The 61,123-nt window shown below is 59.7% G+C and overlaps 1 protein-coding gene across 2 annotated transcripts; it reads right to left on the reverse strand.

Moving 5' to 3' along the window:
• Positions 1 to 1,089: 1,089 nt before the first annotated feature.
• On the reverse strand, positions 1,090 to 9,888 carry DACT2 (dishevelled binding antagonist of beta catenin 2). 2 transcript variants are annotated; one of them, XM_036249378.1, is made up of 4 exons: positions 9,652 to 9,888; positions 4,205 to 4,337; positions 3,439 to 3,702; positions 1,090 to 2,719 (listed from the first exon to the last, which is right to left on the reverse strand). In XM_036249378.1, exons 1-4 carry the CDS (start codon positions 9,886 to 9,888, stop codon positions 1,140 to 1,142), a joined length of 2,214 nt encoding a protein of 737 aa, XP_036105271.1. In that variant the 3' UTR covers positions 1,090 to 1,139. The 2 variants fall into 2 exon arrangements, with proteins under 2 accessions (XP_036105271.1, XP_036105272.1); XM_036249379.1 differs by lacking the exon at positions 9,652 to 9,888 and adding an exon at positions 4,430 to 4,467.
• Between the last annotated feature and the right edge of the window lie 51,235 nt (positions 9,889 to 61,123).

Here is a 61,123-nt window from a genome sequence, read left to right on the forward strand (position 1 = left end):
AGCCCACCCAGACGCACGCGGGGGACACTCGAGTGTCAGCCAGCCCCGGACCCTCTGAAACGGCTGCGGGTTTGAGGGTCACAGCAAGCAGCCCCAGCCCTGGCTGCACTCTCAGAAACCTCAGCCTGCACAGGTCAGTTCTCAGTGCTAAAGCGTGAACGGCTTTTCCAAACGTCCGTCTCCTTCACTGACCCTGAGCCTGCGTGGACATCTGATGCCCGGCACGGCCGTGAATGCCTGTAATCTGTCTTTTGGCTGTTTTTCTCGATCTTCCTTCAAAAGTTCCTGGGGGCAGGATCGAGGGGTCCAGACCCCCGACCGAGGGCCCGGGAGCAACGCCCCCTTCTCTTCGGGCCTCCAGCCCCTCGGGGACGAGCTTTGGGTCCCTCACGACAAGCCGCTGGGCAGGCTCCTCCCTGAAAATCCTCTTTCCCCTGGAAAAGTGGTTGGACCTTTTCCTCGACAAATGAACACCCGCAAACATCAGTTTTTCAAAACGTGTTTATGCTCCATTGAAGTGTCATGAAGCCAGAGTCGGGGCTGTGCTCTCAGGAGCTGCGCCCACAGGAGGGAGGATGAGGTTCCCGAGCCCCTGCCCCGCGCCCAGCAGGGCGGCGGAGCCCGGTGGGCACAGGGAGACAGTGGCGTCGTCGGCGTGGTCATCCGTGTGAGGGCTCTCGGGCCACCGTGCCCTGAGGGCTGTTTGCAGGGACTGGGTGAGGACAGAGGTGACCACCCCCGATGACACAGGCCCCAGGAGTCTGACGGGGAGTCTCTGCAGGTCCGCAGGGCACTGGGGGGACCCCACATCTTGGGGTTCTCTGGGGATGTCTGCACAGAGTGGGGAAGGCGCCTGAGGCACAGGGACTCCAAGGCCTACCCAGGGCTCCTCTCCTTCCCCGTCCCTCCCGAGATGATGGCGACTTTTCCAGCCGCGGCCCCGGAGAACAAACTGGCGACCACCCAGGAGAACCCGTGTCCGCGCGTGAAACAGGCGAATAGGTGGGATTTTGTCCTCAGCCCTGGGAGGGCCCGAGGTGCCTGTCACCCCCACCCCCAGGTTCCTTGGGAGGATGGCTTCTCCTGGAACGTGGGCCAGTCACTGTGCCTGGCCTGGGGCCGAGCCAGTGCCCTGCAGCTCACACCAGGGTCATGACCTTCAGGGCGGCCGGCTGGAAGCGGCGGATCCTCTTCTTCAGGGCCCTGGAGGCTTTGACTCGGCACAGTCTGGGCGCCGGGGGCAGGGGCGGCCGGGAGCCGGCGGGCGCCCCAGGCCAGGCCGGGTGGCTCCCTGCGCCCTGGACACTGCCCTCCTTGTCACTGCCGCTGGACTCCCTGTCCCCGAAGCGGTTGGCGGTGTGGTCACTGGCCTCGTCCTCGCTGGTCTCAGCGATGGTGGAGTGGAACAGGGGGGCGCCCTCGGCCGAGTGCTCGGAGCCCCCTGACTCGCTTCTGGCCTGGGGGCCCAGGCAGGAAAGCCTGGCCCTGGCCCGGGGGCACGCAGGCCGCGGGGCACCCCCTCTCCGTGTTGCTGGCCTTGGGGGCCCCAGACCCGGGCCCTGGGCCCCAGCCAGGCGGCCCCGGGCTGAGATCTCCACAGAAGACTGCCACCGGCGCTGCCTCCTCCCCGCCTCCCCTGCGGGGGCTGCTTCCACGGGGAGCCAGGCCTGCGCAGGTGCCCCACGGCCTTCCCGGCGGGCCACCAGCAGGGGGACGAGGAAGGGCACGGGGTAGAGGCTGGACTCGGAGCAGGACCGACTGGGAGCCTCCCTGGCCTGCGGGGGCCTCCTCCTGAGTCCAGCGCCCCATGCAGGCGGCAGGTGGGGTGCTATGAGGGCGCCCCAGGGTGGCGGCTGCCTCCCCGACCTTAGGGCCTTGTCACTGGTCTCCCTCCTGGTCTTCACGGCCTTTGTCGCAGGACGGCCGACTTTCTGGCCCATTTGCAGTCCCACTGGGGCAGCCCCATTGGTGACCGAGGGGGGGTGGTCATGGGGCCCGGGGCCCGTCCTGGCCGGTGACCTGGCTTTGCCCTCCCAGCTGTCGGGAGTGGCCTGCTGAGCCTGGGACCCAAACACCTGCCATGGGGAGCCCAGAATGGTCCCCACACAGGCACGGCTACTGGAGGGTTTCTGTCCCTCCTCTGCAAGGCTGCTGAGGTGCGGGGGGCTCATAAGGGGTGCAGGTCCCCACTGCTCAAGGCTGTTCCCACCTGGGTCCCTCCTCTGAGCCCCACCTCCTGTGTGTGTTCTTCTTGTGGTGCAGGTCAGCCCCTCTGGGTGACTTTCAGCTTCCATTCTCTGGGGTGGGGACACTTCACATCCAGGGGGTCCCTGCTCCCCCATAATGCCTTTTGGGGGGTTTCTTTGGCTCCGCAGTCCAAGCAGCCTGTCTATATAGGCTCGGGGCGGGCCGGCCTCAGGGGTTGGTCCTCTCCAGATTGAGCCTGAGGGGCCAGGAAGGGACTCCGTACGGGGCGGTGGGGTGCGGTCGCTTGGTGGCGTCTCCTTGGTCAGGGCAAAGAGGGGGCTCTGCAGAGCCACGGCGTGCAGGGGGCTGGGGTACAGGTACACCTCCCTGCCCCCCCTGGACACCAGGTCACGCTGGTACTTGGGGTCCAGCGGGTGGGGCAGGAGGCCCGGCCCGTGGCGGAGAAGGGACGTGGTGTCTGGACTGGCTGTTGGCAGCCCCAGCTGAGCCGGCAGGACTCTTTCAAGAGCACCTGGGAACGAGAAAGTGAACAAATACAGACATAAGGGAAGAACCTGACAGTGTCGTCCAGCTGCACGGCTGCGCCCTCACGGCACAGGTCCCCATCCGGGTGGACCCCAGCGCGACCTGGCGCACAGCTCGGAGGCCCACGCACCAGCTTCCGTCACAGTGGCGGCTTAGGAGTAAATCCTGGACTCCAGATGTGTCCGCTCAGATCCGAGGGTCCAGAAAGACAGGCACGTGTGACCACGAGCTGCCTCGGGACAGGCCTTCCCTGAGGACCCGGGGACACTGTGGGGACATCGCCAAGGACAGTCCAAATGGTCGCACTGAACCGGGTCTCGTGTAGGAAATGAAACGCATCCAGGGCAGGTCCTTGTGGGCCGGGAGAGGAGCCCACGGGTGAGCCGGACTCCCCAGGCCCACTGTGTGCGCGTGTCCCCCACTGCCACGGACGCCAGGCGGGCCATGTGAGGGGTTTGGAAGGATGCTCCCGACAACGTTCTGCTGTTCGTTTTAAATAGGAAGACATGCTTTTTATTACAGCAGCCCTGCTGTCACGAGCACAGTGGGACTGGAGTCTGCAGGAAATGTGGGGCCGGGAGCCACACCACTCAGGGGCTCCTCGCTGCACCCAGGACCCCACCACTGGGATGGGCCGGGGGCCACGTCCACAGCTGTCCCCACTGCCTGGGGTGGGCCCGCCCACCCTTCCCGGCTCTCTGTTACCTGTGGACACCGGTCTGGGGCGGGACATGCTCTGTAGGGTCTGGCCTGCACCGTCCTCAGTAGCCTGGAGTCCCCACGTGGACAGGGGGGCCCCACACATGGTGGTTTCATCGGCTGACCAGGGCCGGCAGTCCCCTGCCCCGGTCCTGGCCATGGGGGTGGCGGGCAGCAAAGTGCCCAGGGAGGAGGACAGGTGGTCACTGCACATGGAGGTGCGGGAGGTGGACAGGGAGCAGGAGCCGCCATCACTCAGCTCGTAGAAGCCTAGACGGAGCAGACGGGGATGGTCAGTGCAGGTGTGTGGTGTGTGTCGTGTCTGTGAAGTATGTCTACATGCGTGTGTGCTGTGCATGTGTGTCTGAGTGCATGTACATGGGTATAAGTGTGTATATATCTGTATGGTGTATGTATGGGTTTAGGTGCCGTGTGTACATGGGTGTGTATGATGTGTGTATATGTGTGGTATGGGTGTATGTGTGCATGTGCACATACGAGGCATGTGTGCATGTATACAAGGGTATTCCTGTGTGTAGTGTATATGCATGTGTGCACACACGCGTATGCAGCACATGTGTGTACACAAACATGTTTGTGTGAGGATGCATGTGTGTGTGCATACAAGCGTGTATATGCATATGCCTGTGTCTGTGTGTGGTGTGTACATGTGTATGCATACATGTAATGTGTATATTGTTTAGGTGTGTGTGCATGCACTGATATGTTTGTATGTGTGCATGTGTATATATACATGTGTGTCTGTGTGTACCTGAACTGGGCCGGCTGTCGTTGTCCTGGCCCTCGGTGGATGTCCTGCGCACGCCCAGCTGCAGCTCACTGATCTGCTGGTCCAGTTGGTCCAAGTGGGTTTTCAGGCCGACATCCTGGCATCTTAACTGGCTCTAGACAGGGAAGAAGCAGACACCAGGCCTCCATGTGCCACACCTTTGTGCACACAGTTAAACCCTGCGGCCCCTGAGCGACAGCTCCTCACCATGAGCAGCAGTCCGGCCCTGTTCATGGGAACGAAGTCTGCTGATCCCTCCCGCTCCCAGGAGGTTTCCTCTCAACTGTAGACTTTTCATCAGCAATTTCCACTGGATACTTCTCATAGGACGTGGAGCAGTACGCCAGGAGGGCACTCAGGATCGGGCAGCACAGAACCTTCCCGCGGCAGGTGTGCACGCGGTATTTCCCCTCTGTCTCTATTTCTCTGCAAGGACGTTCCTCCCCGAGCTCCTGCAGAACAGGGCCAGTGCTCAGCACCCGTGTTCAGTGCTTGTCACAATGCAGGCCCTGGTCCCTGGCACCTGGGCGCTGACCGACTTCAAGGCAATGGAAAGTCTCCAGGGGAGGAAAAGGGCCCCTTTCTGCAGAGTCTCACCCCCATATTGGACTGTCACAGGTCTGTAGGCTCTTGTGGGGGAGGAGGGGACTCTGCCAGACAGGATGGTGCTGGCTCTGCCACAAACACGCAGCCCGAGACCTGCCCGAGGACCCCGGGTTCCGCGGTGCCCAGCTCAGCTCTGCCGCAAACACGCAGCCTGAGACCTGCCCGAGGACCCCGGGTTCCACGGTGCCCAGCTCAGCTCTGCCGCAAACATGCAGCCCGAGACCTGCTTGAGGACCCCAGTTTCCGCGGTGCCCAGCTCAGCTCTGCCGCAAACATGCAGCCCGAGACCTGCCCGAGGACCCCAGGTTCCGCGGTGCACAGCTCAGCTCTGTCCTGGAGGCTCTGTGTCTCCAGGCCTCACTTCTCAGCTGTGCACTGGGTGGGTCTTTGTGGGCATTAACCACACACTGTGTGTATCACATAATATGCATATAGTACACATGTGAATGTTATGGAATATACATATAGTACACATGTGTGCATTACACATACAGTGCATTATATAACATAGTACACATGTGTGCATATTATACAATATACATGCAGTACATGGGTGCATATTATACATATAGTACATTATATAATATACACATAGTGCCTATATGTGTATTATATAACATACACACAGTACACAGGTGCGCATATTATGCATCATATAATGTCCATGCAATACACACACATGTATATAGTATATGATATACATGCAACACATGTGTTTATATTATAGAATGCTTGTGGTATATATCGTATAACATGTAATACTTGCCTCTGATTAGTGCTCACAGTCCATTCACGTGCACACACAGCTGTGTACACTGTATAATACACATACAATACATACATGAGTATGATGCATACATAGAATGCGCACTGTGTATATACTGTATAACACACGACACATGCATGCGGTTAGGCTTGCCACACACTCACACGTACACACGACCGGCTAGTGCATGCGAACCGCTCGCGCTGGGTGTGCTAACCGCTGACTTCCTCCTTTCAACTGCAAAACCTCACCTGCCTTCAAGGTCCGCTGCATGCATTTCTTGTTGTGATTAACAATTAAGTTTAAGGAAAATAATTAACGAATGTAATTATGTGGTTGGTCCTGTTTAAGAAAATGATTAATTGTATTTCAAATTTTTATATAGGAAATCCCCTGAGCCCCAAATTACAGGACTCAGGAAAATTACTTCAGTAATTTCATGACCGTGAGAACTCGGGCCAGAGAGGCAGGTGGCAGCCATTTCGGAGGACGAGGGGGCGTCGTGTCTGACGAGCCCCGAGGGAGGCCCGGGCAGCCCAGGGCCCACACACAGCCCGAGAGATGGCGCCCAGGCCCAAGTTCCTCAGCGCCACCTCCCTGTTTGACAGCGAGTCTGGAAGCCCTAACGTGATCTGCGGACATAACGTGGCCAACGCCACCCCTGAGCTCGGGCAGAGACCCTCTGCTCCGGAACCGCAGGACTGGCCAAGTCCTGCTTCTCGCCTGGAACGTGCTGCCTGGGAGGCCTTCCCAGGCGCGGGCCGAGCCGGAGCCGGCGGCGTGGGGACAAGGCTGCCGCTGGCGACCGTCCTGGGAGTCCCTTGGACTCTCACTGAGGGCCAGCGTGGCTCGACCACAAATGTCACAGAGCAGGAGCCTGGTACCGAGGGCCCACTCAGGCCCGGAGTTGGCCACACCTCAGTCTGAGACAAGGCAGTGACCTGTCCTCGAGGGAGAGCCTCCCGGGACCCCTGCTGGCTTCCCTTCTCCCTCCCTCTCCAATCCCCCTCCAAACAGGGGTCGCTCTGGGCTCGTGCTGGGACCCGCCCTGATGGATGTACACCAGCCAGGCCTTCGGGCAGTCTCTGACGGACGTGCAGAGGTCACGCACAGCGCTCGGGTCCCCGCAGGACCCGTCGGCCACACAGGGCTTCACGCTGTGGTTTCCACTGTCCTCATCAACCCTTCCCGTCCTCACTCGGGGTTTCAATGTCTCTGCTTTCCACTGTCACCTAGATGTCTGACTTGGTGAGAATAATAGTGACCGGGACAGAGCGTCACCCTCACAGGGCCAGCCAGAGGCCGCTGAGCCCAGGTGACTGTCAGAGACACTGGTTCCCTCCAGGGCAGAGAGCAAGCTGGGGGCCAGGTCCCCTCCCCACACCGCAGGCTCACAGCCGCAGCGCCCGGATGACAGAGGGCACAGCCGCAGCTCCGCAGGGTGCGGGATCACCGGGCACAGTGCAGGTTCCCGGGCTCCCTGCCATGCCCACCGACTGGGACTCTAGGGCCTGGAACCTGCGTTTTCACAAGCTGCCCAGGGACCACAAACCACAAGTCAGAAAAGGCCTGTCCGGGGACTGTGGGTGAAGAGACACCTGGGCTCCCCGTCCTGAAAGGGCCACGTCACGCCAGATGAGAACGGCGCCTTCCACGGGCTGCGTGCCAGCCTCCCCCGACCCGTAGGGCAGATTCCCCGGACAAAAGTGGGAAATGCCCCAATGTTCAGGATCACTCTGGATCGGAGATGGCGTCTAAGACACCGCATTTCTTCCCTTGAAAGCTGAGAGCGTGAAGGGCAACACTTCACGCCTGAAGCCCGGGCTCTGGGCAGGTGCCCTGCGGTGGGCCAACCTCCTCCCTCACTTGGCTGGGGTCACAGGTTAGCCTCAGGGAGACAGAAGCCCTCAGGGTCCTGCGGCCGCCTCGCTGGGGACCTTGAGCCAGCTCCTTCCCCCAGGGCTCAGGAAGCCAGCACTCAGTCCACGGAAAATCCAGGTGTGGTGTTTACACTGTAGCTGGTGTGACCGCCCGTGACACTCCGAGGACAAGTCACAACCAGCAAAGTCAACCACCGGGAAATTCTTCGGCGTGAGATCTCACCGCCGGGCCCATGTCTCCACCTCCCACCTCAGGGCAGCGCCTCCTGGTGGGAGATGGAGCCTCCAGCCACCTGGGCATCCAAGTCTTTCCACATCAGGAAAGGGGATGGCAGCCCCCAGGGCCGGGGCTGACCAACCTCCCTGAAGACAGAGCAGGCTAGCTCAGGGCTGCCCAGACAGCAGGGACGGCTGGGGTCAGAGGTCTGGGGCTTCATTCGCTGGGAGGTGGACCACAGGGAGGCGATGAACACGGAAATCACCTCTCGTTACAGCACCCAGTGGCTCACCGTCCATGCACACCGGGGACGGCCTGCCGGGCACTGCTGGGATTTGGGATGCGGTCATCTGGTAAGTGTGACTATGAGGGCAGCTGCTCTCAGGCCCAGGAGACGGATGCTGTGGTCAGATACACTGGGCCTGCTTCACACCTGAATGCGACCCTGGCCAGGTGGGCGGGGGAGGGGTACTGGGTTCTGAGGTGTGGCCGGCGGGGGCAGGAGGACCGGCTCTGACTGTACCCTGCATCACTGAGCTGGGGACACTCCTGATTTTTTCCCTTGAGGAAAACAGAGGTGTTAAGTGCAGAGCTGACGTCTCACACATTCAATTCTTCTCTTTTGATCACATAATCCGCTCCGAGAACCAAGTTTCAAGACAAAGTCTGCGTGTTCCTTCTGGTCCCCACATTAAAAAAAATTTAAACAAAAGAACCTGTTTGATCTTCTCTTCCCAAAGGCTACTAGTAATTAGAGGCTGCGCACGCCAAGGTCTGATCTGTTACTGAGCCAAGTTAATCATCAACCCGTTCCTACCCCTTGGACAGAACAATCAGGGCCGTGCCCGCAGCCCCTTCCACGGCCCCTTCCGCCTGCGCTCCCGGCGCCCACCTCCGTGGGCTACTGTGCGCGCTGAGCTCACACCGGGGAAGTCGTGTCCGGGAGCAAACAGCCGAGCACCCTGCCACAGCGGCTACACTGGGGGCAGGACAGGTGTGGGCTCCGCTCAGTGAACCCCACCCCCCCCCAGCAGCCGCTGAAGCACAGAGCCTGAGGTCTCAGGGAGGGACCACCACCGGCCCTGGAGGCCAGGCCAAGGCCTTTCCGCTCCTCCAATCCAGGGCAGTTCACACCTCAGTCATGAGCTAAGCCAAGAGCACGCAGGTAGCTTCCTGGGGCTACTCTGTAAAGACAGCAACGTTTAAACAGGGCGGGATTGAATTTCTAATAAAAAACCCACTTTGAGCAACAGAGTTAAGTCCATTATAGAAACCTTTCCTATGGAGCCTTGCCGCCTGTCCTTGACCAACGCTGCGCCGCCGACCACCCTGAGCTGTTCCCGGTACCCGGGATGAGGCCAGACAGCGGCCAGCAGAGGACCACCCAGCGGCTTCCAGCCACAGAGGGGACCCGCCTTGGGGAGGGCTCTCTGGAGAGGACGCTGGGCACGAAGGTGGAGGCTCCAGGGTCTGGGACAACTCGGGTGAACACACCTCTTTCTGCAGGTCAGGGGCCTCCCCAGACCGAGCTGTCCCCGATCTTTGTTACAATGACACGACCTCACTCAACCTCAGCACATTCGGGGGACCTTGGGGTGCGCTCCGCAGCCTGCACTGCTGTCCCGGAACCTGCAGCAGGGAGAGGCCGGTACCGAGCCTGACCCCAGGCAGCCCCGCAGCCCCACCGCAGACACCGATCCAGTGCATTCTCATTCGGAGAGCTTGGGATCAAACCCAGGGGAATGCGTCCCCGTCTGGCCGCCAGGAAGGAGCAGAGCCCGTGCGGGCTCAGCGCGGTACGTCCCGGCTTCTTTCAGGATCGGAGGGTCCCCCTGCAACTCGGGACTCCGCGTCCCACTTATTTGGAACCCAAACCCCAAAGGACGTCCCTCGGTCAGCGGGACGGCCGCCTGCACCCGGACGGGCCCCGCGGCCCCAAGATCCTGCGCGCGCTCCTTACCAGTTGCTCCTGCAGCGCCGCCAGCGCCGCCTCCAGCCGCAGCTCGTGGGCGCGGGGCCCGCGGGGGGCGGCGGGCGCGGGTGGGGGCTGCATGGCCAGAGCGCCCCGCACGCGCGCCTGCTGCCTGGCGCGCAGCCCTTGCAGCTCCTGCAGCCCCGCGAAGGCCGCGAGCAGCCGGGCGCCCACCCTGCGGCGGTCCCAGCCCGCGGGCCCCGGCGGGCCGCCAGGCGCCCACATCCCGCGCTCCCGCCTCCCGGAGCTCCCTGGCCTCCCCGGCGGCGCCCGGGCAGTGCGCGCAGCCTCTGGCGCCGCCTCTCCCCGCCCCCGGCCCGCAGGTCGCCAAGGTGGGGTGGGACCTATCGGTGGCCGCGGAGGGCGGTGTTTGCACACGCCCTGAGGTCACTGCGCCGCCCCGGCCCGCCCGTCGTCTGAGCCCCGCGCCCTTGCGCCCTCGGACCCTGAGTTGCTGCTTTCTGGGACCCTCAGAGGAGGCTGAAGGGGAAGGAGGAGCTGGCGGGGAGACTGGGAAGGGAGGAAAGTGGAGCAAACATGGTGAAAGCTTTAACTTTAAAAAAAAAGATACATTCTTGCCACAGTATCCCATTGTAAGAACTGTTACCATTAAAAACGAGTATCAATTTTCAAACATTTTACCCATCTGTTCTTTGGAAACTTCAGATTAGTCTTTTGAAAAATAATAGCTTTATTGAGATAGAATTGGCACCCCTGATTTCTTTATTAAAGTGTGCGATTCAGTGGTGTGCAGTGTACTCACAAGGTCGTGGGACTGTCACCACAGTCTTAGGACATCACAGAGCAGCCCTGTGCCCATCGGCAGGCACCCCATTCCCTGGCTGCGCCCTCTCCACAGAACTTCGCTCCGGGCGTTGTGTACACACATCATACAGCAGGTGGTCTTTGTGACTGGCTCCTTCCATTGAGCATGTTTCTCTTTCTCAGGTTCACCCATGTTGTAGGATGTATCAGTGTTTCATTCTCTTTTTTTTAAATCCCCACCTGACAATATTTTTTTTATTGATTTTTTTAGCTAGAGTGGGAAGGAGGGAGGGAGGGAGAAAGAGAGAGATTGGTTGCTCCTGTAGGACCCTGACCGGGACCTGGGATGGAAACTGCAATCGAGGTCCGTGCCCTTGACCGGGAATCAAACCTGAGACTCTTTGGTCCGCAGGCCGATGCTCTAACTGCTGAGCCAAAGCAGCCAGGGCTTCCTTCTTTTAGTGTGTGTGGCCGACAATAGTCCCTGCTGTGAAGAGCCCACGTCCTTGACCCGTTCATTCTCGGCCAGACACTCAGGTTGTCCCGCTTACTGGCAGCTATGAGGAAAGCCACTCAGACGTCCGTGCAGTCGTTCCCGAGTGGACACGTTTTCATTTCTCTTGGGTCTCCACCTGAGAGTGGAGACCACTTGCTGGGCCTTAGGCCACTCTGTCTGATCTTGAAGAACTGCCAGACCACTCTCCAAAGTGGCCACCCCCAGACTCGATATGAAGTCCCACTCTCCCCACATCCGGGCTGACATTTGTCCTTTGGGTCCTAGGCAGCCCGGCAGGTGTGAGGTGGTGTCTCACGGTGATTTTGATAGGCATTTCCCCTGTGGTCAGTACTCTGACTGTTGTCCTTATAGGAGGACACCCGGACACAGACGTGCGGAGGGACGGCCATGTGAGGACAGGAAGATGGCAGCGGTCCACTACGCCCTCGCATAGACCCGCTGCGGAGACCTCCTGGACACAGCAGCTCGGTCAGCACGGAGTCAGCCTTGCCATTCCCCTGCTCCGAGCCCTGCCGTGGCTCCCAGCCCCACTCGGACGAAGGCCAAGTATGCTAAGGTGGCCCGTGAAGCCCTGTGGCCTCCGACCCCTCCTCCATCTGGCCACGGCCAGCGCCCTCCTCTCTGACTCCTGGCCCTTCCTCAGCTCACCTGACTCGAGGCCCACTCCTGCCCGTCTCCTGCAGCCTCTCACAGACCCAGGGCCTTCGCCTGTGCGCCCTGCACTGGGAAGCTCTCGTCTAGCCTGCGTGGGCACGCTCCCGCCCCATCTCCAGCCTGTGCGCCCTGCACCGGGAAGCTCTCGTCTAGCCTGCGTGGGCACGCTCCCGCCCCATCTCCATCCTTTGGTCCGGTCTCACCTCTTCCCTGTTTTGACTCTGCGGTGCTCTGGGCCTCTCTTTACTCTTCAAACACTTTCTCACAGCAGATGATCTTCTAGTGTCCTCTGTCGTTTGCTTTTCTGTTATGACCATCCTTCCTCGTTGTCTCCCGCACTGGAATGTCCTGTTGGGTGGGGAGAAGGTGCCAGCAGGGGTGTGTGACACACGATTCCAAACCATCCAACTACCTGCTAAGAGAGGGTGGCAGTCCTCCCTCCAGGCGGTGATGTGTCCATGGGCGGGCAAGCGGGGACGGCGTTCTGAGAGGAGCCGACAGGCGGCTCTGCAAAGGGGACCTCGGCACACACTGGGCTGCCGGGGGCTGCCGCCGTCTGCGGCTCCGCTGCTGCTCCGTGGGGTTTCCCGAGAAGGAGCCTTCGTCGGGTTGGACTTCACATGTCTCTTCGTGCTGTGACCTGCGTTAGGAGGTTCTGCAGCTTGCTTTTCGGTGTAGATGCTGGTGAGCCAGTCCGTCTGTGTCCCCATGGAGCGGCGAAAACACAGCCCTGGTCACGTGAGCTTCAGAGACGCTTTCCCCAAGACGGGGCTCCGCTGGGCCGACACCCGCAGCTGGACAGTCACGGCGACTGGGCTGCAGCGATAACACGCCTGACAGTTCCGTGTAGGATTTTGCCTACGGCCGCCACAAACCTCACAACACGGCACCATTCTTTCAGGCTCGGGCACTTTGACTTGATTTGCAAAGTCGTAATGAATTTTGACAATGTTAAAGTCACGTGTCACGTGGCCAAATAATTGCACATGTGGACTGTCCGTGGCCCTGCTCATTCTGAGGGAAGCCACAGCTCCCTTCCTTCCCCTGTGGTCAGTCATGTATAAGGTCCTCTCAGCGATATTTTAATACGAACTCCGTTCCTGATGGTCACCTGGGCGTATGTCACCTGCTCCCCAGAACCATAGGGACGACAAGTGGTCTGTGAAAAAACAAGGTCTGTGTCCTTGTGCTGGTACATAGGAGTGTGGCATGGACGGCAAACTATAACTATTTGTGTGTGTGTGCACATGTGTATGTGGGTGTGAGGGTTCCCCTGTGAAGGGACCAGGGTACACAGGGATCTCTAATCAGTTTGTGAAGCATAGTCATTCTCGTTCCGGGGCTAAACTCGTAAACCTACGGGCTTTTGTAAGGATGCGCTGTGCCTTTCGCCACTCCTTGGGGGCTAGTTTTGTCTTTGCTGTGGAGACAGATGGCTCAGTTACCAACCCTGATGTGAGCCGTGTTCTCCCAGGACTCAGGCTGGTCATCACTCCTAACTCTCTGCAGATGGGGCCTCGCCCACCTGGCTCTCTTGTGCCGCAAATCCCCGATCTCTTCCTGTGTGCCCCCTGCTCCATGTCCCTGCTTCCAGCGGGAACGGGGACCCATGTGTGCCCTCCTCCCACGCTGGCGCGACCTCAAGGGCACTCTCCTCCCAGCCAGGTCCCATCCGGGGTCGGCGGCAGCCCCCCAGCTGTAGGGCTCAGCTGCTTTCTCCGTGACATCTGAGCCTCCTGTGACATCTGAGCCTCCTGTGACCTCTTCTCTCTTTCCAGCCCACGTGCACACGGCTGGCACACATCAGGTCAGAGTCTGTGCCATCCTGGGTGCACTTCCTGTCACACACCTGCTGGGCGTGTCCGTGGGCAGGGACACGTCTGCTCACCACTGTGTGCATCTCTGGATAAATACAGAGAAGGGCTGCTTTTTTTTGTTGGAAATGACACCCCCCGGGAAGTCTGTGCCACGTATGGACATGGCCATGTTCACACAGTCTTGCTACATCAAATATTTTGTTTAAACATTCCGTTAATTAAAAAAGTATAACTTCATGCAATCAACTAATGTAAATATTAAAGAATCAACGAGCTGTTCCTTGACAGCGAGGACTTAGCGGAAATTCTATTCCACACGTAGTCTCCTGCCTGGGAGGCTCTTTCCCTCTCACGTGTGCCTCTGTCCGCCCGGCACACCATGGGGACGCCGGGCTCCGGTGACGGACTCCGACCGGTGTTACCCACACCCAGGTGTGTCTGACTTCAGAGCCAACACGGGAGGAGACAGGTGTGCAGTTAGAGAGAAGGGGCTCGGAGTCACCTCCCAGCTGGAACCCGCAGACCAAATCCATCTTCTCCAAGAAACGGTGGGTAGGAATTTTGTGCAACATCGTGGACACCCCCAGATTCTCTGCAGGGAAAACCTTTCCATACAGGCTCATGCCCACCTCTGCCGTAGGTGGGGCCTCGTCTGTGTGGTTCCTGGGCACCTGGAGGGATCCAGACAGGACATCCATTGGGCTGCGTTCTGCTGACGTCTTCAGGGTGAGGCTCAAACTCATCCGTGGAGACGTCTCCCACCTGCTCCCCAGAGCCTCAGCCTCACTGCCTGCTGGGTGGGCCTGCACCCCTCAGCTGCGGGGTCCTGGCTTCAGACCCTCCCCGAGGCCCCTGGATGTGTACTCCTGTTCATCCTCCAAGACCCGCTGCCTCTCTCCCTGGGGGGCTCCCTCTGTCCTGTCATCAGCGCCTGTGCGTCCCTCTAGGCTTGCTCTGGTCGCGTCACTACACTTCCTCTCTCCCCGTGGTCACCGCTTCGTCACCAGTATCTTGGATATTTTGTTTCACGGGGAGCAGGGACCTGGGGGTGGGGTCTTGTCTCATCGCTGCACACTTACACCCTCATTAAAAGCTCCTTCCCACATCCTCCATCTGAACACGACCCGGCCACTGAGGTGTGCTCTCTGCTCCCATCCCCAACGTCCGGTTCGTTCCTTCGCGTGTTTATTACGTGTCGTGTTGGGTGCGCTCCCCACAGGCCACACTCAGACCAGGAGCTCAGGCCGGATGCAAAGGGGCAGGAGGTCACATCCACATTCCAGATGACGATAACGTAGTCACCGTGGGAACGTTTTGTCAACAGTACATCTTCATGGGACAGTGAGTGTGAGCCCGTCCCGGTGACCTCCTGGGAAGACGCGGGGACCTGAACTCCCTCCGGTTGGCGGCTCACGAAATCTCGCTCTTCTCACGGAAATCTTGCCTTTGCGTTGGTCGCAATGCCAGGTGCAGAGCTCCGGACCGCACTCCCGGGGAACGTGGTTCCCACCGGGCGCCCTGGCAGCGAGGGGCCCCGACATGACGAGCGTCCGCTGTGCCGCTGGTCCGGGTGGAGCAGACCCAGGCTCCTGCCCCTCGGCTCTGTGATGCCCTGTGCACGGAAGGGACCCCGACAACATGATGTCTCTCACGGCCACACGGAAATCCCACCACCGCGAAGGACACAGAACCGATCTGCCCTCAGGGGCCCAAGATAAGAACGACCAGCAGTAAAAGTCGAGCTGGATCTGCAGGTGCTTGATTTCCTAACTTCCCACCTTCTCCCACATTCTGTTAGTTAAAATAACATCCAGGGCAGGGGCTGTGGAGAACATGGGACCAGGAACGGGAGACGGGGCAGGACAGAGGTGGCCTGGAGCGGGGAGGATGCTGAGGTGATTATGTCTGTGACCCACCTGTCGTTGGCAGGTGCTCCTGATCCATCTTCACCAGCCAGCGGGCCCCACTCTCCTCTCCACTCCGGCTGTGAGTTAGGGAAACACCTGGGGGCCTTCTGCTAAATGACCACTGTGTGCCGGGCCCTCCCCTCCTCAGACTCCGGGCCTCTGCGTCGGTTGTGTCTGACACTCTCCAGGTGACGGGATGTTCAGGGCCTGGGGCGCCCCTGCCGGGCCACACCTCTGGGGGCAGGTCGTTGCCAAGGTGAGATGCCGCAGGTCAGCACGTACCCCTCCCGCCCTCTTCCAGTTCCAACCTGCGGGTCGGCTCCTGCTCAGTGAACCCTGGGACCTCGGCGAGGGAAGGGACCCATATCCCCCCACAGCAGGTGTGACTTCCGTGACCTCCGTGTCACCAACAGGCTTCTGAGCACTGATGCTGGGAGGTGTGGTGTGGCTTCCTAGCCTGGCTCCCCTGGTGGGGGCTAAACTGCCAACGTATTCATTAGCTTTGGTCCTGAAGCGCCGTGTGAGCACCAGAGGCTCCCGCGAGGGGAGTGTCCTTCTGCAATCAATCAAACACCGATCGACTGCTAGTCACAGGGCGTGTCACAGGGCGTGTCCCACGTTGCGGCTCAAGTTCACTGCAAAGCTGCTGCCCCAGCACCAGGCTCCCGGCTGAGTGACAGGCGCAGCGGACACGCCCTGATGTCGGCAGTGCTGACCGGGACCCGAACTCTGGGCCGCCACGCGAACCCCCGGGGCGAAATGGTACTTTGGGTCCGAGGCCACCCCGGTTCCAAGGATTAGGACAAATGGTGGTAGTCTGCTTTCTCTGAGTTCAAGAGTATAAAGAAATTATTTTCAGATTCACAAAGGATCGAGTCGGCCACACGTGTTGTGAGTCAGCCGAGTCAGCCACAGGCATCGTACGTACAGGTTTCACGGGGCAGGCTCAGGGTGACACTTCCTACCGTGGGAGGTTGGGCCCTCAGCACCTCTGTTTCTGTGTCTGTGACCGGGTCCCACACAGGTGCCCCTCGTGGAGTGGGGGAAAGAATCAATCCCAGGACGAGGCCAGACTGCGCACCCTCAGAACCGTCACTATTCCTGCGTCACTAACGGTGGGGCTCTCGCAGCCTCTGAGGGGTCACAGCCTGAGGGCCAGCGACGCCGGCTCTCCAGGTGCTCGCTCTACGCTGGTCCCCGAGCGCACTCCTGAGGGCTTGTCTCCATCAGTACAGACACAGGCAAGAACCTGTGATGGGGCTGTCGGGTGGGTGCGGAATGGTCACCAAGCTACCAAAATCCAAACGGGGTTTTCGGGAGAGGGAGCTCGGGTTGCCATCCAGAGCCCAGCCTGGAATGAGAAGGGAAAGAGGGGCATCGGGGCATCGGGAAGAAGCCCAATGGTGCTGGTGATGGGAGCAGGTGACACTGAGGCGAGTCATTGAGAAAACCGTGGGACGGGCTCCTCAGGCAGTGGAAAGTCCCACAGGCGTCCCTCAGGGCTGATGTCACCGTCATCCTCGGGAGGTGTGGCTGTGAGCTGTGTGTCTGGATTTTAAACGTGCTCGTCACTGGAATTTAATTTCTAAAAGTAGGAAAAACAATGAGCAGTTGGAGCGCTGACTGCAACGAGCACTTTTACTCACATAAGAACGGTGATGAGTCGATGAGTCAAGGCCAGAATTCTCTAAGCATGAGCACTGGCCACGTCCCTGTCCTGGGCCACCTTCTCTGTCTAAGCATGAGCACTGGCCATGTCTCTGTCCTGGGCCACCTTCTCTGTGTGGCTGTCTGCAGGGTCCGGGACTTCAGAAGCCCTGTCGACTCTCACAGTCTCAGAGCAGGGAGAAGATCCACACAGCCGAGGTGCCTATGGGAAGGGCTGCTGTATGCACGAAGCAGTGTGTGTGTGCACATGGAGCAGTGTGTGCGCGTGCACGGAACAGTGTGTGTGTGTGTGTGTGCACAGAGCAGTGTGTGCATCTGCATGGAGCAGTATGTGCATGTGCACAGAGCTGTGTGTGTGTGCACAGAGCAGTGTGTGTGCATGCATGGAGCAGTGTGTGTGCGTGCACGGAGCAGTGTGTGCATGGAGCAGTATGTGCGTGTGCACAGAACTGTGTGTGTGTGCGCACGGAGCTGTGTGTGTGTGTGCAAGGAGCAGTGTGTGCATGTGCATGGAGCAGTGTGTGCGTGCACGGAACAGTGTGTGTGTGTGCACGGAACAGTGTGTGTGTGCATGGAGCAGTATGTGTGTGTGCATGGAGCTCTGTGTGTGTGTGCATGAAGCAGTATGTGTGTGTGCATGGAGCAGTGTATGTATGCTTGACAGTGTGCGTGCGTGCACAGAGTAGTGTGCGTGCACGGAGCAGTGTGTGTACGTGTGCATGGAGCAGTGTGTACGTGTGCATGGAGCTGTGTCTGCGTGTGCACGGAACTGTGTCTGCGTGCACGAAGCTGTGTGTGTGCATGTGCACAGAGCTGTGTGTGTGTGCGCACAGAGCTGTGTGTATGTGTACACGGAGCAGTGTGTGCGTGTATGGAGCAGTGTGTGTGTGTGCACGGAACAGTGTGTGTGTGTGTGTGTGTGTGTGCACAGAGCAGTGTGTGCATCTGCATGGAGCAGTATGTGCATGTGCACAGAGCTGTGTGTGTGTGCAGGGAGCAGTGTGTGTGTGTGTGCATGCCCGTGCATGCAAAGCAGTGTGCGTGTGCACGGAACAGCGTGTGCATGGAGCAGTATGTGCGTGTGCACAGAACTGTGTGTGTGTGCACAAAGCTGTGTGTGTGTGTGCAGGGAGCAGTGTGTGTGTGTGTGCATGCACGGAGCAGTGTGTGCACATGCACGGAGCAGTGTGTGCATGCACGGAACAGTGTGTGTGTGCACGGAGCAGTATGTGCGTGTGCATGGAGCTCTGTGTGTGTGCGCACGAAGCAGTGTGTGTGTGTGCACGGAGCAGTGTGTGTATGCGTGACAGTGTGCATGCGTGCGCGGAGTAGTGTGCGTGCATGGAGCAGTGTGTGTACGTGTGCATGGAGCAGTGTGTGCGTGTGCATGGAGCTGTGTCTGCGTGTGCACGGAACTGTGTCTGCGTGCACGAAGCTGTGTGTGTGCATGTGCACAGAGCTGTGTGTGTGTGCACAGAGCTGTGTGTATGTGTACACGGAGCAGTGTGTGCGTGTATGGAGCAGTGTGTATGTGTGCACGGAACAGTGTGTGTGTGTGTGTGTGTGTGTGTGCACAGAGCAGTGTGTGTGCATGCATGGAGCAGTGTGTGTGCGTGCACGGAGCAGTGTGTGTGTGCACAAAGCAGTGTGCGTGTGCACGGAACAGCGTGTGCATGGAGCAGTATGTGCGTGTGCACAGAACTGTGTGTGTGTGCACGAAGCTGTGTGTGTGTACAGGGAGCAGTGTGTGTTTGTGTGCATGCCCGTGCATGCAGAGCAGTGTGCGTGTGCACAGAACAGCGTGTGCATGGAGCAGTATGTGCATGTGCACAGAGCTGTGTGTGTGTGCACAGAGCTGTGTGTATGTGTACATGGAGCTGTGTGCGTGTGCACGGAGCTGTGTGTGTGCGTGCACAGAGCTGTGTGTGCGCGTGCACAGAGCAGTGTGTGTGTGCACAGAGCTGACTCTTTGTGCACGGAGCTGTGTGTGCATGTGCATGGAGCTGTGTGTGTGTGTACAGGGAGCTGTGTGTGTGTGCACGGAGCAGTGTGTGCATGTGCACGGAGCTGTGTCTGTGTGCACAGAGCAGTGTGTGTGTGCATGTGCACGGAGCTGTGTCTGTGTGCATGGAGCTGTGTGTGTGCATGTGCATGGAGCTGTGTCTGTGTGCATGGAGCTGTGTGTGTGCATGTGCACGGAGCTGTGTGTGTGTGTACATGGAGCTGTGTGTGCGTGTATGGAGCAGTGTGTGTGCGTGTGCATGGAGCAGTGTGTGTGCATGCACGGAGCAGTGTGTGTGTGTGCACGGAGCAGTGTGTGTGTGCGCAGGGAGCTCTGTGTGTGTGCACGGAGCAATGTGTGTGTGCATGCATGGAGCAGTGTGTGTGTGTGTGCGTAGAGCAGTGTGTGTGTGCAGCCCTGTCCTCGCAGGATGAACCATAAGCCCAGCTCCTCCCAGCCCCTCTGCCCAGCCCCGAAGGAGGTGTAGGAACAGCCTTCCGGGCAGGGGCATCAGGTGTGGGAACAGGGGTGTGAGAGGCAGCTCCCGGGACTGAGGAAAGAGCCTGGGTGTGGCTCGTGCTCAGGGCCCAGGTGCGGTGCCCAGTGAGTGTTGTAGGCATGCAGGGCGTGGAGGCGGCGAGGTGGAGCACTGAGTGAGGGAGCACTGTCTGTTGTACTGCTTGTCGGCCGGGCCAAGAAGCCACGAAGAAGGGAAGAGGAGGTGAGGTGAGGACAGGGGTGCAAGCCTGCCAAGGTGATGACGTCCCCGCTGGGGTGCCCGAGCATGCCTGGCTGCTGTCTTGGAAGAGCATGGCATGGCCACCCCAGAGGCCTCTAGGCACAGAGACAGAGAAAGTAGCCCTGCGTACTCCTGAGCAGGATGGGGACCCTCACCACAGGTACACATCGGTGGTTGGGGAGCCCTGCAAGGCGAGGGCGGGGCAGGGGACAGGGTTCTTAAAGAGAGGGGGCTCTGGACCCACACTGGGCATAGGAGTGGAGGAGGTGGAGGGACCTGAGGAGCTGGATCATCAGCCTGTCTGGGCTCCAGATTTCCAGGGGGTGGCGAGCCTCCCGGGGCAGAGTCTGTGGGTGACCCTCTCAACACCGTACTTTGAAAAGGGGAAGTTCTTCGTTTGGTGTGGTTGAGTTTATTCACCTTTCATGCCTCCCTAAGAACTGCAAGTGGTCTCTGGACTGACCTTCAGGTACAAATCCAAGGTCACCACGTTCGTCTCCACAGGCTTAATGTGCTGGTTAAACTGTGCCCCAAGTTACTGTTCTTGGCCCACACAGTCCATTTCCAGATGTTCTGTTTGGTTCTTTTTAGGACCCAACCTGCAGTTATGACAGTTACCTTCTTCCCCCATGCGCTCAGTCTTTCCTTTCTTTAAAGAACTGCTTAACAACCTTATTCTACTAAACATGATCTGTCACCTCTAAGGTCCGATTCTGTAGTTGGTGGCCCCAGCTGAATTTTTGCTCACAACCTCTGGTTTTCTGTTTGTGACCTGTGACTGTGATGTTTCTCCGGATCCACCTGGGACAGCGCCGTGGCAGGTCAGCCAGGCAGGCTGGGTTCTGATGTGAAGCTGATTTTGTCCTGCTCGGGCTGGAGTGACGCAGGGTAGGGGTAAATCACCATGCCCAGGGTCCCCCACCACCCCCTTGGGGTCCCCATGTGAGGACACCGGGAGCCAAGGAATTATGGGAAAACTTAAGGGAGAAAAAACTCAAGCTGGGAAAAGTATTTTTTCCTCCTAACAACTGGAAACAAACAACATGATGTCATTGTCACATTGTATCTCCGCCTCCTTCCATTCCATAGTTGTATCACCACCTCATTCCATTCCACAGTTGTATCCCTATGCCTCGTTCCATCCACAGATGTATCCCTACGCCTCCTTCCATCGCAGTTGTATCCCTACACCCCCTTCCATCCCCAGTTATATCCCTACGCCCCTTCCATCCGCAGTTTTTATCCCTACGCCCCTTCCATCCGCAGCTGTATCCCTACGCCCCTTCCATCCTCAGCTGTATCCCTACGCCCCTTCCATCCGCAGTTGTATCCCTACGCCCCCTTCCATCCTCAGTTGTATCCCTCCATCCTCAGCTGTATCCCTACGCCCCTTCCATCCCCAGTTGTATCCCTACGCCCCTTCCATCCGCAGTTGTATCCCTACGCCCCCTTCCATCCTCAGTTATATCCCTACGCCCCCTTCCATCCTCAGCTGTATCCCTACGCCCCTTCCATCCTCAGCTGTATCCCTACGCCCCTTCCATCCGCAGTTGTATCCCTACGCCCCTTCCATCCCCAGTTATATCCCTACGCCCCCTTCCATCCTCAGTTATATCCCTACGCCCCCTTCCATCCTCAGCTGTATCCCTACGCCCCCTTCCATCCTCAGTTATATCCCTACGCCCCCTTCCATCCTCAGCTGTATCCCTACGCCCCTTCCATCCTCAGCTGTATCCCTACGCCCCTTCCATCCTCAGCTGTATCCCTACGCCCCTTCCATCCGCAGTTGTATCCCTACGCCCCTTCCATCCGCAGTTGTATCCCTACGCCCCTTCCATCCCCAGTTATATCCCTACGCCCCTTCCATCCGCAGTTGTATCCCTACGCCCCCTTCCATCCTCAGTTATATCCCTACGCCCCCTTCCATCCTCAGCTGTATCCCTACGCCCCTTCCATCCTCAGATGTATCCCTACGCCCCTTCCATCCTCAGTTGTATCCCTACGCCCCTTCCATCCGCAGTTTTTATCCCTACGCCCCCTTCCATCCGCAGTTGTATCCCTACGCCCCTTCCATCCTCAGCTGTATCCCTACGCCCCTTCCATCCTCAGCTGTATCCCTACGCCCCTTCCATCCTCAGCTGTATCCCTACGCCCCTTCCATCCGCAGCTGTATCCCTACGCCCCTTCCATCCGCAGCTGTATCCCTACGCCCCTTCCATCCGCAGCTGTATCCCTACGCCCCTTCCATCCGCAGCTGTATCCCTACGCCCCTTCCATCCGCAGCTGTATCCCTACGCCCCCTTCCATCCGCAGCTGTATCCCTACGCCCCTTCCATCCGCAGCTGTATCCCTACGCCCCTTCCATCCTCAGTTGTATCCCTACGCCCCTTCCATCCGCAGTTTTTATCCCTACGCCCCTTCCATCCGCAGCTGTATCCCTACGCCCCTTCCATCCGCAGCTGTATCCCTACGCCCCTTCCATCCGCAGCTGTATCCCTACGCCCCCTTCCATCCGCAGCTGTATCCCTACGCCCCTTCCATCCGCAGCTGTATCCCTACGCCCCTTCCATCCTCAGGTGTATCCCTACGCCCCTTCCATCCGCAGCTGTATCCCTACGCCCCTTCCATCCGCAGCTGTATCCCTACGCCCCTTCCATCCTCAGCTGTATCCCTACGCCCCTTCCATCCTCAGCTGTATCCCTACGCCCCTTCCATCCTCAGTTGTATCCCTACGCCCCCTTCCACAGCAGTTGTATCCCTACGCCTCCTTCCATTCCCAAGTTCTCCCCCGAGGATGGTGTTTTGCCTTTGTCAACTCCCTTTGCGCTGCAGACGGAAGGAAAGAGCACCCAGTAAACAGACACCTCAGGTTGAGTCTTGTCACTCTGACCTGTTTTTCTGAAGTTACTTCCTTCCCCCACACCCGTCTCATCCTGTGCACCCTGCTTCCTGCCCCTTACGGAAAACAAACAGGCCCAGGGCAGCCTTTGCAGGACTGGTCTGTGGCTAAGAGATTGTACTCAGGCCCGGCTGGTGTGGCTCAGTGGTTGAGCGTCGACCCTGCACCAGGAGGTTGCTGGTTCGATTCCTGGTCAGGGCACATGCCCAGGTTGTGGGCCCGATCCCCAGTGGGGTCATGCAGGAGGCAGCCAATCAATGTTCTCTCTCATGGATGTTTCTCTACCTTTCCCTTCCTCTGTCTCTAAAATCAATAAAGAAAAACTAAAAAAAAAGGGGGGGCTGTAGCCAGGGGTTCGCCCGGCAGGGAGGCCACAGCCCGAGGGGAGCGTGGGGGGAAGTTAGCGAGCCTGCCACGGTCGGAGTGGGCCTGGAAGGAGCGTTCTCGTCTTCACTGGACGAGAGACAAGGCTGACAATGTCCTGTAGGTACTTCGATGATTACAGAGAAAACACATTTCACACATTTCTGTTGATGAACTCAGAACTTCACTGATGAATTTGGACATGAAGTTTCATGTAATTTTCACGTTATGAAATAGTCTTCTTTGGGCTGCTTCTCAGCTCCTTTAAGGTGTACAGACCTTTCTCAGCTCGCGGGGGGGTAGGCGAGGTCCCCGGCCGGAGTTTGCGGACTCGGCGTAGGACCAAGGGCAGACCCGGCACACCTGGGCCCAGGTGCTGGAGCCCACTCTTGTTTGTAAGCGCATCTATCCTGTGACAGATGAATCCAAAACGTTCCTTTTTTAAATTCCTCATAAGCCCTGATCAAAAACCATTAACAAGGCCAAATCAAGACACTTCTGTCTTGTCCCTTGCAGAACATTTTCCCAAACCCCGGGTCCAGGTGTGCAGTGAGGGCCTCTGATAGGTTTCCTCTCACTTGGCCAAGTGGCAGAGGCCAGAGCAAGGGGACTCCTGACAGCGGCTGTGTGGACCATGGGCATTTGCCCGTCGTGGGCATTTGCCCGCAGGGACGGCTCATCTCACGTTCACCACGGACCACTGCAAGGGCGAGAAACAGGCGGTCGGCTTGGCCAGGGTACCTTGTGGACAGTGCCAGGGCTGTGTCTCAGGTGAGGCCTGGCTGGGTGTGGATTTCATTCTGCCACTTGGTGTTGTCATAACAGATTCTTCCTGGTGGTGTGATGAGCCCGAGTGGAAGGAGGAAGCCCAGGGGCAGAGGGTCCCAGGTAACCCCCTCCCCCAGGATCCAGATGTTTTTCCTGCAATAAAAACGCACAGAAACACTGCTTCCCTCACCTGGTGCGAAGGTCCCCTTCCCCCGGCCACCAGTCAGCCCACCAGGACTTGGGACAAAGCCATGACAGGTGCTTCTTGTGTTGATTATTATGGGCGACTGAGACTGTTTTTGCATTACAAAAATGAAGAGCAACTTTTCCCCATTGCAGTTTACATTTAATATTATTGAAAAAGCCAGGGATTTGTGTTAGAAAATCTCACATTTAACGTGAAGCCATTGCGTCAGAGCAGCAGTGACATGAAGCTACACTGTCGCTGGTCTGCAGATTCGGACAGTAGATGAGGACTCCCCGAGGAGAAGGGCTCCTGACGTCGCCCACGGAGGCCAGTCTGCTCTGCTCTTCAGGGTGGATTTTGTGCAACAGGTTAGGGAGGAGCCCGTGTCTCACTTGTCTTTTGTCCCCCAGGGCTTAGCAGGTCTGACGAGACACCAAAATGTCTGGTGCATAAAAGGTTAGCACGGGTCACCGGAAGGGGATCCATGGTTTCCGGACTCTTCATTTGTAACCCACTTTTCCAGGGGACTGTCGGCATGACGAGTTTCCCTGGGACCCTGACGAAAGCCCTGTGCGGCATGGAAGTGTCCTCACCCTCGTTTTACAGATGGAGAAACTGAGGCAGAGAAAAGTCAGGTGCTGTGCCTGGGATGGCTCTGCTGGTCGCTGAGGGACCTCACGCCGGGCGGGGCGCATGGGGCACTGACGTGGTGCCTTCCTGTGGGTCTTGGTAGATTTGGGCTTTCTGTTGGATAGCGGACAACATTCACACCAGATAATACACACTCCATCCTCCTGACATCCTCTAACCTGTATTTAAACATTTTTTAAAACAACGAAGTGAAATCCATGTATTTTTCTATCATAAAATAGAGAGAAGCATATCCCAGCGAAGGGCTGGGATCACTAGGGGACACGTCCCCTCCGGCCTTGGGCCGTGTTCACACAGTTTGCAGACCCAGGGGGAGCGCCGGGCTCGTCCCTGTGGCTGGGGCCCCATCCTAGCGACTGGGAGTATTCTGAGCACAGGTGCTAAGGGTTACCCCTGTTTTAAGGCTCCCCAAGAGTTTTAGAACTACTTCTACTAAAATGGCACTTTGAGGGTCCGGAAACAGCCCGAGTGCCCGTCAGTAGATGAGTGGATGACAAAGCTGGGGTACATTCCCACAACAGAACACTACTCGGCTGTCAGAAAGTAGGAAATCTTACTTTTCTGTGACTGCACGGATGGACCTGCAGAGTATTATGCTGAGTGAAATAAGCCAGTCAGAGGAAGGCAACCACCATAGAGTCTCACTTGTATGTGGAATCTCATGAACAAAATAAACTGACGAACAAAATAGAAACAGACTCATAGAGACAGAGAACAGACTGACAGCTGTCAGAGGGGAGGGGTGTTGGGGGGCCGGGTGAGAAGGTGAAAGGATTAAGAAAACTCATAGGCACAGACATCAGTATGGAGGTCACCAGAGGGAACTGGGTGGGGGAGGGATAAGAGGTGAGGGGGGAGACATGGTGGTGGAGGAGGCTGGACTTGGGGTGGTGAACACACAATACGATACACAGGTGAGGTGCACCTGAAACCTACATAATTTTATTAACCAGTGTCAGCCCAATCAAATCAATTAAAAAAGAAGAGAAATGGCACTTTGATGGACATCTGTATAGGGGGTGATTTTCCATATTTGGAACCCCCGCCCCCAGGTTAGGTACCGCAGGGATTTAATAGTGGATTTACAGAGACGTGGCGTTTCTGCAGCCTCTGCCATCTGTCATCGGGCTGCTGTCCAAACCAGCTGGTGCGCAGGACTGGAGTGGCCGGGCTGAGCCCGCTGGGGCGCTGGGACCTCTCAGCGCTCTGACCCAGGCGCGTGAACATGGCGTCCTGGGCATGGGAGCTGGCTTGGACACAAGGCCCGAGTGGGCGCGGAGACAGCCCGGGACTCTCACCCGAGGGTCACGTTGTCTTCTGGCGCTGACATTTCGGGGAAATTGGAATCCTTCCGGAAGGGTCCTCCTGCCCTTCCCTCGGACCCTGCTATTTGTTCAGATATCAGGGGGATGGCGAGACCACAGATGGAGCAACAAAAGCCCGGACAGGGTCATTCTGAAAACCAGCACAGGTGGAAACCCCCAACGCGGTGACCTGGGTCAGAAACCCCAGTCTGTTTGGGTGACCTCGCCAGGCATGGTCTCTGCAGTCCTGCGGAAGCGCGTTGTTGGTGGGAGCAGGGCGCCCCCTGGTGTGCATCGGGAGCCCGCAGGCCGGTGTGAAGGCCGAGGTGAATCTCCCTGGAAGGCACAAGGAGCCTGCCCCCCTGGGCAATCACCATCAGGACGTCCCTGCTCCCAGCAAGCACAGCCTGGGGCCCTCACAGGCTTCGGTTCAAGGGGCTCCCGCCTGCCCCCTGGAGATCAGGGGTCACCTGTGAGACATCCTCCCTCCCTGTCCCCGCCGGGCTCCCGAGCCTCCCCCACCCCTCCTCTCCATTCTCTCCGTTCTTCCTGTAGGTTGGACTCAGGACCAGGGTTCAAATTCAGACTTTGACAATAAACCCCTCCCCCCTATTTGGACAAGTTACTTAAACTCTCCGAAGTTCAGGTCCCCCCCTGCAAACCCTGGGCAGGAGGGCGTGGGGTGCTCCGCTGGGGAGTCTGCTGGTCACAAGGCACCCCGAGCCCCTGGGGGTTCCTCTGCAGGGTGAAGGCGGGGGGCCGGGGCCGGGGGCTGTCTCCATGGTCAGCAGCGCCGAGTTCATCAGTGAGACAACGGCCACCAGCGTGCAAACTGTGCCCCTGGACCCCAGTCGGCACGTGGGCTCACCCCCATGACGCCCCACCAGCTGCCTGCCTGGTTCCGCAGCCGAGCTCGCTCTTTCCTGATCACGAGGAGACCAGGTGACTCCCAGCTGGGACACCACACGGCAGATGCAGGGGCGTCTGCCCCTCGGGTCCACCACACTTTCCACGCAGCCGCCCGACCTCCGTTTGGTCACGAGAGAAAAACGTACGTGGACTGACGTGAGCACTTTCTCTCCATCCCACAAAGGAGCGCTGTTGGCACTGGTTGAAGTGCCCGTTCAGGGGACACTCGCCCGGACCAACCCCCAGTAACCCCCTGAGCTGCGCACCCCGTCTGCAGAGACAAGCTTTTCCGCAGGCGCGCTCCCTCTGGGGTCATTCCGGGTCAACGTCCCGCCTCTTCTGCGTGTTTGTGCCGGGAATGTAGCTGCCTCCCTGCTTCTAGAATGCTCTCCGGGGGGAGGGGGGTGCACAGCAGCTGCAGTTGGAAGCCTGGCACCCCTGGCTCCTAAGGACAGGAGCCTGCCAGGCCCGCACGCGTGGGGGTGGGGGAGGAGCGGGCGCAGGGGGCAGGGGGCAGGAGGCGGCCCTCTGTCAGGAGTGGGACATGGCACACGCCTCCTGTCTTGAGGTGCAGCTGGCTGAGTCCACGTCCTCTGCTGTGGCTGGAGGGGAAGCCCTGCTTGTGAGGTTTCGGTGAAATGGGAAGGACTCTCAGAGGTGCTGTGAGGAGTGGGTGGCCCGTCAGCGGGCTTGGTCACCCGGCCCGAGGCTCAGAAGGGCACAGCCTCAGGAGGTGGGAGTCGGTTCGGACCACAGCCATGGCCCAAGTGGGGTGGGCTGGCTGGGCAGGGACCAGGAGGTAGCATCTCAGGAGCCATCAAATGAAAAGAAACCACCTGGCCCAAAGCATGTCACCCGAAGAGGTGGGCGGAGGGGTTCGCTGATGAAGGGAGACCGGAGGGGAGGGAGCCCGGGTTCCTGGGGCCTCGCACTCAGGGGCGAGGTGGGCAGACGGGCCGCTGGGATCGGCAGGCTGAATTCGGAGGGTGGTCCCGGTTCCCCAGGCCTCTTCCGAGTCTACCTCCCCCGCTCTGGAAAGCCGGACCCACGTCCCCCGGAGCCTGTCAGGTCCCCTGGCTTCTGACCTGCCCGTGATCCCTCCGAGCCTGTCCTCCTGCCGCCCGCAGGGGTCCCCTGGTCGAGGCCTCCGTCCGTCTCTCTCTGTCTGAGCTCTTCCCTTGGAGACCATGCTCTTGACTGTTCCCCCGAGGGAGACGCTGAGACCCGGACTCGGTCACAGCTCTTCTCATGTGACACTTAAGCACCCGCCTAGTGACTCGGTCACTGCTGCGACCGACCGGTGGACACCAGTCAGGTTCTACAGAAGAGGGGGACCACCTTGAGTGTATTCAGGATTGACCTGAACTGGCCAGTTCACTCCGCCTCTGCTGGTCCCATACGGTAATCTCAGATCAACCTTCCATTTAGAAAACAACCTGGCCCGGCTGTGTGGCTCAGTGGTCGAGCGTCGTCCCACGAACTGAGAGGTCCCGGTTCGATTCCCCGTCAGGGCACACGCCCGGGTTGAGGGCTCGATCCCCAGTAGGGGGCGTGCAGGAGGCAGCCGATCAATCACATCGATACTTCTCTCTCTCTCTCCCTTTCCCTTTTTCTAAAAAAAATAAGTAAAAACAGCCCTGGCCGGTTTGGTTCTCTCTCTCTCTTTCCCTTTTTCTAAAATAAATAAGTAAAAATAGCCCTGGCCGGTTTGGCACAGTGGTTAGAGCGTCAGTCCCCAGACCAATGAGTAGCGGGTTTGATTCCGATCAAGGGCAGGTACCTTGGTTGCGGTTCGTCCCCGGCCCTGGTCGGATTGTGCAGAAGACAACAAGTCGATGTGTCTCTCTCACGTCGATGTTTCTCTCTCTCTCTCCTCTCCTTCCTCTCTTTCTATAATCAATAAAGCAAAACAAATAAACAAAACAAAACAAACAAACAAAAAACAAACAAACCCTAAAAATAAAGAGAAAAACAATCTTGGGATTGACAAATAGAATCCCACTCAAATTTTTTTTTAACCCTCACCTGAGGATACGTTTTTCTTGAAATTTTTTTTTTTTTTTGTAGAAACATGGATATGAAAGAGGAACATCGATCGGTTACCTCTGGTGTGTGCCCAGACCGGGGGTCAAACCTGCACCCTTTTGGTGTGCAGGATGACGCTCTAAGCCACCAAACCACCCAGCCAGGACACAAGGAACTAACTGTTGATGCACGAAACCATGTGGATCAATCTCAAAATAACTACACTGAATGAAAGAAACAGACCCAGAAAAATACTGTGTGATTCTCTCTGAACCTCTGGACGGTGCCAGTGCATCTCTGAGTGGCAGACGCCGTCTGGGGGTTCAAGGGGCAGAAGGAACCTGAGGGCACCGTGTTCACGACAGTGACCAGTGACATTCCCTCGGGCGTGTCCATGTGTCAGGACATCCGGTTGTGCACTTTAACACAGTTTGGTGTATGTCAGTCACGTTCAAGAACGTTGTCAGAGAAAAACCAACCGAACTACCACTGCCAACTTGAAACGCGGTTTCCTTTGCTTGCAATGTGGAGACTGCTGTTTTCTCTCTGACCTCGTGTTGCATGTGCACATGAGTGTGCCTCCCCCTGGAGAAGTGTGAACGGACGTCCACACTCAGCTCACACCCTCCCTCCCCCCGCGTCCCCAGAAAGGATCCTCTCCGGGCCGCCTCGGATTCCTTCAAGGTTTCCCTTACTTTTCATTGATTAGCTTGGAAAATGTACACCCACACCCACACCACACTCACATATACTTACACTCACACACTCTCACACACACACTCACATGCACACACACCGACACACTCACAGTTACACAGATACTCTCACTCACATACACTTACACACATTCACTCACTCATACACACAGACACTGTTACACACACTCACACACACTCACACTCACATATACTCACACTCACACACTCTCACTCACATACACTTACACATAACAACAGTTACACACACACACTCACTCACATGTGCACAGGCAGCCCCTCCCCCACACGCCAGGCAGCCCCCCCCCCGCCCCCGGCAGACTGGGTTCCTGGGGCCTGGACTCCTGGTCCTGCTGAGAGGAGCTGCCTGGTGATTTACGAGGTGCTGTGAGTCAGAGCCTGGTCTCCGGCACCCAGCCCAGCTCGTCTCCACGGCTCAGGGACTCGGAGACGGATGCTCTGCACCTGGCCGGGCTGCTCAGCGGCCGCGCTTGGCTTCTGACCGTGGGGTGACGACCCCGCTGGGAACTGGGCTTGGGATCACCGATTCCGACATCCCTGCACAGCCTTGGTGGCTCCCACACCAGGTGTGTCCTGTGTAGATGCTCCTGGGCCCCGGGGCCCTAATGACTGGGCCTGGGTGCGGCCTCTGCACCTGGGCCCACCCCGTACCTGGATGCCCGCTGAGGCCTGGGGACGCTCATTTCTGCTCTCAGTGCTCAGGAGTCCGTGGAGTGTCGGGAATCAATTCACTCGTTTAAGGAACCATTTCTGTCCCAGCTCCACCTGGCCGCGCACTGCGACCCCGGCACGTCCCCCCGGGAGCCGGGCGAGAGCGCGTCCGGCTACAGCTGTGGCCCCGATTTGTGCAAGAAAATTGCAGCCATTGCCGTTGGAAACCAAGGCTACGCTTTTAGGACTCTAATGTCCTAACCCTCACGGGAAACAGCGGGGCCAGGGCGGGGCCGGGAACATGGCTGTGTGTGACAGCGTGCCCTTGCGTGTTCTCACACGTACACACTCAGACGCACCAGAGCACATGTTCGGAGAGCTCATGGGCCCTCGTGGGCTCTCAGAAAGCACATTTTTGCTGAGGATTCACATTTATGAATGTCTCTAAATGTGCTCAATATTAAAAGACATTCTTTGAGAACAATCCAGAACCGCCCGTGCTCCCCGGGGTGAAAAACATAAAGTTCTGTTTCAGTTCCAAAGTTGACGGCTCGCATTGGAGCAATATTGGAAATGGGGTCCAGGTGTCGGTGATGACAGGCCCTGACACTTTCTGGAACACGCTCTGTATTTATGTAACGAAAATGTGTTTGTTTGTCGAGCCTTCTGGCCCGTGAGGTGGAGTTTGCCTCGCGGAGCCGGTGTTGACAACAGTCCGCCTCCCCGAGAGTGGCTGCGGGCGGCAGCAGCCTGGGCCCGGGGGGAGCGGGAGGTCAGGGGCGGAGGCGGCCCCGCGCTCACAGACCCGGAGCCGTAGCAGCGCCTTGGTCCCCGCGGCACATGCCACGGGGTGTGTGGCTGACGAGTCTGGGCGAACACAGCCCCACGAGACCCTCCGGACATGGACGTGCTCAGGGCTCCTAGGAGAAGAGAAGACTCGCGCTCTGTTTGCCACACGGCCTTCTGACCCCCTGCAGAGACAGTGGGCAGGGGCGGACCTCCAGCAGTGTCGTTCCACCCCGAGCTGAATTCCATCGCCCGTCTGCATTCACTGAGCACCTTGACCTGTTTGCACACAGCTGGGGCAGAGGGGCGTCTACATCCCTCCCCAGGGTTCCTGTCTAAGCTCCCCGGATGCTCTAAATGGTCCACCAAGGTTGGGAACCCCCACTGATCCTGCCCTTGGGTCCCTGACTGCCCGTGGGTAACCAGTGCCGGCCACCGTCCCAGGCTCCGTGGGGACTGGGCAGCGCAGGTGGGGGGGAGGAAGCTGGGTACGGGAGACCAGGGCTGTGGCCTCTCCCTCCCCTGCCAGGAGGGTGATGTCACTCCTGAGCTCACGTCTGGGAGCTGCTGGGATCTAGAAATCTCAACCGAAGGATGATGGAAGGTTGCCTGGCTGGGCCGCATCTTGCAGTACCGCCTCCTGCCACCAGGGGGTGGAGAACAGAGGAGAACCCAGGCCCCGGTGTCGAGGGCAGGCTGCCCTGTGGTCTGGGACAAGGTTCTGCAGCCTTTTGGAGGGCATGAGGTTTCTAACCCCAACCTGCAAATGCTGGAATGTGGGGATTCGAGGCCCCCTGGCCCCAGTGTGGGTGTGGCAGGCGCCTGAGGGCGGGAGGCTGGGTTTTCCGCAGCAGCCCCCAGAGACCTGGGCTTTTCCCAGACAGCCTGGCCAACCGTCTGGGCTGGCTGCCCCGGGCTGGCTGCCTGGGGTCTTCTCACCCCTCTGCTTCTCCCAGGCTCCTGGTGCTCAGAATTCGTAAGACTCCGCACTTTAGAAGAACACCCTGCAAGGCATTGTTATTTTGCAAAGCTTGTAGCTCCAGTGCGTGGGTCAGAAAATTCAGGGCTGCCATTTGCAAAGAGGAGGCAGAAGCCCGGGGCCTCCATGGTGCCCAGTCCAGGAAGTCCGATGGAGGGAGACAGCGGAGCATGCTGGCCACCGTGAGCACCTCGGAACAGCCTCGGCTGGCCTGGGACCGGCCGGCCTTTCCCCACAACGACCGCCCACGGTCACCTCAGGGCCTGCCAGGCAAGTGAGGTCAGCCGCAGGGGCAGATCTGAGAGCTTTGGGGACCGGCTGTGGTTACCGATCCATTTCATTTCCAGAACAGCATCACTGGCCAGTCTCCGGCCACCCTGGGTGCGGGCATCCCACTGTGGGGAAAGCCATGTGCTGTGCTACTGTGATGGATGCTTGGAATGTGAGGGTGGCCGGGAATCATGGACCCCAAAATGAACGTAAGGGGTTTGTGTTTGACCCCCCTTTCGCCCTGTCCCTGAGTCTAATTTAGCCAAGTTTAGCCTGAAGGGGATTATAGGGGTCACAGGAAAAGGCTACCCCAGCACCCCACCATGCGGAACGCTTTCCTTAACCTGGAAACAGGACCACTGATGTGCTGGCTGCAGCCCTGCCCAGGGCTCTGCCACGCCCAAATGGCTTGGCCACTGCCAAGTCCTGCACACAGGTGGCTGGTGCACCACCAGCCTCGCCGGACATCTCCTGGCCGAACGTCGTGCTGCGAGTGTTAAACGCTGACACAGTCGCCAGCTGCGGAGGGGAACTCACCCACCAGCACCACCAAAGCTGGTGTCAGCTCCCTGGTCCCAGCCCTGCGTGGCGTTGGGGAGGTTTCCTTTGAAAGGCGGGCTGCTCCCTGATGTGGACCAATCATAATGGCTCTGCGATGTCTCTTCTGTAGGGGTGCAGTGAGTGGCACCTAGGGCAGCGGTCTTCACCTGGACTGTGGCGATCCTCACCTGGACTGTGGTCCTCACCTGGACTGTGGTCCTCACCTGGGTGGTGGTCCTCACCTGGACTGTGGTCCTCACCTGGACTGTGGTCCTCACCTGGACTGTGGTCCTCACCTGGGCGGTGGTCCTCACCTGGGCGGTGGTCCTCACCTGGACTGTGGTCCTCACCTGGACTGTGGTCCTCACCTGGACTGTGGTCCTCACCTGGGCGGTGGTCCTCACCTGGACTGTGGTCCTCACCTGGACTGTGGTCCTCACCTGGGCGGTGGTCCTCACCTGGACTGTGGTCCTCACCTGGGTGGTGGTCCTCACCTGGACTGTGGTCCTCACCTGGGTGGTGGTCCTCACCTGGACTGTGGTCCTCACCTGGGTGGTGGTCCTCACCTGGGCGGTTTTCCTCACCTGGACTGTGGTCCTCACCTGGACTGTGGTCCTCACCTGGACTGTGGTCCTCACCTGGGTGGTGGTCCTCACCTGGACTGTGGTCCTCACCTGGACTCAGTGCCGCACATGCGCACTGCCCACCTGTGCCTGAGGAGCAGCCTGAGGGAGACTGCACCCCCCTGTCCCCTCTCCACCTACAGTGCCCGGGGCCCGCCCCCTGAGCACCCTGGGCTGTGTCCTTCCCTTCCTCCCGAATGAGGTCGACACCGGGAGCTCTGTGCCCTCTCAGCTGTCATCCCTTTCTGTTCACGGGGCCCAGTGGGGCCCACTCTTCCCCAGGAAGCCACCCTCCCCCTGTTTGAAGGCGGAATTCCTCGTGGAGGGTCCCAGCATCCTGGGGCCGCTGTCACCAAGTCCCACAGGCCCTGAGTCAGCTCACAGACGTTCACCCTCCCCCAGCTCTGGGGCTGAGGCCGAGACCCGGAGGCCCTAGGCAGGGTGCCCGCCTCCCACCGCTCCGTCTCTCTCAGGCCTCACCCGTGTCTGCTCTTCTCAGTGGGACCCCAGCCATCGGATTAGGGACCCTTCCACTCTAGGACGACCCCACCTTAGCTTGACTTCTGCAGGGCCCTGATTTCCAAACAGGAGCACAATCACAGGGACTCGGGGCTGGGACAGACATGTCTTTCTGCAGACACAGTTCACCCCGTGATGAGAGGCGGGGGAGCTGGTCTGTGTCCCTCTGCAGGTGGCTGCACCCTGCTCTGACCTGGTGTGGGGACCAGAACTCGGGGAGCCCCCCCCAGGAGGACCCGCCAACAGATGGCAGTGTTGCCCAGGGCTTGTCCCCTTGGAGGGAGACGGGTTCTGGGAGGGGGGGTGGTGCCTGAGCCCACTCGCAGGTGGGCTGACAGGTAGGCTTTCTCTCCTGCAGCGCTGACCAGCCAGCGGCAGCCCTGTGCCCGTGTGTGTAGGTTGGCATGGGGTCTTGGAGAAGGGGCTCAGGTCCTGGCCTCCACCTCTGCTCACTGACAGGTGGGGGGCCTGGCTCAGGGAGGTGGGGACCAGGTCTCTGGAGCAGCTGCAGTCAGAGCAGTAGACACAGGAGCTGGAGGAGGCGGGGCGGGGGCACCAGAGCCAAGGGTCAGAGGTCATCATGGTGTCATGGGGCGCAGATGTGCACAGGTACACACACACACACACACACAGGGTGGTCTGACCGGCCCTAGGGCCTTTGGAACTGCAGGTAGGGGAATCTGACCGGCCCTGAGTTCTGCCTGGTGCGTCTGGGATCTGTCTCCTTGGCGCTGATTTCTGGGTCTCTCCCCAAGGCCTGTGGCGAGCTGTGTTCCCCACTGCTGAAAGCCCTCCAGCTCCCAGGCCACCTGGCGGAGCGGGAACAAAGCCCTCTCAGCCCTGGGCTCACTTTTATGGCCCATATCTGGTTTCCTGGAGGCTCCAGCCACTTTGATGTGACTGTTTGCGCCTTCAGGCAATGGTCGTCCGGGGCCTGGGCTCCCAGCCGACTTTATTGCTCCCCAGGTGCCTGCAGGCCGTTATTGATAAGGGGACTCACTACCTGGCGGCCAGGTGACAGGGCCCCTCTGATAAAGGGTGATTGTAACCGAGGAAACCCCTCGCCCGCCTCCCTCCCTCGGCAAAGGAACACCTGTGTTGACTTGTTCGAGGGAGAAGTCATTTTCCACCGCTGAGCTGTTCTATTTACTCAGGAAGACCAGCCCCTGCAGTCCCCGGTCACCAGGGCACCGGCAGCCGCAAAGGAAGACCACTTTTAAAAAAATATGTTTTTATTGATCTTTCGAGAGAGAGGAAGGGAGAGGTAGAAACATCAATGTGAGAAAGAAACATGGATCGGCTGCCTCCTGCACGCCCCCTACTGGGGATTAAGCCCGCAACCCGGGCTTGTGCCCTGAGCGGGAATCAAACTGGGACCTCTCAGTCCAGGGGACCACCCTCGTTTCACTGAGCCACGCTGGCTGGACCAGGAAGATAACTTTCTCCTCTTAATTGAGGCCTGTAGATAAAGGTGACCGTTCTAAGGGACCCAGCCTTTGAGGTGGCTTGGTTCAGACACAGGTGCTCAGGCTGGTGGACGTTCAGAGTTCGGGTGGGCACTGGGCTCGGGTCCTGGCTTAGCCTCCACCTGGAGGAAGAGGTGGACAGGCGGGTGGCACCCTGTCCTCTCTTGTACTGAACGCCAGGAGCAGAAACACCGCTCCGGTTGCTGGTGTCCAGATGGCTCTTCTATGACGTTTGTGACCCAGAATCTGTGTGGTCTTTCCACCGGACTGTCCTCCCGCTGGGGGAGCTCCCGGAGCTAGTTGGCAAATCAAGCTTTCTCCTCGTCTCTGCTAACTGTCCTTCAGGCCGTTAGTCCTTTCAGACAGGCCGCCGGAGGGTTAATGATGTTTAAAGGGTGACGGCGAGAGCTGGCAAGAGGCGGAAGCTGGAAAATGTGCTGCCTGCATGACCTCTGCTCAGCCTCGGGCGGCCCGCGGATTATCGGATTATCCGCAAGACAATGGCTCCCCGGCAGGTGCGGGACGAGAGACCGGACCAGTCCACCTGCAAAGGGCACACCAGGCCACGCAGCGTAGTCAGCAGGGGCTGCGGAGGCCAGAAGCAGAGTATGGAACCTACGCCCCAGCTGCGTTCCAGCCCGACCCGGTTCCGGCGCAGCCCGCCGGCGCCCAGGCGCGGGTGCTGAGCCGCTTCGCTCCGCACTGGCCTTGCGCTCGGGTGCGCCTCCCGCCGGCACAGACCTTTTCTCTCCCACGATGTTTGTGACTCAGCCTGGGTGGTCCTTGCGCCGACTGTCCTCCCAGCGGGAGCACCGGGAGCTAGCTGGCAAATCGCGCTTTCTCCTCGTCTGTTATCTGTTCTTCAAGCCGTTCGTCCCTTCAGACAGGCCGCCCCGGACGTTCGAGCCGCCAGACCACCCAGTCCGGGAACATGTCGCCACAGAAAGGGGTGAAGCGCTCCTCCTCCCCCGGTTATTAAGGTGGAGAACAGCATGTGGCGAGGCCCGTCGGGGTGGCAAGGGGCCGGGGCCACCGACGCCATGTCAGGGACACCAGCCTTGGCCAGGGCTGGACAGCGGGAGAGACGCTGGGATGCAGGAAGTTCCCCTCCCCCGAGCCCCGTGTGTCCACTCTGTGCCCCACCAGTTCGGTGGTGGACACTGGGTGTGGGCAGGCCCTGTGGGTCACACCCTCCCTGCCCAGTGGCAGGACACACTGCGTGTTTCAGACGCCCCTCCTGACCCCTGCCCCAGGACAGCCGACCCAGAGGCAGTGACGGGGGCTTGAACCTGCGCCTGAGCAACTGGCCAAACGCAGACCTCGAGGGGAAAGAGCCCCAGAAACTGGATTCCAGAGAAGCCCCCCCCGCCTCCCGCGGCCTGGCCCTCAGCAGCCTGGCTCTTCCGCCTCCCACGTCCTGTGGCCTCTGGGACGCAGCTCCAGCCCAGTGCAGCTGGACAGACACGTGATGACCAGGGTGTGGTCAGGAGCGCGCGTGGTCAGTCTGGCCCTGCAACGCTTTGGGAGTGGGGCTGCCTCTTCTTTGCTTCCAGGGAGGACAAAGCGGAGGGGGTGTCGTTGGAAGGGGACCCTCCCCAGTGGGCTGTAGCCGAGGCTGCCCATGTCCCCATGTCCCCAGGCTGAGTGGGGCTGCGGAAGGACTTGGTTGCCACCTGTCACTTCACTCTGGTCCTGGAACTCGGGGCCCCTCCGCCGGGCCAGGCAGGGACAGAGCCTGTCACTCCCGTCCCCAGGCCGCGTCTCAATCCCAGAGTTATAGTTGGGATGGGGGGAGGCTTCCCAGCCGTGCCCTCTGACCTCTGCAACTCCTCAAAGTGTCTCAGGGGCGGGTCCTCGGGACAGGCTCGCCCCAACCAGATGGCTCGGCTCTGGCCTGGTCTATTTGTCGAGGTTTCTGCAAAATGAGTGTAGTTGTAGGAGCTTCACATCTCGCGAGGCTGAGAGGGTGATGAGGTCATCCCTGGTGGCCGTCACCGTCCTGCTCCCGCCCAGGAGGGGGCCTACGCCTCCTCCTCTGTTCTGTCCTGAAGCACGCGGCCCCCCGCAGGGCCTAGAACGAAACTCCTGGAGGACCCCGGCCCCCAACCCGGTGCACCTCTCTCTCCGTCATGGGCACGAGCCTGTGTTAATCTCCGCTGGGGTGGACAGGGCGCTCAGGGCAGCAGTGTGGACAGAGTGCTCGGGCCGCGGCCGTGGGTGTTGTTCTGCACCCACGGGGGACGGCGCACACGAAGGGCTCGAACCCCGAGCAGTGAGGCGGAAGCCCAGCTGCGTCTCTGTGGCGCGTTTTGCCTGATATTCGGACTGAGAAGTGGGTTTTATCTGCAGGTGGTCAGCAGCAGGGCCCACCGGTCCTGCACCTCACCAGCCGGGTGAACCACGTTTCATTGCGAGTTGCCTTTCACGCTGTGGACACGTGGTCCCGGGGGGCACAGACCAACCCAGGGGCGCGGCCCCTGCCCCCCGGCCTGTCCTCAGCCCTGCAGCCTCTCTGACAAGGAGGCTCATGTGAAGCTCACGCCCGGCGTCCAGGTGGCCGCAGGGCCCAGGGCTGGTGCCAGGCTCTGGGCTCATCTGTCTCCAGAAGCCGATCGGCATGAACAATGGAAAAAACAGGTGTTTTCTCTTTCTAGAGTCATCCTCTCCACGGGCGTCTGTGAGCTTCCACCACCAAGGTGATGGTGTCCACCATCGGACAAGTCAGAAGAGCGGAGCGAGGGCCTTTCCTGCCGGGGCCTCGCACAGTTGACGTTAATCAACCTCCTGCAGTCACAAGGTAAAGACGACAGGCCGGTGCGCGCGGTGGCCACGGTTACACGCAGTTTTTAAAATAAAGACCTTTCTCGGGGGTTTTGTTGTTGTTTCGGATTCTGTGTTTTCACACCACCAGATGCTAAGTAATCTGTTGATTTAGTAAAGTAGGAATTTAATCTCCAAAGAGATCTCTGGAAGGGCTGGCGGGCAAAGCAGCCGGGCGTGGAGCGGAATTGAGGGTGGAAACCCTCGGCGTCCTCCGGGCACCCTCCGGAGGGCCCCTGGGTCCTGGGGCCGCTGCCCGACAGCACAGGTGGCTTTTCTTTCTTTCTTTTTTTTTTTATCCTCACCCGAGGACCTTTTCCCATTTTTTGTTCAGGTAGAGCGGGAGGGAGAGAGAGGAACAGAGAAAGAGAGAAACATCGACGTGAAAGGGACACATGGAGTGGTTGCCACCCGCACGACCAACCAGGGCCGGGGACAAACTGCAACCGAGGTACATGCCCTTAGCGGGAACCGAACCCGGGTCTCTCCGGACCACAGGCCGATGCTCTAACCACTGAGCCAAACCGGCCAGGGCAGGTGGCTTCTCTTGTACAGTCTCCTGACACCGGACGGCCAGAGGCTCAGACGCTGGCAGGGACGGGGCATCGGTCCAGGCCCCCAAACATGCGCCGTCGTGCCGCGGTTCTCCCTGCGTGCGAGGACGGCGAACCCAGTGAGTCCTCAGCAGCCATGCCTTCGCCAGGCCTGGAGTTCAGCCCCGACGTGCTCTGTGCCCGCGATGGTCTCTCCTGACGCTCTGAGCAGCAGAACTCGGCAGAGCCCCGCTGCTCGCGAGCCCCAACCCCACGCCCGCGTGGCCGCGCCCGAGAGCTCCTCGCCCGGGGGCTGCGTGGAGACGTGACCGAGGGAGAGGCCCAGGAGCACACCTGCGCGCAGGCCGGTCCGGCCAGGTGTGGACGTGCGTTTGCAGATCAGGTCACGTGGTCCTCTTTCCAGCTGCCGTTTGCTCTAGAGATCTTGCAAATTCTCCCGCGTCCTTGAACTGAACACGCTCACCTGGCCAGCGATGCCGGATCCCACCGGGGCCCCCCTCTCACCTGTCCGTCCGTCTCTGACCCAGGTTATGTGTGGTCTTGGGCCGTCAGTGTCCCCAGAGCTTCCGCTCTGTCCCAGTGAAGAGAGGGCGTCCCTGCCAGCCCCCCCGAGCCGGGAGAGCTGGTGTCTGTCGATCACCGTGCACCTCGAGTCGGCTTCCAGGTCACGACCCGGCCCCCGGGCCTCGGGCCCCGGATCAGCCAGCGGCCGTGAAGAGCTGCTCTGCGGCGCCTCCAGGCAGGGAGAGAAGCTGTAGGACAGAGGAGCCGAGCCAGCGGCCTGGGCGTCCGCCCGGCAGCAGGACTCGGCCATGACCTTCAGGACCTGCCAGATCGAATAGTTAGGATCCGGGAGCAGGTCTCGCTGACCCTGTTTTGCAGACGAGGAGGGTGCCCTGCACAGCGCTGACGTCACCGACCAGGAGTCCTGCGGGGGGTCACGGCCAGGACGGCGCCCCCCGGCCCCCCTCCTCTTTCCACAGCTCAGACCGTGACGGCTGGTTCTCCAGCCACAAGCAGGAGCCAAATCCCACGTCGAAGGGCCTGACCCTCTGAAAATGCCACCCGGCCAGCCCGGGATGAAGGCCACCCTGGTGTAGGACGCCCTTCCCTGCAGGAAAAGGTCGCGTATCAGAGGCTGGAGGGACCTGCCCTTGGCCATGTTTCTCAGTGGTCGACCAAGATTCTGTTTCACAGGCAAGAGGTGGCCAGCAGTGGGGTTTGGACACTATCGGTGCCGTGGACACCGGCGTGGTCCGCACGGCTCTGGGAGAGCTCAGGTTCAAGTCCACGTGGAAAATGATGGCGCCTGGTCTCCTGAGGGACGGGGCCGCGCCCACGGAGGGGTGATCTGTAAGCGAAGGGTGAGATAGGAGGGCCGAGGAACCCCGGGCCCCGGGGAGGCGGAGAGGGCCCGGCCGGCCCCGTCCTCCCTGGAAGCGGCTACGTCTCACCTGCGGGAGCTCGCGGGGCCGCCCGCCGGACCCCACGCCCGCGTGGCCGCGCCCGAGAGCTCCTCGCCCGGGAGCTGGCGGGGGCCCGCGGCAGGGCTTCCCCGCCCTGGACGGATGTCACCTCATGAAGGAGAACCGAGCACAGAGGACGGGACGCTCGAGGGCCCCGTGCTGGGCAAGGGCTGTGAGGACAGGCCCTGCCTGAGGCACCACGATGGCCATCCGCCGGGCGTGCTGTCCTCCGCGTGGGTCAGCGGTCTTGCCTGGCCACGGAGGGAAGGAGACACGTGTCCCGTGTCCGTGCCACGTCCCCTGCCGTGACACAGAGCCACCCGGAGCCCCCTGTCCCGCGTGGGGCCCTGCCTGTTGCAGTTCGTGGGACAAGCTCCACCAACTTGGGGATTTTTAGTAGCAGTTTTGCCTTTTTCTTTTCCTCTTCATTAGCCGATTAGCTGGGAAAACCAAGCCGAAGGGCATGGCGGGTGGGGGTGTTTGGCCCCCGGCCCCCCGGGGTGTCCGTCGGGTGGAGGAAGCAGGCTTCCCCGTGCACATCAACCATCCGGCTCCATGTGGCCTGTCCCAGACGGAGGCCACGGCTCCCGCGGACCCTGGGGGGAGGCTGCTGGTCTGAGGGCCCCAGGAATTCGGGGACGGGTGCTGTGTCTCTTTAAAGGATGCTGCCACCCGGCCGGTCTGCAGGGACTGAGGGGACCTCTGCGTGACGGAGGCACCGAGGCAGCGGGAGAAGGTCTAGGATCCAAACCGAAACAGACGCGGTGCGAGTGGGTTTCTTGTCCTCCTGTGTTTCTTCAGAGGTGGACAGGAGTCCTTTCGCCACCTCCGGAGGAGCCACGCGTGTCTGGAGACCACTCAGGGGGACAAGGCCCGCGTCCCAAGGCTGCTGTGCCATCACCTGGGCCTCGTGGCAGAGAGTGAAGGTCCACGGACCGCGGTGAAGGTAAGTGGGCAGGTGGCCGCTGTGAATGACCCTCTGGGGACAGGGAGGGACGCACTGGCCCCCTGCAGACCTGAGGCTGCCGGGCAGTGTGAGGGCCGGGAGGGCGCTGTCCTGAGCCGGGTGCTGAGGGAGGGGGCCCAGCCTGCGGTCCTGGCCTGTGCCGGCTGCCGGCGGGCGGGCGCAGTGTGTGCGGCCCGGGCACAGCCCCCAGGGAAAGCCAGGCCGTCTCTTACACCCCTTCTCCTCAGAGATAAGAACCTCTGTGGTGGGAGAGTTTAAACCCGCCCCCCAGACCCGAGAAGCAGAGCAGCCACCGGGCAAGCGACTGACAAGCCGTGCACGAGGCACCTGCCCAGGCGGTGAGCGGCTGTGCCAGGCCAGGTGTGTGGGACGGGCTGCCAGGCCAGGTGTGTGGGACGGGCGGCGGCTCACACAGCCCGCAAGCTGTTTCTTCCTCCCAGGAAATCGATAGGACGAATAGCTCCAGGCCCTCGTGCCTGGGAACTGTCTCCCAGCCCTGAGCAGAGAGGCCTCATCCTCAGACAGGTGTGTGCACAGCTGTGTGCGCGTGGAGGCCCGGCACACATGTCCAGGAGGTGCAGAAGTCTGGGGTTCGGGTTATAGAGGACCCCACAGGGGGCTGAGCTGTGGGAGGCCAGCATTTGGACCAGGTTTGCCAGGACTTCTCACCCCCGGGGCAGGTCCTGAGAAGCTGGTCCCGGGGCCCCACCCCGAGCCTCCGCTGGTTGCTGGGTGGGGTGGCGGCGACCTGGGCTGACCTGCAGCTCTGCTGGGGATTTCCATGCCACGGCCCCCCTTTCTCCTCGGGGACTGAGGCCAGAGGAGGCACAGGCCTGCTTTAAAACCTGGTGACTTTCTATGGGGTGTTTCTTTGATTCCCAGAATCCCAAGTACCCCCCGTCCACACGCACCGTTCAGCCAAACCGAGAGAGAGGGGCACAGAGCCAGCCCGTCCGTGCCCCACAGAGAGCGGCTTTGCGGTGGTCACCCGACCGGCATCGGATGCTGGTTTGTGGGCTTTCCAGCTTCATGGGGTGTCCAACAGACTCTATCCGCTCCTCACGGTCACACACATTTTCAAAACGACAGCCTGCATTCAGTGTCCCCCCACCGACCACCGCTCAGGTCAGGTCAGGTCAGGGCGGGAGCCACGCGGAGGCCGTGTGTTTCTCCTCACGTGTGTCCAGGGCTCTGGGGCCTCGCCGTCTCCCGCTGGTGCCCCCAGGCCCCCGCCGCCACCAGCACATTCGGGGACAGTGCTCGCATGAATGTAAACGTAGTTGAAATGTTCCTAGTTCAGGGCTCATGTAGCAGCAGCACGGTCCGAGCTTGGCTGGTCCGAGCGAGTCTTCTTGAATTCACACAGGCTTAGTGTCCCGCGTGACCAGTGTCCTGCTGGGGCGATGAAAGGGCTGCTCTGCCCGCCGAGTGGGCAACAGGCTTCTCTGTCCCATCCTGCAGGGCTCCAGGGGGAGGCAGCTGCGGTGACCGGAGGGGCTGAAGGGCACGGTGGGCAGGACGCCTGGAGTAGGAGCCTGGGGCGTCTTTCTCATCCCAAGGTGGGTGCTGGTCCTGCCACCGCAGAGGTGCTCGGGGCCTGTGGTCCCCACTCCCCCGAGGGACTCCCAAGGCCTGCGGTCCCCACCCCCAAGACAGCCCTGCTCTCTGTTCCATTTGTTTACGTTTCTGGGGAGATTTCTTTTCAAGAAAGGCATCGGGATTGGAAGCTAAACATCAGGCCTGGATGCCGGCACGTTCCGAGGGCCTGTGTGCTCGCTGCGCTTGGACAAACGCCGGCTCCATCACGCAGCACCTGACCGCGCCCCCGACAGCAGCCGGCCTCCCAGGAGGACGTCCGGTCGCAGGGCCCCGAGGCCTGGCCACCTCCCTGGGAGCCGGGGAACTCAGTGTGGCCTCGGGGATGAAAAGGGGCTTCCGAGTTAGAAACCCCAAACTGAAAGCCAGTCACACCTGAGATGGGAGAATCGACGGAAAACACACAAACCAAACACCGAGAGGAGGAAAAACTGGTCCGTTCAGCCGACTTCTCCAAAAGCATCCTCCTGTGTGAGTTTCGTGGGAGACGCAGGTCGAAACCAGCTTCGGTCCCTGACCTTGAAATAAGAGTGAAATAATATTCCATTTAAAGTATTTTAACCCCTACAATAGCATCATTATGTCCTGCGCACATTCCAAAGTATCCATTGCCAACGACTGTTACATAGTAACATTCCTCTGGGGCGATTCTTCCTGTGCTGGGTATTTCATTGTGAGCCTGCTGGACACCCCGGAAGTGGCATCTGGGGCTGCCCGTCTGTGGGGGCTGCTGGTACTGGGAACCCGCCTGTCCCCATAAAGTCTGACGCCGGTTCTATGTCCCTGGCCACTTGTTGTCCTGGGTGGGGTGACATCTGACCTGCTCCCCAGCCCCCGGCAGCATGGGCTGGCGATTCTGGACACCCCGTGACTGTCACCTGTGCTCCCCACTTGCACTCTCTGCACCCCTGTGGGGGCTTCCTGGCATCGCGTGGCACCTGAAATTTAAAGTGGTAGTCCGCCCCGCACAGGCACGCGTGCAAACACACCAGAGGGGCAGTGCACACGCGTGTTTTATGGTCCCACAGGCCGAGCTGAAGCCTCTGAGGAAGTAGCCTGTTCTTGGGCTGGTGCTTGATTTGAAGATGGGCAGTGACACCAGGGTGACCCACAGCCTGGGTGAGAGGGTGAAGGAGACGGACCAGCGGCCGTCATTCCTGATGGTGAAACTGCAGGGGGAGGTGCCAAACGGGGGCGCTCGGCCGAATCAGACTTTCATTTTGGAGAGAGAAGAAGAGAGAGGAAAAGAGGGGAAGAGAGAGAGGAAGAGAGAGGAAGAGAGAGAGAAAGAAAGAGGAAGAGAGAGGAAGAGAGAGAGGAAGAGAGAGGAAGAGAGAGGAAGAGAGAGAGGACAGAGAGGAAGAGAGAGAGGGAGAGAGAGGAAGAGAGGAAGAGAGAGAGGAAGAGAGAGGAAGAGAGGAAGAGAGAGGAAGAGAGAGGAAGAGAGAGAGGGAGAGAGAGGAAGAGAGAGGAAGAAAGAGAGGAAGAGAGAGGAAGAGAGAGGAAGAGAGAGGAAGAGAGAGAGGAAGAGAGAGAGGGAGAGAGAGGAAGAGAGAGAGGGACAGAGAGGAAGAGAGTGAGGAAGAGAGAGGAAGAGAGAGAGGACAGAGAGGAAGAGAGAGAGGGAGAGAGAGGAAGAGAGAGGAAGAGAGGAAGAGAGAGGAAGAGAGAGAGGAAGAGAGAGAGGGAGAGAGAGGAAGAGAGAGAGGGAGAGAGAGGAAGAGAGAGAGGGAGAGAGAGGAAGAGAGAGGAAGAGAGAGAGGAAGAGAGAGGAAGAGAGAGAGGAAGAGAGAGGAAGAGAGAGGAAGAGAGAGAGGAAGAGAGGAAGAGAGTGAGGAAGAGAGAGGAAGAGAGAGAGGGAGAGAGAGGAAGAGAGAGAGGAAGAGAAAGAGGAGCATCTATTTGTTGTTCCACCCATGACAGATGGACCCGGAGCAGAGCTGACAAAGCGGCTTCCCCAGTTTTTCTTTTGAAACTGAGTTTAGTATGTTCTGTGTGTGTGTGTGTGAGTGTGCATGTGGGCCTCTAGGTACATCTGTGTGCTTCTGTGTATCTGTGTGTGTGTGTGTGTGTGCAGGTATGTGCCTGTATGTGTGAGTGTGTGCTTCTGTGTGAGTGTACGTTTGGGCCTGTATGTACATGTGTGTGCTTCTGTGCCTCTGTGTGCCTGTGTGTGCCTATATCTGTGTGGGCTGTGTGCGTGCATGCGTGAATATGCCTGTGTTTGCAGTGAGCCTCCACACTGGAATGTACAGGTGCCCCTCGGGCAGGTACGCGGTCAGGACCACGTGTGCCCTGTGTGCTCTGGGTGCTGCTGGGAAGCTGGAGAAGGGGCACCTTCGCCGCAGCCCCTGCTTGTGGAGACTTTTGGTTTATGGCCCAGCACAGGCTTTCTGATGCTTTGTGTTTGCTCATCCAGGCGCATCACAAGGTTCTGCTTTTAAGAGAAAAGGATTAAAAGGCCATTAAGAGGCCTCTTTGACATTAAATTGCTTTAATATTCCAAGGAGTTAAATGCAGACAAATCAGAATCAGACGTGGGCCTGATCGATCCACCACATAGAACACTAGGGGCTGGGCACCCGGGTCGATCTGCCACGTTGCACACTGGGGGCTGGGCACCCGGGTCGATCTGCCACGTTGAACACTGGGGGCTGGGCACCCGGGTCGATCTGCCACGTTGAACACTGGGGGCTGGGCACCCGGGTCGATCTGCCAGGTTGAACACTGGGGGCTGGGCACCCGGGTCGATCTGCCACGTTGAACACTGGGGGCTGGGCACCCGGGTCGATCTGCCAGGTTGAACACTGGGGGCTGGGCACCCGGGTCGAACTGCCACGTTGAACACTGGGGGCTGGGCACCCGGGTCGATCCGCCACGTTGAACACTGGGGGCTGGGCACCCGGGTCGATCTGCCACGTTGAACACTGGGGGCTGGGCACTCGGGTCGATCTGCCACGTTGAACACTGGGGGCTGGGCACCCGGGTCCGGCACGCAGCGGGAAGGCGTGTGAGGCTTCAGCCCGCCAAGTGCAGTCAGGATTTATGTAACTTGTGATCGGCTGTGATACACGTCGGCCATTCTTGGGAGACACTTGTTCCCTGAGTTGAGGGTCTGCAGTGTCCTCCATCTGTGCCTCCGTGCAGTCGCCCTGAGACCTCCTAGCTGAAGTCTGTCTCCAGGTGTGACCGCATCCCCTCCCCTGCATAGAACTTATGTTTTTAGTTTTGGATGGACTAAAGATTATTTTTTTGAATGGCCCTAGTTTGTAGTATTGCTGTTCAGAAGTCAGTTTTTAGAAAACATCAAACATTTTGAATGGCAAGGAGGTCATCTCTGCAAATAAGGTGCCCACAGTTCAGAGGGTTCTTCAGACCTCTGTGCTCCTGTCCGCACCCCTGTGTGGGAACCCCTGGGCCCAGTCAAACTGTGGGAGCTCAGCTCCCCCCACACCCACCTGCTGCAGGGTCTTGGGGCTGGGGTCCCACATGTGGCATCTTTCACACATTCCTACGCAACGGACCTAAAAGGTGCATTCTGACCCAAGGAAGGGAGACAGTTTGGTGCCCAAAATGTTTTTGAGCCCTTGAGAGCTATCGGTGATTCATTCGAACAAACATGCCCCCATCCTGACGCCGTCCCGCGGTGGGGCCTGCGGTCAGCACGGGGCTTCCCCGGCTTCTGCCGCAGACGCAGGGTCTCAGCCCCCGTGCCTCAGGCCCGAGCACAAACCACCCCTGTGAGACCCACCAGACGCCCCCCACGGGGCCCTCACAGCTGAAGCTCTGCTCCAGGCGCGGTCACGGAAATAAAAGTGTAGTCACGGGCTAGGCCTTGCGTGGAAGGACAAACAGAACGTCGGGAACAAGTGTGTCATTACACGGAAATGAATGTATCAGAAAACAGACATGCGGCCGGCCGGGGACGGCGGACAGCCGAGCCTGTGTAAACCGCACCCCCACAGGTCCCTCAAATGCAGCAGGGTCTGCGTGGGAAAGTGTCCGAGTGGTTTTTCCAGTCCCACTGAGATTGGGGCCCGGGAGCTTTCTGATACATGAGCCCCGGTGTGCAGCCGACTTAGAGCAAACAGAAGAGGCCGTGGAGCCGTTAACTGCTTCTCCGAGCTCCGTGCAGGGCATTTCGGGCGGCGGGCGGCCCAGTCCACCGGAGGTCGGGGCTCTGTGGGGCCCAGCACAGTGTGGGCCTCATGGCCTTGGTCGGACGTCGATGACCCAGGCGACAGAATGTCCATCACACAGAAACACGTTCCCGGCCCGTCAGAAAGTCCACTGCGCGCCGCACACATCGGCTCTGCTGTGCGCACAGACAGCATCAATCACGCCCAGTCTCCCGGGCTTTCCCAGCAGCGGACACGCACACGCTGCTCTGTCTCTGTCCTCTTGTCCGATGCCTCTTGTGCTCAGTTAGACGTGTATTCGAAGTGACCGCCTGGGGTCAGATGTCAGCTGGGGAACAGGACCATCTGCCTCCCACAATGCATTCAGGATGTGACAGGAAGTGAGTAAGGGCTGAGGCGTCTACTCAGAACAGCGAAGGCTCCGATTTACACTTCAACCCAGAAACAGGTGAACGACTTTCTGTTGAGCGCCGCATCTGCATTTCCAGAGAGGAGAGAAAACCCCAGGCCCAGCCTTCGGCCCCTTCTCTGCAGTAAACCAGCCTTCAGACCCTTCTCTGCAGTAAACCAAGGCAACTGCGGCCTCCCGGCCTCTCTGGGCCACCTCGTGGTCCCTGTTACAGCCAACTGACCAGTCCGACTGTGAGTCCGGCAGCAGAATCTCTGCTTAGGGGGCCACAGCTATGCATTTGGCCTGATCCAACTTTATGTTCTCTCCACCATTAGCCCCCACGATCCCTGGGTATCTGTCTGAGTGATTAGAAAACTCAGGAAGGGAGAAAGTGAAGGGAGAGGGAGGGAGGGAGAGAGAGAGTTGGCCCATGCAAGTATGGAGGCTGAGGACCCCCCGGATCTGCTGTGGACAAACTGGAGACCCAGGAGAGCTGACGTTCCAGTTAGAAGGCAGGAAAAGACTGACACCCCAGCTCAAGGCAGTCAGTAGGTGGAGTTCTCTCGTACGGAGCCAGTGTCCGCCTTGTGTTCTGTTCAGGCCTTCAACTGGATGTTAGTCTCATCCAATAACACCCTCACAGACACCTAGAATAGTGTTTGATCAAACGTCTGGGCTCTCAGTGGCTCAGTCAAGTTTACTCATAAAACGAACCCTCACAGTGACCTCATTCAGCCTCTTGGCTTTAAATATCATGATGTGAAAATCCCCAAATTTACATTGCTAGCCCATACTTCACTCAGCTCCGAATTTAAATGTATGTGTTCAACTGACTGCTCAGAATTTCTCCCTGCGTGCCTCCAGGCACACACACCCACCCCATGGCCCTCACCCTACATGCTGCTCCTCTCAGGGGCTAAGCCCCATCATCAGTGGGCAGCTCCATCATCACTGGAAAACTCCATCATCAGTGGACAGCTCCATCATCAGTGGACAGCTCCATCACCAGCAGACAGCTCCATCATCAGTAGACAGCTCCATCATCAGTGGACAGCTCCATCACCAGTAGACAGCTCCATCATCAGTGGACAGCTCCATCATCAGTAGACAGCTCCATCATCAGTGGGCAGCTCCATCACCAGTAGACAGCTCCATCATCAGTGGAAAACTCCATCACCAGTGGACAGCTCCATCATCAGTGGACAGCTCCATCACCAGCAGACAGCTCCATCATCAGTGGACAGCTCCATCATAAGCAGACAGCTCCATCATCAGTGACAGCCCATCACAGTGTACCTGTCCATCACCAGTAAGACAGCTCCATCAATCATCAGTAACAGCTCCATCATCAGTAGACAGCTCCATCACCAGTAAACAGCTCCATCATCAGTGGACAGCTCCATCATCAGTGGACAGCTCCATCACCAGTAGACAGCTCCATCACCAGTAACAGCTCCATCATCAGTTGACAGCTCCATCATCAGTGGACAGGTCCATCACCAGTAGACAGCTCCATCATCAGTAGACAGCTCCATCATCAGTAAACAGCTCCATCATCAGTGGACAGCTCCATCATCAGTGGACAGCTCCATCACCAGTAGACAGCTCCATCATCAGTGGAAAACTCCATCATCAGTGGACAGCTCCATCGTCAGTGGACAGCTCCATCGTCAGTAGACAGCTCCATCACCAGTAGACAGCTCCATCATCAGTGGGCAGCTCCATCATCAGTAGACAGCTCCATCGTCAGTGGGCAGCTCCATCCCTCAGTTGTTTAGGTAAAAAAATCTCAGCGGTATCCACGATTTCTTGTTTTGTCTTATATCCCACGTCTTATCAGTAAGGTTATTCTCTGGGCTCTGCCTTCAGAATGTATCCAGGCTCCAACCAGAGCTCACACTCTCACTACCTCCCTGGCTGGAACCACCATTGGTTCTTGTCTGGAACATTGTAGCAGCCCCGTCTCCCATCCACCACCTCTCTTAGCTACATAGCAGGCAGAGTGGCCATATTTAAAACCCCAAGTCATGTAATGTCAGCTGCCGGGTCAGAAGATGTCAGTGGCTTCCAGTACTATTAGAATAAAACCCCAAACTGTAGGATAGCCTACTAGAGCCTGGGTGGTCCACATCCAACACTGTCCCTCTGTGGGGTGCATGACAGCCGCAGGGGACCCCCCCCCCACTGCTCTGTTAACACGCAGGAAGGTCCTGCCTCGGAGCCTCAGCATTGCTGGCCCGAGTCGGAAATCTCCTTTCCCTGGTGTCTGAATGGCTGGACAAGGAGGCCCAGCCCGGACATCGGATCGTGCTGAGGGGCGAGAGGCAGGACACTTGCTTGGGTGCCCTTTGGCCCTTGTTGAAATGTTCTCAATCTGTGTTCACTATTACTTTAATAATTTGAACAGCTCAGAGTTGCGCAAGCGCAGGCTGACTCACACCTACTTGTCTTCTGGGTCGGACAGTCTGCTCCGGGACCCGCGCAGCTTCACTGAGGGGTCTGCCATGCGCAGCAGCCTGGGCTCTGCGTTGCTCTCAGAGGGAAATCCGTCAGTTCCAGACCAGTGCGGGACCAAGAACGGCCACCACCAGCCAGTGGGGCTGGGTTCAGCCGCAGAGGGGCTCAGAGAAAGCAAGGGCGGGACCACGTCCATCTAGACCCCAGGGTGGGGGCGCCCAGGACGACGGCACAGCAGGGGTTCTGCCCCCCTGGCCCCTCCAAGGGGCGGAGGCGCCCTCACTTCACTCCCTGAGAGAGGAGGCCAGCTCGGGGTGGATTTGCTCAGAGTGAATCAGACCAGAAGTAAGTGCTACACTTTTGGTTTTATACAATAGAAACGTGGTTCCTTATTTCCTTCACAGGAAACGCATTTGAGGCTGACTGCGTAGCAGGACCTGCCCGAGTCTCCGGGGAGAGGCTGGGCCCTGCCTCCCCGTCCCACTAGCACCCCCGGGAGCAGACAGCCACCCACACGCCCCGGATGTGGGTGTCCAGCCCTCAGGAGGGACAGGCACGTGGCCTCTGTGAGGAGGACGGTCTCCAGACCACAGCCGGCAGCTTGCCTGGCGTCCAGGTGTGGAGACAGGGTCGCTCTCTCTGCGCCCCCTGCTCCTGCCATCACCTCGCTGACCCTCCCAGGACTCCCTTCAGGCGGCCAGGAGTGCTGTGCCCCACCGGAGCCCGGCCGCCTCTCCCCTGTCACCTTCCTGTCTCACAGACAAGGCAGGTCTGCCCCGCACCGGACGACACTGGGCGGCCAGGCCAGGCCAGGACATCTCGAGCCCGGGCACCAGGGTTCGAACCTCTGGGTGAACTGGGCGTTTTCTCACCCCTAAGCAATGACTGTGTGGGTCACCTCAACAGGATTCCTTTTCTTGCAGGAAATGAATTTTGATGCAGATGGCATTCTCTGAAGGTGGCCGGCACACAGCAGGTCATCGATGGCGACAAGGACAGAGTTGCCGTGGAATTGCGGCCACCGCCGTGTGCTGGCCTGTGTCCGTAGTCAGTGCCCTCGCCCCGGACACATGTGGCCGTCCTCACGTCACCGCCGGGGCCTGGCGATCAGCCAGCCAGTGAGCCAGAAGAAGGCTGACGGATGGAGGACACGGGCGGGGGAGGATGGCATGCGGGGTGGGGGGCTCTCCCGGGACACCAGCCTGGCCGGCCTGGTCGTCCTGCCTGATAACCCTGATCTCACAGGTGGTTCTCCATCGACCTCAGCGCTGCTCCTGGTTCTACCTGAACATTCTCCTGGGTCCAGGAGCTGGGAGACACGACCCGATTCACTGAGAAGAGCCGACTGTAATTATGGAGTAAATCATATGCAATTTACTAAAGAATTAACTCAAATATTTATGAGAAGAGTTAAAACTATGCTTGTTGCTGCTGTGTGGTTCTGCTACGCAGCCAGGAGGGCCGACAGGGGACGCTCCCGCCCACGAGCTCTGAGTGAGCCCCGTTCAGGTCTGTGTGCCCTGGGGGCAGGTGTCCCCTCCTGTCGACCCATCCCCCACATCCAAAGGGGGCCCCAGAGCCCTCAGGCTCCCAGCTGCCTCCGCCATGTTCAGAGCAGAGGTGCCCGGTGCCCGGCGTTCGGATGGCAGACTGTTTCTCTGTCTTCGTTATTTCTGTCTGTACGTGTCACACCCACAAGCCCTGCTCCCCGTGAGAGGTGACAGCCCGGTTCTGGTCTCGGCCCCTGGAACGCTGACGGTCTTACTGGGAAGTCCGTGGTCAGGACACGGGATGGATTCTGGGAAATGTAGCTTCAGTACAGTAGGGACATCTTCAGGGACGAATCCTGGGCCAGGAGCGGGACCGTTTGGCGAAATGTGGTCAGAGAGAGGTGAGCTCGTCTGTGATGTCTGCACCTCGTGGTGGCCCCGGGAGCCCCCGGGGAACAGGGCCATCTCGGCTTGGCCTGTGACAGTCTCACGCCCGGCCTTCAACCACAGCCATGCCTCAGCCCTGGTGTCGTGGGGGACGGTTCTTGGGGAGAGCACCCCCTGGCCTGCAGACAGCACCTCCCAGTGTCCTCCACGGCCTGTTCCGTGTGCTGGGGAAGGGGCAGCAGGAGCCGGGGAGTCCTTCCCCCTGCAGGCCCGGCCTCTGGGGTCACGCTCCCCTCATGACCTCACTTACCTCGGGTGGTCACCTCATCTCCACATTCAGTCACGCTGGGTGCCAGGGCATCTGTGTGTGGTTGTGGGGGCCCCAGTTCAGTTCATAACAAGGGCACTAGGCTGCAATGAGTCCTTCTCTGTGCCAGGCGAGAAAGCCGGTCATGTAGTCAAGCCAGGGACCCGAGAGACCAGGTCGCTCGGTGGACACGGATGCTGACATGGGCCCAGGTACAGATTGCAGTGGTGGGGCCCCCTCCCCAGGGGGCCCTCAGCTCCCCTCCCCAGGGGCCCTCTGTTCCCCTCCCCTCCCTCCCCTCCCCTCCCCCTCCCTCCCCCTCCCCTCCCCCTCCCGCCCCTCCCCTCCCTCCCCTCCCTCCCCCCTCCCTCCCCTCCCCCTCCCCTCCCCTGGCCTCCCCTCCCCCCTCCCCCCCCTCCCCTCCCCTGCATCCCTCCCCTCCCCTCCCCCTCCCCTCCCTCCCCCCTCCCTCCCCTGCCCTCCCCTCCCCTCCCCTCCCCTCCCTCCCCTCCCCTCCCCTCCCTCCCCCCCTTCCCCTGATGGCTCCTGGCCGTGGAGAGTGAATGTCAGCTTCCAGGAAACCCCCCAGAAAGCCCTGGTTTGGAGATCTTGTTGCCTAAGAAGGTTGCTCTCCCCTCACCTTTGACTGAGTTGGCGCAGGTGTCGATTTCCAGGCTGGGGGGGATTTCCCGTCAGACACGGCAGCCATTTCTCCTGGTTCTTTCCCTTACTCCCCAGACGGCTGAGGCTCTTCTGAATCCTGGTCCTTCCCGGGGCCGATTTCCCTCGATGGTGAAGAGCCCATTTCCAATCTGAGAGCTTATAGATCTCTTCCGGTGCCTGGTGGTGGCCATCTGGGCTGAACTCTGGAGGCCCGTGAACGTGGCCAGTTCCGATTCTGGGAGATGTGCTGACAGTTGCTGTCCCTCTGAACTGGTCTCCGGGAGGCACCCAGACAGCCTCTGGCCGCCCAGCGGAGAGACGGGCAGGGCCAGGCGTACGGCTGACAGCGCGCCCTGACCCCATCCTCCGCACAACCCTCCTTCCGGGGGGCTGACACCCACACGCCCCTTCACCAACTGGTTAGAATTCCACTCCCCCCGATCCCACTAAGGGGAGGCGCCCTGCCCCAGGGCCTGCCGCAAGGGACCTGGACCCCTACGGACCCCAAACAGCCTCTGGCCAGCTCCCTAGTGTAGCCCCTCCTTCACCCCCATTTCTGGAGGTGCCTGGACCCTCTCAATTTTGACCTTTGAAGAATTCTACAGTGTGACTCAGACTGCTCCCCGCTTCCTCCCTGGACGCCCCGTGACCTCTACCTGCTGCTTCAAACCCGTCACCGTTGGCTCTTCTGTTGTGGACAAACCCTCATTCTTAGCAGTAAACACCTTCAAACCATCCCTTTGCTCTGCGGGGGTTTTACAGGGAGAACATTTAGATTTAGACTTAATCCATAATCTCTGCCCCCTGGTTTCTTTAGATATTTTTATGATTATTTGGGGGATTACAGTGTCCGCGATGCAGTTATCACGTCAATGTGACAGTTTGTCGAACATCTTAGTGAATCCGGGGTGGTCTAGTGAAATGCTTGGGTTTACGTCGTCACTGACCCTCCAAGGACCCCAGTGCCCCAGGCTCCCGTCACCTCGCTTGGCTTCGCTCGCATTTCTGGGGTGCCCGCCGTGCGCTCACAGGTGTGGTGGGCGCCGCAGGAGAGAACAGGAAGGTTCTGCCTGAGCGACCTTATGACTGTGCCAGGGGAACAGACAGGACATGCAAAACACTATGTGACAGAGCCCCCAGCACGGGGCAGGATGGCGGGAAGGGGGTGCTGGGGGGGTCAGGTGGTCAGAGGAGCCTGACTCAGCCTTCTGGCTGAGTCCTGAGCGGCAGGAGGACATGGGGTCCACTCACCTGGGGGGGGCATCTCCAGGGGGAAGAGTCAGTGTGGGCTCTGGGTGCCTTTCCCTTTCTTTTCCCCCTTCTTTTTAAAAAATTTTTAATTGTGGTAAAAACACACATAAAATACACCACCTCGACCCTTGCATGGCTCAATTGTGCTGCGGACACTCTCGTTCTTGCGCAGGGAGGCAAGGACGGTGGCGTCCACGCCAGGCTTGGAGATGCCTGCCCAGGGTCCCAGGGCTGCGGCAGATGAAGGGGCCCCAGGGGAGGCCCGTGTCACCTGCCTGTAAAGGGGACCGTAAGCGCCTGGCTCAGCTCTGACCTTTGCCTCGTGGCATCTCGCCCTGGTCAGACCGGGCAGGCCCTGGCCCTGCAGGACGGTCCAGTGCTCCCGGAGGGGAAGGACGGGTGTGTAGCCTGCGGTAGAAATAACATGAGAACATGCTCACGGACGAGCTTGGCTGGCGGTGGGAACAGCTCAGACACTCCGAGCGTCTGAAATCTGAATGATTTGCCTCCACCCCCTAGAAATGAAGGAGAGGCAAGATGCAGGAGCCAGGAAAGCGATTTTGTGAAACACTCTGTCCCGTGACTCGAAAATAAAGCACAATTCTATTCAGTCTTAAACATTCACACAAAATCACCTCGGGGTGGGGGGCAGGGACCCAAGAAGAAATCGTTGCAGCCAGAAAGTGTTCAGAAGTTATGAGTCACTGGATGTAAGATCATAATGAGAGTCTGTGAGTAGACGCGAGAACAGTGTGCTGTTTTGTACGCGGGGAGAGGATGGAGCGCTGGCCCGCTGGCCGGCCAGGTGAGCCTTGGCCCGTCGGGCATCCTTCTGCGGGGTCACGATTCACGCCTGCGCCGTGCGCCCGGCTCGGAGCCCCGCTCCCCCAGCAGCCCCCGGCGAACCAGCCCAGATCGTGCACCCCCACACCTCGAGCAATGAGTCGGTTTTTATACTCGATAATTTCAGCCGCTGACATATCATCATGTAAATATTGTTTTCAGTGTGCACAAGAGTTCACACTGTAATCACCCTCAGACCTCTCGCTGGTGCCTGCGTCTTTCCCAAGGAGCTGACGGCATTGCTGCCGCCTCCCCACTCGAGATGCCGGATTAGCTGCCGAGCCTGGGAAAGGGAAGACAGGGGTCCCCTGACTGCCAGACGGGAGGGGAGATGGGGTCCCCTGACTGCCAGACGGGAGGGAAGATGGGGTCCCCTGACTGCCAGACAGGGGTGGAGATGGGGTCCCCTGACTGCCAGACTGGGGTGGAGATGGGGTCCCCTGACTGCCAGACGGGAGGGGAGATGGGGTCCCCTGACTGCCAGACGGGAGGGGAGATGGGGTCCCCTGACTGCCAGACGGGAGGGGAGATGGGGTCCCCTGACTGCCAGATGGGAGGGGAGATGGGGTCCTCTGACTGACAGACGGGAGGGGAGATGGGGTCCCCTGACTGCCAGACGGGAGGGGAGATGGGGTCCCCTGACTGACAGACGGGAGGGGAGATGGGGTCCCCTGAACTGCCCGACGGGAGGGAGATGGGGTCCCTGACTGCCAGACAGGGGGTGGAGATGGGGTCCCCTGACTGCCAGACGGGAGGGGAGAGGGGTCCCGTGACTGCCAGACGGGAGGGGAGATGGGTGGTCCCTGACTGCCCAGATGGGAAGGGAGGATGGGGTCCTCTGACTGACAGACGGGAGGGGAGATGGGGTCCCCTGACTGCCAGATGGGAGGGGAGATGGGGTCCTCTGACTGACAGACGGGAGGGGAGATGGGGTCCTCTGACTGACAGACGGGTGGAGAAGGGGTCCTCTGACTGACAGACGGGTGGAGAAGGGGTTCTCTGACTGACAGACAGGGGTGGAGATGGGGTCCTCTGACTGACAGACAGGGGTGGAGATGGGGTCCTCTGATGGATAGACAGGAGGGAAATGGGGTACTGGGCAGCGGCAGACGCAGCTCTCTCTCGGGCACAGCTGGGGTGCTCTGCAGACTGGGTGCACTGCTGAGCAGCGGACCTCAGTGGGGAGGGGCTGCTCAAGTTTTAGTTTTGTCCGAAAAGGCTGAGAATTCTCCTCTCTCAGGACCTGCCCTCCGTGGGCCACGGGGCCCGTGATGCACCACGCTGCTTCTCCTGGGGGTTGTGGGGAGGACTGGGGACAGGGCCAGCTGGTGACCCTGAGTGACCTTCAGAGAGGGGTTTCATGGCCAGGGAGGTATCCCCAAGCAAAGGTCGGGAGACCCCAGGACTGGATACCCCTGTGCATGTGGGGGTTTGAGAGCCTCAGTGGGAACTGCACCCAAAGATGAGAGGTCCCCCCCGGCCTCCTGCCTGGGCTTCGCTCCTGTCCTCCGTGTGGGTCACACCCTTCATCTCGTCCTATCTAAGTGGTGGCCCCAGCTTCTCCCCTAGGAGACCCTGCGAGGGGGCCAGAGCCCAGGGGTGCTCAGCCCTCTGCAGGGGAGCCCCCGGCCCCAGAGGACATGTGTGAGCCTCCGGGAAGAAGGTTCTCTGAGCCACCGCTATGGGCCACAGACTTGACGGGGCCACACTTCATCCCCACAAGGACGCGCCGGGTGGGTGCCATCGTCCGTATTTATTCAGGGGAAACCGAGTCTCAGCTGGCCCGGTGTCACAGGCCAGCTTTGAACCTGAAGGGAACTTCACTTGGCTTCACACCGCTGCACCGCGTGGCCTGCGGAGACCAGGCGGCCCTTCCTGAGCCCACACCGCCCAGAGGGGCCCCCCCCCCGCCTCCTCTGTGTCTGCTCCTCCCACCGCCCCGCAAGGAAAGCTGGGGGCCACACAGGGAGTCCCAGCCTCAGACCCTCACTCCCCCGCAGCCCAGCCTCTGCCCTTCCCCACCCCAGCCCCTGCCTTCCTCTGCCCCTCCTGGCCCCCACCCCCCCTTAACCCTGCCCCTCCTGGCCCCCACCCCCCCCTTAACCCTGCCCCTCTGGCCCCCACCCCCCTTAACCCTGCCCCTCCTGGCCCCCACACCCCCTTAACCCTGCCCCTCCTGGCCCCCACCCCCCTTAACCCTGCCTGCCCCTCCTGGCGCCCACCCCCCTTAACCCTGCCTGCCCCTCCTGGCCCCCACCTCCCCTCACCCTGCCCCTCCTGGCCCCCACCCCCCTTAACCCTGCCTGCCCCTCCTGGCCCCCACCCCCCCTTAACCCTGCCCCTCCTGGCCCCCACCCCCCCTTAACCCTGCCCCTCCTGGCCCCCACCCCCCCTTAACCCTGCCCCTCCTGGCCCCCCCCCCCCCACCCCGCCCCTCCTCACCCTGCCCCTCCTGGCCCCCACCCCTCCTCACCCTGCCCCTCCCTCGCAGGCAGAGCCGCAGCCCAGACGCCCTGGCTCACATCTGGACCAGGTCCTGGCCGAGCTGCGTCTGGCAAACCACCAGACTCTATGCAACCACATTCAGAAACAAACCCTCGTGTGGAGGCACATTCCAGGCTCCCCGTGGAGAAGAAAGCATCTTTATAATAGAAATACAAACGGCTCTTTGGCACGTGAAAGACTCGTTAGATATTTATCAGGTACTTGAACAGTTGGCGTGAAGCGGGCCTGTTTTGCCAGGCAGCTCCCGTACACCCAGGTGCAGGGGCCGGGCACAGCCTGCGCCCCTTCCTCGGTGCGGGCAGGGGCGCCCCCAGGACCACGCACCCACGTGGCTTCTCACAGGTCCAGCTGTGACAGACACGAGGCCTCTGCCACACGGGGCGCGCGACCCCAGGTCCGTCTCCCGCGTGGGGAGGGACGCGGGGCTGGAGGAGGGGACAGTGTTTCCCTGGTGGGGGAGGCTCTTGGCTGGCAAGGAGCAAGCCCACCGTCATTATGCAAACAATCCACAGACGTGAACCGAGTGCTGATGGGAATCGAACCCCGAGCGTGCAGTTTTACCATTTAAGTAGATTTCTCCGTGTCTCTCTGCCTTCGCATATTTATCTTTAGGGAGAGAGATGTCCCACCGATGCTGAGGGTAATTCAGCATTTGCTTTTGAGGGGTGCCATGGGAACGGGGAGGCTGGCTACAGCTGGGTGCTCGACGCAGGCCCCCCGAAGCCCGTGTCAGGGTCTCAGGGTGCAGGAACGAAGGGGAGCGTCAGAGCATTCTGGAGCCTGTGCCCACACAGAGGCTGCTGCAGCGCGGACAGAGGCCTGGCTGGCCGGGAGCCAGCACTGCGGCTCTGGCCGCCCAGCTCAGCCATGTGGACGCGGGGACCTAGGCATGCAACCAGCTCTCATAAATCCTGCTTTTCTGCGTCTAAATTCCCATCCCTCTCGCAAAGCCAACTTTCTTCAGGACACGTCAAAAGCTGTATCCTCCCAGGTGGGCCAAGACGAGGCAAAATGGTGTAAAAGGAGCCAAGAATGTTCATTTGTTGATGAAAGGTAAAATTACGCACCTGGCACTGGCCGGGCCGCGGGCCGGGGAAGAGACGCGTTCCTGGCCTTTCTCTGGGCGTGTTTGCGCGGTGGGCGCAGACAGAGATGCTCTTCACATCTGGCCGGGCAGCCTCTTCCACCCTCTGGATGTGCCGGGCCTGGGCCGAGGGAGCCGGCCTCCCCCGGGAGCCGCGCTCGGATTCCGAGGACATTGCTAATATTTTAGGAGGGAGTCAACATCTTCGGGAGTCTTTTGTTGTCGACAGCCAAGAATGCATGAGTCTGTGAGGATGAGGAGGAGGAGACGTGGGCGAGGAAGCCCCGCCTGACCGCGAAGCCCGCGGAAAAGGGGAGACACGAGGAGGAGGCCAGGGAACAGGAAGGTCCCCCTCCCAACGCTCGTTCACGGGGAAGGTGGCCTTCATCTTCAGGTCACCCGTCCTGGGTCACCATGAGCTCCGCGGGGGCCCAGGCAGCTGCTGGTGGTCCCGCAAGGTGGAGACCAGGTGGAAAGTCCCCACCTCTGGGGTAACGCCTGGTCACGGGACTTCTGCACGTCTGACCCTCGGCCTCCAGGCCGCACGACTCCTCCGGCCTCGGCATCTGCAAACCTGCTCTCTGAGAGGAGGCTGGAGCGGAGGCTACACACAGGGAGCCCCCGGGTGCGGAGTCGAGTCAGGGCGTTCTGTTCTAACGCGTGTGAAAGATGGGTGTTTTAAACAGAAAACGGGAGGCCACGGGACCAGCTGATCCAAACCAGACGGCACGGCAGAGACATGGCCGTGGCCTGTCCGTCTCCCCTCACCACACGCCCGGTGTCCGGGCAAACCGGCGCCAGAGAAGCCAAGCAAAGTGACATTGCAGGGCCCGGGAGAGGCCAGCGTCCTCTCGATCAGGCTGGGCTGCTCTTTTGCAGAAGGGGTTCTCTTAGCTCCTGCAGGCTGCTCAGACCAAAGCACCACAGACAGTGGCTTGAAAACAGACACAAGGCCCGGCCGGTGTGGCTCAGGGGCTGAGCACCGACCCTGCTCCAAGAGGTCCCTAGTTCGATTCCCAGTGAGGGGACATGCCCAGGTTGTGGGCCTGATCCCCAGTGGGGGGCGTGCAGGAGGCGGCCAATCCATGTTCTCTCTCATCGATGTTTCCATTTCTCTGCCTCTCTAAAAAATAAAATAAAATAAATTAAGAAAAAAGAAACAGACACGGGAAGTCGGAGAAAAGGCCACGGTGAACTGCTGTCTGGGGAGGGCAGCTTCTTGCTCACAGAAGGTTGTCCTGTCCTGTGTCCTGCTGGGACAAGGGCAGCAGACACCACGGGGCCTTTCACCAGGGCCCTGGTCCCGTGAGTGGGGGCCCCACCCTCACGCCTGATTACCCCAGACCCCGATCTCCAAACACCTTCGCCCGGGGGGCTACGGCTTCAACTGTGGTTGCTCAGTACACGAGGGCCCAGCACCCAGCGCCCGACCTGAGTGGCTTTATGAGAACATGTGACCTGCTCGTGAAGGGGCCTCACGGGCGAGCTGGCCGCCCCTCAGAGCGCTGGCTGCCACCATGCTGACCTCCTGGCTTCCGGCCACCTGCCAGCAGCCCAGGCCCAGGAGGCGCGGCGGCCTCTGCTGTGTTGGGCGAGGCGGAGCTCGGCATGCGTGACTCTGGTGCGGTCTGTTCAAGGACAACCCGCCCGCGTGGTCCCTCCTCGCTGTCACCTGAAGACCCCTCTTGTCCTGACGCATCAGCTCCAATGTTACCGCACGTCACCATCAGTCCCGACGCCCCCCGAGTCTCAGGGCCTCGTCACCTGCACTGCGAGGAAGTGCCCAGGTCTGCCTGCTGCAGGGCACCCCGGACATCGCCAACCTGAGTTCTGTGACCCTCGGAGTGGACACTTGGTAGCCTCGTGAACGGCTCATTTCACGCTGTAAGCCCCAGGCTCGGCGGCACGGTGACCCACACAGGACCGGGCCCACCTGGCGCGGCTGACCTGGGACCCCAGGAGCTGAGTGTTTCTCAGGGTGGCCCGTGCCAGGGCCCGTCTGCTGTTCTAGGCGAGGTGCCTTGCTCAGCGTGAATCTGCTGCCTTAGAGCCAAGCCCGTGGACAGTCCCCAGGGTCTGAAATTGTGGCGGACATCCAGACGAAAGGGGAGGGCCATCCGTCTAAGGAGTCAGACGGAAGAAAAGATACATTTTTAGCTCGGCCTGAGTGGCTCAGTGGTTGAGCCTTGGCCCATGCACCAAGAGGTCGCCAATTCTATTCCCGGTCAGGGCACGTGACCAGGTTGTGGGCCGGATCCCCAGCGGGGGGCCTGCAGGAGACGGCCAATCGATGTTCTCTCCCTCTCTCCCTTCCTCTCTTTCTAAAAAGAAAAAAAAAAATTAATAAAAACAACAACAATCTTATAAAAAGAAGATACATCTTTATGACTTCTGGAAGTGGTGACGACGCGGGTGTCCTCGAGGACTGAGCTGGGAAGAGTGGACAACCATGAGCACACGCGGTCAGATGCCGGCGGGAATGGCAGGGACCAAGCGGAGTCAAGAAGTGTTCAGTCTGCAGGACACGGGAGCAGAAACACCACCGACGGGCACCTTGCAACTTACGTGCGTCTTCACTCCTGTGCTAACAGGTCTGCGGGCACTTTACGGAGAAGCAAGCGTCACACAGTGGATGTGAGTCTGTCCCGGTCAGTGGCTGCACGAGATTCCTGGCCCGCGATGCTCTCTCCACCCCGCGATCGCCGGAGGGGTTTGGCTGCAGTGGGGGTGTGACCTGACCCCCAGGGAGAAGCCTGGGGCAGCGGGGTGGGGCCTCGGTGGTGCAGACAGAGAA

The sequence above is a fragment of the Molossus molossus genome, unplaced genomic scaffold, assembly GCF_014108415.1.
Source record: "Molossus molossus isolate mMolMol1 unplaced genomic scaffold, mMolMol1.p scaffold_m16_p_8, whole genome shotgun sequence".
NCBI classification, from domain to species: Eukaryota; Metazoa; Chordata; class Mammalia; order Chiroptera; family Molossidae; genus Molossus; species Molossus molossus.

What these genes read in the sequence shown, in the direction of transcription:
- DACT2 (XM_036249378.1), bottom strand. Translation starts at nt 9,888, where the DNA reads ATGTGGGCGCCTGGCGGCCCGCCGGGGCCCGCGGGCTGGGACCGCCGC. An exon ending in CGGCGCTGCAGGAGCAACTG is followed by an intron (nt 4,338 to 9,651) that starts GTAAGGAGCGCG and finishes TTCCCTGTCTAG; the next exon opens with AGCCAGTTAAGATGCCAGGA. An exon ending in CGACAGCCGGCCCAGTTCAG is followed by an intron (nt 3,703 to 4,204) that starts GTACACACAGAC and finishes TGCTCCGTCTAG; the next exon opens with GCTTCTACGAGCTGAGTGAT.